Here is a 72,089-nt window from a genome sequence, read left to right as displayed (position 1 = left end):
TGACGGAGATGTCACGTAATGGTAAACAAGGATTGATTGATTGATTGATTGATCGATTGATTGGTTGGTTGATTGATTGATTGATTGATTGATTGATTGATTGATTGATTGATTGATTGATTGATTGATTGATTGATTGATTGATTGATTGATTGATTGATTGATTGATTGAAACGACCCAATGCGACACGCCGTACGAGTTCATTTTGCCCAGATGCAGCTTTATAAACGAAAAAGATCGCTACGCCTGTGTGTTGCAGGGAATCAAACTCACGGCCTCGTATCTCAGTGACAAAGCGCAATATTTTCTGAGTAAACGGCTGGCCCAAAAGCTGGCTCCACGAATAGTAAGAACGTTGAGAAAGTTAGCGAGTCAAAACTATCGCAACATAATGAAACAGCAACGCGAACGAAGTAAAGGGACGAAAAACAGTGCAAGACAAGCTCCGATTAGGACATACCTTAGAAACCTGAAGTGATGTTATTGAAACAACGCCGGCTCGTGATGTTCTAAACGTTTTTTATCAAATTCTTCCAAGGCAGCAGTCTGGATTTGACATTGAAGACTTTCCTACTGTTTGTTTATTCACCACCACTTCGTCATTTTTACAATTTAACCTCCCTCTCTCTCTCTCTTAACCCCCATTCTTCTTCGCAAACGCTGAGTAGCAGGTCGCAACTTTTATTCAGACTGCCCTCTCAGCTTTAAATTACTTTTTCTGTCAAGTTCACTGGGGTGCTTCTGGTCAGTCAGAGTTGAATGCATAGCAGCTGTTATGGTTAGGTTATGTAGTACCATCAAGTGTTATCTGTGCTAAAATGATAACTCGTCATTCTAACTTGCGTACGCAGATTCCTTAAAGGCCAACTCCGGCGATTTTTCGAGGTCGATGGATCTCAATGAAATTCACTGGGTACGTTCCATTGCACGTTTCAGTCATTTATGCCAAATTACAAGCTTGAGACATGCGCAGATTGTTTGCAAATGAATTTTAAAGATTGTCTGCAAACGCCCTCCTGGCTTCCCACAATTACTGGCAACATTGCGTCTGTGACGTCAGTATTGGGAAGGCGGCGGAAGTGACGCAGCCGAGGGCACCGCTAACTTGGGCGCTTCGGCCGCTACAGCGAGCGTCTGCTGTGCACAAGGCGACAGACAGCGTTGATTTGGCCGGCGCTTCGCTGGTCGTCCCGGCTGTCACAGTTTTCATACTCCGCGCCGGCGTGACCGGCATGCCTTGCACGACTTCCGGTTCGTTCGTAACAACGTCTACGTCATACGTAGACAGTACACTCGGTTGGGTTTCGGTTTCGGTGTTGCGCGTTTTTGCTTATTTAAAATTATTCTCCAATTTGCCGAGTATTTCTGCTATCGGGCCCGTAACAGGAACGTCTCAGGAACATAAAATCACCATTACTTTGACATGGCCAAAAAATCGCCGGAGTTGGCCTTTAACGAAGAAAACTTTCGATCCCATGTGCAAGTAGAGCACATCACGAGCCGCTGGTTTCGTTATGCTGTGTATTGCAACCCCCATATTGCCTATGTACTATCGATACTATACTCGACAACCACGTAGCGAGCTACCATGGACCGCAGTGTTCCGATATCGGAGTGACACGACACCCGCCGCGTTCGATACTTTACTGGTGGTGAGTTACGAGCCACAAAATGAGCAACTTGCTTTCCCATATTTTCTTTTTTTCCTCGTCTCCAGTGTTATACCATTTGTTACTTATTTCATGATACATTCTCTGCACATACGTGTACTCTTTACATCCCACAGGCACGCAGGTCGATCGGCAGCTAAGAGACGGATGCGGGCAGCGGTTCCCGCGGTGCCAGTCAACGGAGGGGGGGGACCCCCGGCGCCTCGGACCCCCGGCGCGGGAAGGGGGGGGGGGTACCGACCCGTGGTGGCGTCGAGACCCCGAGCGCTCCTAACACAGGACTGCGAATCTCTCTTGGCGCCCGCGCAGGGGGATGTGAGGGGGGCAGAAAAACGCGCAAAAACGCGCGCAGCACCCAGATGATCGTCGTTCATTGTTGGGCCCCGGAGCAAGAGATGCTATCTGGCCCGGGGCCCCCCCTCCGGCAGATGTTCACCTCCGCTGACGCCGCCGCCGCAGCAGCCATCGGTGCACCGGCAGCGCGAAGCTAGGGTAGTGAACGGCGGTGAGAGTGAGCGAGCTAGTACGAAGAAGGGGAACGTTGTAGGTATAGCTCTGAAAAACGCAACGGGCGAGAGAGGAAAGAAACGAGTAGTTTATAAGAAGCGCAATAAAAAAAAAAAAAGAAACCCGACAGGAAGAAGAGAAAGGCGCCGAGCGCGCAGCGCGCGGCAGCGCGTTATCGCGAGCGGGCATCGCCAACGCTCGCTCCGCGCGCCACCCCTCCCGTTTCTTTCCCCGCCGACAGTTCCCTCGTCGTCTGCTCGATGGACATTAGGCTTAGCGCTGGGCGCCAACCGCCCCGTCGTTGCTGCGAGGAGCATTCGCTTTCTGCTGCCGTCCCTCTCTCCTCCGCCCCTACAAGCTTTGTTTCCGGCAGCCGCCTCGGACGCGTTTTGTTCCTCTTCTTAAAGTGAGGGAGGGAGGAGGGGGGGGGTGCTGTTGTAAGTTGACGACGACGACGGCGAAGTACTTCTGCCCCCCCCCCCCAACCCCACCCCCACCCCCCTATTACACGCATGCTCACCCCGCATGTTGTCGCTGTACTCGCACGTACACAGCTTTCTCGGCCTCCCCCTCGTTCAGCTTAGCATATAGTGGACCACATAGACAGGACACAGGGTAGACGGCGCCTTCTCGCCTCTGAGGTAGCTGTCGAGGAACGGAGTCGCAAGCTTTCAGAAGAAGCCTTCGCCTTGCTCCACTTCGCTTCTGCGGTAAAAAGCGCGCCCTGATGCTCTCTGCGTGTTCGCGCGTGTATCGAGAACTCCCTCTCTCTCTCTCTCTCTCTCTCTCTCTCTCTCTCTCTCTCTCTCTCTCTCTCTCTTTCTCTCTCTCCGTTCCTCAGCATCGCTTTTATCTTGCATTGTTGCCTCTCGATGCGCACTTAACAAAGCGTCCTCGCTTCCCACGAATCGAACGGGAAACCCCTGAGAGCGTACGCTTTGAGATTTCGTGATCCCTCCCTCCATACATTTTTCCCTTCAGCAGCAGCGAGAGCATCAGTGGCGTCAGGCGCGGAGAGCAGTTTTGTCTGCGCGGATGGACATGATCTTGCGGTGGTCCTTCCGCAAGGGACAGAGCAGGTCAGAACTTGGACGACCAAGGCTACTGGGACATCCTTCTGTGGAACGGCGCACGCGCCCGCGGCGAGTGTTCTTGTGTCTGCGCCTCCACCCCATTTTATTTGTTGCCACGACTTCTTGGGTGATGCGAGTTGTCAGCCTCTGGCGCCATAGTCGCTGGGCGCAGTGGTCGTACCATCTGCTTGCACGTGACCTGGCTGCCCTTTATATAGTGGTTCAGGAAAGAGGAAGCAAATGCTGTCAGCGTAACCGGATCATCAGGCAGGGAAGAGTGGTGACATTGCCTGTGGTGTCAGTGGCAGAAAACAAAATGTATATTCTTGGGACTTGGGACAAAATGTATATTCTTGGGACTTGGGTGTCTGGTAATGGTACTCGCACGTCGGCGTTCGCATGCCCTGGTGTACCTCTTGGGTTGACATTGCGTGTCACAATCTTTCAATTAACTCAATTAATTGTCATTAATTATCCTGACAGTTCATTGGCCCTTATCTCCGATAACATATGCATTCAATATTAGTCTTAACTTGAACCAGAACTATAGATTTCTATCTTTTAGAAGAATTCTTAGGAATATTCTTAAAGGGACCGACAACTGATTTTTCTCGACCCAGTTTTTTACGGCGCGACAGGAAGCTTACCCTTCAAAGCGTTTGTAGCTGCAGTGGTTTATCCGAAAAGCGCGTAGTTATTTTATAAGCAGTATTTTTCGATCTGAAAGGCTCCAAACACGCATGAAGGCTTGCTCCAGCAACGCTGAGAATTGATAGCGATGTCGCTAGCCCCTGTGAAAGCTGTCGTTGTTCTGCTTTCGCAGGAGTTACTGTAACTACGCTTAACCACCTTTATTTTGAGCTTTCCAACCATTTTTTGAAAATAGCAAGCTGTTACAATGAGATGATGTGGCTTTATACACCTTCTCGGTATTTGTACAGCGTTGTGTGCGCCTGCGCCCAAGGTTGCCTGCGCCTGTGTCAAGGCTGCCTACGCCAAGCGAAGGCAGCGCCACTTTGTTGCATACAACTAACGCAGGCCTATATGTACATTTTTATAGAGTAATATCTTTTAATATAAAGAAATGAACAATATTTCAGTACTAACAGAAAAGTAATCTAACTCGTACACTAATCAACGGTCACGTGACCGGCTTCATTGGACCGTTTGTGATTTTGCCGCCAGAGGCGCCAAAGGTCATTTTTCGCGGCTTTCAATGAAGAAATAAAAATATAAATCCACCTCTCATGAGATAAACAGGGTTGGTTTGAGTCAATGCGACGGACAATCTTTCCATCAGTGCAGTCATCTCATTTCATGTTCTGGGCAGTTGTCGGTCCCTTTAAAACCAGGAGTGCTCGACAGGACATGCTTGGAAGAGAGACAATTAAGAGTGCCACTCGCTGCTTGAAAAGGGGAGCGACCTTCAGAAATTGGTATCTGTGTTTATTGTACACTGACACGCTGTTTCAGCCAACTGAGCTCGAAACGACCAATGTAATAATTAACAAATAAATAATTTGACTCATTAGGTGTCGCTCGCGTCTGTAGACTCCGCGTGACCGAATCTCTGTCATGGCCACGCTTTCTTACATAGACCTAGGGCTGCGTTTTTTTTTGTTTTTTTTTTGTGAATATAGAACTGTAGAAGCGTCGATATGCGGGCTAGTTGGCATACGCTCATATAAACAGCGCATAGGACGGTACAAAAGGAGAGAACCTATACAGATCAGCGCTTTTCTTGTAGCTTCTTCTCTTTGGTGCCATCCTTTTTTGCGCCGTTAGTATAAATGTGAATATAGAATCTAACGCGTCGGTGTCACTGCACGACTCTCCTACGGTTCTGCGCTGAAATTTACTTCCGAGCGGGTGCCAAGTGTGTTTGTCCTGTTGTCGTGTTGTCGCACGATCGCTGCTTCTCCAACAATCGGGATGTCATACCGAGCGATTTCTTATCATCAACCGCTCAAGGGCGGCTGATCCGACTGATAACGTACGCGCAGCGTCGCTTAAGTAATTGAGGAAGCGTAGAAAGGAAGGGGATAGGGATAGAGTTACTATACAGTAATGAGGCCCTCTTCTAAAACCAAACACTGGATCTGTTTTACATTAATACGTCCGTTTCCCTTATCAGTGAAACGTGCTCTTCTCCGGTTAACCTAGATGTGGTGCAACGAAGCTTACCTTGCGGAGCTACTTAAGCTTAACTCGTCATTTTGCTTGAAAAACTTCTCAGTTATCATACTCTTGAAACGCAATGCCCGCATATGTGGAGACGGCATGTTTTCGCACGTTCTTTGGACTAGTATCCAAGAAATAGCAAGATACACTGCGCATAGAATGAATTGAACCTTATATGTTTGAGCCAATGTGTCTTGATTTATCCTTAATGTGCTGAGTACAGCTGTAGCCGGTCAATTGGTGAAGGCACTGCGTTCCAAGACCAACGTCAAAAGTAGTATTCTTTTACTCGAAATGAATACAAACAAAAAACGAATTGCGCATGCATTTTAAGCCTGTGATTAGATTCGTTTTATGTAAAAATGGAAGATGACTCACTATAAAATAACTCAATATTCAATTACAGGCTATTTACGATTAATCACGCAAACTCGTACAAAACAACGTATTACTTCTTTTTTTTTCCTGCAAATGTAATATCGAGTGCCTTGGAATTATGTTTAGCGAATTTGACACATTTGCAGACAGTCCACCATAATTGGCGTCTGAATGGGTTGTCGTATGAATTGTTGGCTAATGAGGGAAACATAAGCTATGCTGATGAAATCGGGTGTGTTGCCATGAGGCTTAACATCGCAAACTTTTCGATTATCTGTCTTGCATCTCCAGCTCCGTATAAGTAGGGCATCTACAAAGGCATTCGGCTTTCCTTCGTAAGTGTGTCCTCTCTACGCTGTGCAGAGGCGATCACTCGCAATCGCTCTAGCTCCGCCTCGACCACAGACCGGTGTCGCTAGCAACTATCCTTGCATGTAATCCTCAACACTTGTTAAAAATTTTTTTTCGATGGAGGCGAAATGCCAGTGTTCCGTGTACTGTGCGATGTAAATGCACGTTAAAGAACCCCAACTGGTCGAAATTTCCGGAGCCCTCCACTACGGCGTGTCCCATAAACATATCGTGGCTTTGGCACGTAAAACACCACATATTATTATTATTATTATTATTATTATTATTATTATTATTATTATTATTATTATTATTATTATTATTATTATTATTATTATTATTATTATTATTATTATTGCGGAAAAGTTTGTGAGCGAGCAAGGATGAGGTCGAGGACAGCAGAGGGTCAGGTGGGCGACGACATAAAAAAAATGTGCCGACATAAAATGTAATCAGCTCGCGCAAGACAGGGTGGGTTGGAGATCGCTGGAAGGGGCTTTCATCCTTCAGTCAACATAATACAGGCGGACGATGACGATGAAGGACACGGGGCGTTAGAGTTTCTGAAAAGCGCCGGCGACATGGAGACGCCATTGAAGGGACACTAAAGGCAAATATTAAGTCAACGTGGATTGTTGAAATAGCGTTCCAGAAACCTCGTGGTGCTCGTTTCGTGCCAAGGAAATGCTTAGTTCGAAAGAAAACCAGGTTTCAGTCGTCCGCACACCGTTAAGCGCAATTCAAACCACCCGCCTCCAAGAACGGCCTTGTGACGTAGCATTCGCCATGCCCGCATTGACCGACAGCCGGCGATGCGGAGCAGAGGGCTTTAGCGGAGCACAGACTGGCGATAACGGACCTTGCGTCGTTCTCAAGGGCAAGTACTTTTTTTGCATGAATCAGAGTGAAATGCTAAAATTTCATTTTATTCCGTCTTGTAATGCACTGGAATATTCTTTTCTGTCATAGGTAGCTTGAGTACTTGTGATTAATCGTACTGAGGCCCTACTGTCCCACCGGCAGCGCCAATCCATTTCATACCTTAATTTCTCGATTATACTGAACCGCTGCTGTGCGTAATATTGACGTTTTAGACACTCTCAAGCACTGACCTCTCACTCTGACTTAAAATATTATTTTTGCCTTTAGCATCCATTTAAGTGTCAGGGATGCTTCGTTATTCACAATGGCACGATAAATTTGGACGGTGACAAACGAGTGAACGACAAAAGTGTATGGCCCCGCTGGCTTTCTACGGAAAGCAGGGGCGTAGCCCGGGGGGGGGAGGGGGGGGGGTTGAAATTTTCTCACCGAAATTTTTCGATTTTGCGTGGGTATATATACACGCACACATACAAACGCACGCACGAACATAAAAAAAGGATGGTTGAACCCTTCCCCCCCCCCCCCCCCCCCGAAAAAATTTCTGGCTACGTTTCTTACGGAAAGTGTTACTTTTCTACACACCCGTATTTCTAGGTGACATGCTAAAGCATGTGCTGAGCATGTTCGTCGCCATGCATAACAGACAAACACTTGGAAAAATAACCAATTAAAAAAAGGAATAAGCCATAACTGCACAAAGCAACCTACTCATCACTCTAGTTGTTGCTGTTTTGTCTTTAAGTTTTGTTTTTAAAATAGTCACTTATGCGTTCGCATAAGACGATTCGAAGGCGCAAGCTGTATTCTTTTTCTTCACAGTCGATTATACCGATCCCCCCCACTTCTTCCACGCCGAGAGCTTTCTGTACCTCATGCGGCTTTGCAGTGCCTCCAAGATCAGCACACCTTTGACCCAACAATGATTTCATGTGATGACGTCACAAATACTGACGACATGTGATATCGTGATCACGTCACCGATTGCCAATATTTGGATACGAGCCGAGATTTTACTTCGTGTTTTTGTTGTGTTCAATTCTTGCTGATCACGCGTAACAGAATAACAGAAGTGCACCTAAGGGACACTGCAGCTGCTTGTCGATAAGTATGTGTGCGCGCGCGGGTGCACACACCTGTCGTGTGTGTGTGTGTGTGTGTGTGTGTGTGTGTGTGTGTGTGTGTGTGTGTGTGTGTGTGTGTGTGTGTGTGTGTGCGCGCGCGCGCGCGTGTGTGTGTGTGTGTGCGCGCGTGTGTGCGTGTGCGCGCGTGTGTGTGTGTGTGCGTGCGTGCGTGCGTGTGTGTGTGTGTGTGTGTGTGTGTGTGTGTGTGTGTGTGTGTGTGTGTGTGTGTGTGTGTGTGTGTGTGTGTGTGTGTGTGTGTGTGTGTGTGCGCGCGCGCGCGCGCGCTACTGGTGCATACATTAGTAGCAGCCGCACCAAACGCAGAGGATCCACACAGAAAAAAAAAACTCGCTTTTAAGACCTTGCTGATCAACCACATATGGAAAAAATATATATATTTAGTTGCACAACGTGCCTTCTGAGACCGAAGCGGATGATTTGGCAACATAACTATAATGATAAAGCGCTGTAGAGATTCCTTACAGAGGTCGTCTAAAAATCAACCGTAGCAGCGCTTGTGGAATTGCCATGTGAGCGAAAGCACTAATTTACTTCATACATTTCCGACAGAAGCTGGTAATATGGGTCAATAAACAAACTAACATTAATATAGCTCTTCTCCACCTCATGTCGCGGCGGCTTTTTGTCGCTCAAACCTATGCATCCACCGATGCTCGTCAAGCGCAGTAAGCTAGCGCCATCTGGAAGTTGCATCGGGAACAACGGCGCCGGCGCCGAGAGCAGAATTGAATGTATGCTGGCTCGGAACTACAGTGTACTATACTCGGAACACTAAATCTTGTGTAGCAGCTGGAATTAACCAAAAGAAAGAAAAAAAAAACGCCACTCAAGCACTCCGTACGGATGGTGCCACGAAGCTCAAACTTGCGGCGTCGGTGTTTATCACTGGGTTAATCCCGACGGTTCATTAAAGTTTTTCTTCGTTACGTCTGTCCAGAAGCAGTAGAACAGCGCCGGCGAAAACAACAGATCAGACGAGGAGAAGGACACGTAACACAAGGCGCCTTGTGTTACGTGTCCTTCTCCTCGTCTGGTCTGTTGTTTTCGCCGGCGCTGTTCTACTGCGATTATGAGCCAACTAGCCCAAAAGTACATCTTGACAAGGTCTGTCCAGAAATTTTAATTGGTGTTTGCCGCCCGCGTGTTGCCTTCTTCCCTTTTAGTGTAACGGTGCTGACTAGCGAGATTTGGACAATTTCTGTGGCGGATGCGTTTCTGCCCGCGGAAGACGACTTCATTCCTAGTGTACCAGTGGTGACTAGTGCGGCTTTCCCGATTTCTGTGGCACGTGCGCGCTAGGAGATTTTGCGTATAAAGGACGTACGAATTTTTGTTTCTCCTAGACAACTTCCCTGTTAACAAAAAAAAAAAGAACAAAAAGACCCCACTATTTAGCGAAAAGGTAGTGAGGGGTGACTCAAATTCAGAGCGCCATTTATTGATAACGCGAAATTCAAGTCTCGCATCAAGAAAGAAAGAAAGAAAGAAAGAAAGAAAGAAAGAAAGGAAGGAAACCACGGCTTCTATCCATACAACATCTTTTTTTTTCTGTTTCCGCAATCGCACCTCCGCGTTCAGTGAAACGGGAGGTAGAATTGTTCTTGTCGTTGTGTTTACCGTAATTTGTCTTTACACCGTATATCTTTGTATGTCTCTCTCCCCGGTGACCGCCCTATATATGTCTTGGACTCAACCCGCACGGAAAATCTTTGAACCCTTGCAATCGTATGCGTGTACAGTGCTCTTGATTATTTTTCTTCTCCCCTTCTCTTAATCATTCGTTAACTAAGTATCGATATCGTGATTTGAGATAGCCAGGCAACCTTCCCGTGTCCTCATATCTAAATAGCACAACTTTATCCACTTTACCGATATTAGCCTTTCGTGGCTAAAGGCACGGCGTGTTCAATAGAGGCCAAGTCGGCCCACGCAGCAACACAATAATAGCATCTGGGGTTTCACGTGCAAATTCCCCGATATGATAGTTCATAATGGGGAGCGCCGCAGTGGTGGGCTCCGGAAATTTCGACAACCTGGCGTTCTTTAACGTGCTATGCAAGAGCGGGAGCAAAGTTCATCACAACAACGCTGTCGCATATAGACGCGGTTACAAAACGCGAAGCGCAACTCTTGTTATAGCGGCCATGTTATAACAACAAAAGGCTAGGTTACATAACGTCAGGCGTGTATACCCACCGTGGCGGCCGATGTTTTTACACGTTTTACACGACGGGGTTCGCGGAACACCCGCGGCTTCGCATCGAAGATCCACCCTGCACGCAAAACAAAGAAAGCCCCGCTGCAAAACCTGCCAGTGTTCGCGGCCGACGATAAATAACGCGCGAGATGGGGGCAAAAGCGCGCAGCGCAAGTGTGCGTTCGGGGCGGGGCGTTAGACGCGGCGCCAAAACTCTTTCCTCTGCGCGCGCGGCTGAGTCAGCGGCTAGCTCACGCTTCTTCGGAGGAGTCGCGCCTTCTCTTCTCGGTTTGGGACGTCCCGCGAGCAGACTCGGGGCGCGCAGGGGGTGGACAGCTATAACGCCGCCGGTGATCGCGAGCGAGCGCGCACACAGAGCGCGCTAATGGTTCGGCGGCCGCTAATGACCGACGATGCTGTTGCTGCTGCTGCTGTCGACTGAAACGTCATGCGGCGGCGCTACCACTGCCGGCTTTGCTGCTGCGCGCTTGCGTATACGTGCTCGGGGTTGCAACGGGCGCGCGCATTCATAACAACGAAGCAACAATAACGTTGGCGGCGGCCTGCCGGAGTTATAAATCTTCCGCTAACTGCATGCGATACGCCGATCGGCTCGCACTTGAGGCCGCTGGGCGGCTCCGAAAACGTCCCGGCATGCCTTTCCACCCCTCTCCCTCTCCGTCTCTCTCTCTCTCTCTCTCTCTCTGTGTGTGTGGAAGCTTTGGTGTAGGAGAACAGTGCAAGCGCGTGCATGAAGGCAAAGGTTGGGCAGTCAAACTTTTCTACAGAATACACACGCGTCCACACACAAACACATACAAACACACAACACCGTTCTTCATCCCGGTTTGAGGGCTCGTTTGGAATCCATAACTCATTGCGCATAGAGAGAGGGCAGAGCGCATGAATTATGCAGGCACCGCTTTCGCTCAACACTGTGCGTGCGTTAAGAAAAGGGGGCTATCTGCTGTGCGCAGTCTGCCAAGCCTCTCCAGTGGCCGACCTATACGCCTTCTACCAGTATCCTATACACCCACAACTATACCCCCTTCCTCAAATCTCCTTCCTGCTGCAGGCATAACACCCTACCACTTGCCTCTCGCACTTATCGCATTGTTCGCGGCTGTGGAGTGTATTTGTGTGCGCGTTTTCGTATGTGTGTTCGTGTGCGAGTGCGTATGTGCGCGGGTATACCGTTTGGGAGTGTCTGTGTGCTCCGAACGTATCGCGGAGGCGTTCGCGGTGCAGTTCTCGCGGACACTTCAAACATATGAATAATGGAGATCCGGCGGCGCGCCCTGCGCCGATCTAGTTCCGCGGCGAAGCCGTTTAGCATCGCCGAGTAGCCAGTGGGGAGATTTTCGTTGCGGCCATCGGCGTAAATGACTGGACACATTTGCACTCTCGAATGACTGCTTTCCCTTGTTCACAAGTTCCCTTGTTCATTAACTCAACACTACAGCGCATCGAATCGGTATAGTTGAGCTGACCGAGTTCGACCCGATCGCGTTTGCGAGCACCTTGCCAAGCGGGTTATAGGCGAGTCCGCCCCTATACCAACATGTGTAGGAATAATGCAATAGCTTTTTTTTTATATAACAGTAGTGGAGCGCTTTAGCGTCATCTTTGTGCGCATTAACTCAACGCTAGCGCATCGAATCGGTATAGTTGAGCTGACCGAGTTCGAGCGTTTGCGAGAACCTTGCCAAGCGGGTTATAGGCGAGTCAAAACGGCGAGTTGACTGAACTCGCCTCGCGGCTCGAGCGTTGTCCGACTTGCTAAACGTTTAGCAAGTCCATGGCCAGCTACCGACTCGACAAGCTGAATTGACCTTAACTGCGAAAAAACATAAAGTTTATTCGTATTCATTTCTTTTTATATACATTTATGCATATTTCATCTTTTCTACAGAAAAGTTGAGTTTTGATTTTAAAACGAGCTCTGGGTTGAGCAATGCGTGACTGTACAAATCCACCAGATGGGCCATGTCGACCCCGGACACGTCTTCCATGTGTGCCGATGCGGTATATGTGCCGATACTTTATCATGTCTCGGCTACCCATGCACCTTTAACACCACCTCATGTAAAATTGAAGCCGATGTAGCCAAACCCGTAGTATTTATGCGGATTTACAGATTATCACTTGAGAGAGAGAAATGTAAAGTAAAGAGAGGAAGGTTAAACAGGGGAGATCTACAGTCGGCTAGCCCGTATTCGGTAACTGGAGGAGGGCATACGAAAGAAAGAAAGAGGAGAAGAGTCTATGCAGGCACCACAAGGTCTTTATGACTATGGCAACGTCCAATATGCAAAAACATCAATGCACAGTCACAACGCGTCGGTCAGTCTGGTTTCTCTAAGGAACAGCAGCAACGTCTTTAAATAGCGGCTCGCGTTGAAGCCGGTGTAGCCCAGTGCTCTAAAAGCTGGCATATATATGTGACGAACCACACGAGAACGGTGGGGTGCGGTAGTGGTGGGAGAGGAAGACGAAGTGTTCAATAAACACTGATCTTCGTACAGCCATCATGTCTCCTGCGTTACATATATAGCGCGGTCGGGAGCTTTAGGGTTATTCTGATATATAGTTAAAACCACGTTAAAACGGGGGCATTTGCAGACAAGGTGCGCGATTGTTACGCCGTACCTATACGATTGAATTCCGTGTTAGTATCTATAGTAAACATATCACTTTGTAACAATATATTGACTGCGACTTCTTCACAAGCACGTTTCGCGGGCGATCTTGCGCTTTATGGGGGAAAGAAAATGCGAAGGGAAAACAGAAGGAACCGCACGCTCTTCCCGTAGAACGCCGTAGTATATATCGCAGAATGGTCCTTGAGTGAGAAAATGCCGGTCCGTGATGTATCATTTTCTGCAGGCACGGCCGACGAGAGAAGTGGCGTCTCCTCCCTTTTCACCCGTCGTCCACAACTTTCCGTTGTATTTTTGTCTCGTTCCTATCGTTCGCGCTGAGGGGGCGCCACTTTTCAACGATGTATATGTGAGCGCGCTGAAACGTCGGTGGAAATTCTATGGCTCGAAAACAGAAAGGTGATTCCGCTGCCACCGTTCCATTAGCGTCCCAGTGGTTTGTTGCCGCTTACCGCATTCACTCGCAGACAAGGCGCACTCGCGGCAAGGCTTCGTTTCACTCATGGCTACAGACTATACAAACTACAGCTGCCTGTCATGCTAACATTTAGACCTGTTGCTGTGCTTGTCGTTCGCAGTGACATCGCGCGCTCTCTTATCAAGGCGAGCTGAAGGCGAGTTTTTTTTATTGATTGATTGATTGATTGATTGATTGATTGATTGATTGATTGATTGATTGATTGATTGATTGATTGATTGATTGATTGATTGATTGAAATTCTTCATCGCCTTGCTCCTTGCAAGGCAATACCTATGCACTAATTAAAGCACAGCGCCTGCGATATCTTTGCAACTGTCGACGGAGCAGTGAAGTCATTCTGCAGCGCATATTATCTATACAAGTTGAAAAAACAGTGAACGGAACACATCGACGACCATTTCGCATTCAATTATTTCATTATCCGTTCGTTAGGCATTGAGTCATTGGTTAAGGATTCATCAGTAACCAAATAATGATGGTCAAATGATGACCAAGCTGGTCAATGACACACACCTTTCGAGAAATGAACCAGGATGGCTTCAGAAAACAAGATGCCATCCTGCTTTTGTTCTTAAGTGCGGAGCACTTTAGGGGCCCGGGTTGTCGTCTCACGTCGTCTCATGTCGTCGCTTGGCGTCACGCTCAAAGTACCAAAACAGGTCAAAAGACAGCGCTTCAGGTCAAGTACATACCAAAATAGGTCAAGAGAGGGCGCCACTGCATCATAAATGAAGGTTTCCATTCCCCGCTATGGTCTGCATGGCGGGAAAGGAAACCTTCACTTGTGATGCAGTGGCGTCCTCTCTTGACCTATTTTGGTAGGCTGGCGGACTGGTCTGCTAGTGTTGCGGCCCCCTGGGTCCCAAACTAGACCCCCCCCCCCCCCGTCCAGTCTGGCTCCCACATTCCCACTCCCATTTATTATCAATAAAGTTTATTCCTCCTCCTCCTCCTCCTCCTTTCCCGCTATGGACGCTGAGCAGGCTGCACGTTTGGAACGCCAGCGTTTGGTTTCCCGTGGACGCCAGCTTCGCCGAATGGCTAATTCGTCTGTCCGAGCCAGCGAAGCCACAGCGAAACGCCAGCGTCGGGAGTTCGACACATGCTAATAAGGCGGCAACAAGGGCTAGTTGGTACGTCTTCATGCTTGTAGTGCGCTGCCAGTGGACACGGACCAGAAAAAACGAGGAAAACAACACAGGGTGATGTGAGATTGCGCATCACCCTGTGTTTTTTCCTAGTTTTTTTTCTGGTCCGTGTCCACTGGCAGCGCACTACAAGCATGAAGTTCGACACAGACCTACGGAAGTGAGGAGCGGAGGCGCAACGTCAGAGAATGCGAGGTAGCCCTAAGCTTCAGAGGTCTCAGACGCAAGCCGCACGCCAACAAGGTCAGGCGAACCGGCATTTTCGACAAGCCAAGCGTCAACACAGGCAGGCAAATTCACAGCTCTGCTACGCCATTTCTACTGTTCTCGCGGCGTGGAATTGGCTCGATTTTTTTTTTTTTTTGCTTTTTGTTTAAGGAAGCATACACACGGCGGAATGCGACAATATGGAACATTTTGAGTGTGTCCGGAACAGCATCTTGAATGGACATTTGACCAACGCGCCCGCGCATCCGCTATCCGTGCGAGTGGGGACAGCACGTGCGACCGCCGGTTTAATAGTGACTTCTGGGGGCTCATGAAGGTCTTTATGATGGGGTCCTTTGCGAAAAGGGCTACTGCGTGCGCACTGGCACCGCTGCCGCCCCCTGGTGCGGACTGTCAGAAATAATAAGAAGACGCGCGCATGCGATGACGCTTCGCAGAGCATCCGGACGTACGGCATATCCGTGTTGGCGGCAACCACCGGGTTTCTTTGCACTTATGCCGCTTGTATGTATACACGCACTGGACGAGTCTCCCGGAAATGCGCGAATCGGTGGCGACCTGTGTGGAGCAGAACCTACCATTATGGAACGAGCACACCCTGTATATAAAGTCCACCAGCGAATGGATGGATGACCCACACGAAGTAGGTTGTGAGGGGAGCCGTGGGAGTCGCTTTCAACCGGGCATATTGCCGTCGACGTTAAACGCCGGCCAGCTTCCTTTCCTTGAGCTGATTTCAGTGTGAAAATGATCTTACATTGGAGGGGAAAAAATACAAAATGTGGCTTCGATGTTACGTCGGCCAAGCAAGCGGTTCCTGTTTCCTTAGCGCATCGACACTTAACGCACAATGTGTGACGACAGCTCTGTCTTTCTCTCTCTCTCTTCTTGAAGGGCGAGGAGTCTAGGTGGATAGAAAAGAGCACGGTGGAAAGAGAATAAGGTAAGAGGTATAGTGCGTTGGCATTAGGAGGGACAAAATGAATTTAAAAAAAATGGAGGCAACCCTATTCCCAATTGACTTAGGTGTCTGGTATATAGTGGCACTCGAACGTCGGCATTCGTGTGCCCTGGTGTGTTCCTTGGGTTAATTTTGCGTTTCGTCGCGCCGCCGAAGCGGATCTCAGAGGCCGCGTAAAAAGAAGCGCGTGGTTTAGATTTGCTCCGCCACGTGCAGCAACGTTCCCAGCTGCTCGCAACAAAATCGTCTCCTGTTTAAATTAACCTAATCAATTAATTTTCATAAATTATCCTAAGAGTTATTCGGCCCTTATGTTAAGTAAACTTATGCCCCGATATCATATGTATCCACTATAACTCATAATTTGAACGAGCATCATCGATTTCGTACCAGTTTTATTTTTGAAACAATTTTTTTGAATACTCGGAAAATCGGAAGTAGATGCTCGACCGGAAGTGTTTGGATGAAAGAGACAAGAGTGCCACTCGTTGCTCGTTCCGCTAAAAAAAAAAAGAAAAGAAAGAAAAAAAATAGAAAAAAAACATGGCTGATCCCTCCGCCATAGGAATTGGTATAACACGAAAGTGAAACGTGTCTTCACAGAAGTAGTGCTTATGATATATGAGAGCTTGTACAATGTCTATTCGTGTTTGGCAGCCAAAGCCCTGCATGCTGCGCACGAGGTACCTACCTGAATGCCAGCTGTTGATAACATTGGCTAGCTGCTGGTCTATGTTGTCTTGTGTTCGTTAAATGTTGGCTAAGGTTTAGTGTTGGATATCAAGGTAATTGAGGGTAATTGTAGGCAACTAAGAGGTGTTCTCGTAGTAAGTGTCGATCGTGAAGCTGACTACAGACATTGATTGCATGCTTGAGAAAAACGACCGCATGTACTAAGCTGTGAGTTCGTCTGAGCCCTGCATGCTGCGCACGAGGTACCTACCTGAATGCCAGCTGTTGATAACATTGGCTAGCTGCTGGTCTATGTTGTCTTGTGTTCGTTAAATGTTGGCTAAGGTTGGTTAGTGTTGGATATCAAGGTAATTGAGGGTAATTGTAGGCAACTAAAGGTGTTCCCTGTTGGTCGAACTGACTACAGACATTGATTGCATGCTTGAGAAAAGACGCACTAAGCAAGGCTGGCCTACTGCCTACCATCGGCCATGCGTGACCGATGGCTGAGCACGCGTTTTCGCTTCTTATAGCAAAGCGAAGTAAACGCAGACTAAAAGCCAACTAAACAAAAGTCAAAGCAATCTAAATGTCGAAGCAATGTCAAAGCAAGGCAGATTAGGTTGTAGGCTTTTCCTTACAAGCCCTTGCCATGCGGTGAAGTCGGATCTGACGAAAGATCTACCGCTATAGCTACGCACGCTGCGAGAGGTTTGAGCACACATCGCAGGTGCACAGCATTGCAAAATTACGACATTTTTTTGTAACTTTTATTTCCAAATCGTAGTGGTTGTGCAACCTTATCGCAAACCGCAGTAGAATGCACCGGTCTAACGAGCGGATGGGCAGGCTGACAGGCACGGGGCTAGGCAGATTTAAGCGATTAAGATGGGCTGCTTGGTTACTAAGCTTTGTGGAACATGTGCTAATCGGTACGTATCAGGACGTGACGACGCAACATACAGAGGACGTTGCCGCTAGTCCTCTGTGTATTCCTGCTGTGTCCTGTACTTATATAGGCCGAAATAACTATGTTCTAAGGAGATTTATTTATTTATTTATTTATTTATTTATTTATTTATTTATTTATTTATTTATTTATTTGGTTAATTAGCAAGCGAGTGGTTTGATTAGCTTAACGCACCAGATATACAGATAGAGGTTTTTTTTTTTCATGATAATCCCAGAGACGTTACCCTGAGTTGTCGCCTTGCATGCTATACTCCACGCGTTAATGCACTAACGCGTTAATGTACCAAGAGGTACAGAAAATGACGTAGTCCATAGAGAGCCGCGATTGAATTTTATCTACCTAAAGGCATTTAACGTGTTCTCAAAATTCGAAATACACAAAAGTTTTTTTTCTTTGCTCTTGTCATTGAAATGAGGCTCCTACAATCAAATCAGCTGCCTGCCATCGACAAAGATGTCCCGATGAACCCTGCCAACTATAATGAGCGTTCAATCCGTTCAATGTATAATAAGATGAACGTCTCGATCAAACTATGGAATATCGTGTGGAAAGTTGAGTGATAACGAGAAATCCACATGTTAGTTCTTTTCTCTTTTTTATACGGTTGTTCTGATAAAAAATCTAAGATCACAGTATATATTGTATAAGCCTCGCATCGCGGTAACTGCGCAGCGTCAATTGAATCAGAGACACCGACGCCGCCGCAGATGCACGGGACGAAGACGCTTCGTGCCCCCGGGTCCCGAGCGCGAACGAAGCAGGATCCAGGACCATTCGCGCCTGCAAGGTGCCCATCAGTGGGTGACGGGATACGCCCAGCTCGCGCCCGCCTCCTCCGGACGGCGCCCGCAGCGATCATGGCGGCTGCGTCTATACTTGTACATACACATAGAAAGAGGACTGTATACACACATACACCTGCAAGAAAGGTGCCGCGTGTCAGGTAGCACGGCTCGTTTCCGACGCTGCCTGCTCTTAAGAGTGTATGAACGAACTCCTGCGTGTATATAACGAAATCTGCTTGGTAGCACGCATGGCTGTGACGGTAATTTTTTTTCTTTTTTTCGTCCGGAAAGACGCGCTCAGCAGCTGTGTGTTCATAGTTGATTATTTGTATTATCCGCACGGTTGATGCCACAGCCACAGCGAAGCTATCGAACTCTCTAAATTTTCCTGATGAAAAAGTAACCGACCTGTTAATTTTGTCTTTCGCAAATGGCAAGGCATTTCCGAGTTCAAAGTAAGAGCGCATCATCTCTATGGCACGCCACTGTGTACTCATTCGAATGCACGAGTACCGTAATGCGCTAATAATAATAATAATAATAATAATAATAATAATACCAGTTTTTTTACATGCCAGGACCACGGTATGACTATGAGGCACGCCGTAGTGGAGGACTCCGGAAATTTGGACCATCTGGTATTCTTTACCGTGCACTGACATCGCGCAGCATGCACGGGCCTCTAGCTTTTCGCCTCCATCGAAATGCGAAAGCCGCGGCCGGGATCGAACCCGCGACCTTCGGGTCAGCAGCCGAGCACCGTAACCACTTACCACCGAAACGGACAATGGAAGACGAATCGAGTGTACCAACGCATACTGGCACATTAGCCTAATAAGCAGCGATATGTATATATGTTGCATATGTATATAGTCATAGACGTATGCAGCCACGTATATACACTGTTTCAGTGGGGACATAAGGCTAGCTTGCAATGAAGTCAATCAAAATGGAGCACCACCTCTTTCTCGAAGACACAAGTGTCGTTCCGACACGTGCCAGCAGCAAGGGGGGCCAACAAACGGCACCCGGATTCAAGGGGAGGCAAACCGCATTCATCCATCCATACTCTCGCGCCAGAATCATCCATCTATAGGCTTGGCATCCAAGGAGGAGAACGTTGAAAACGACCGGTGGGTGCGTCTTCGTTGATACGTATACATATATACGCGCGCTACACAGCGGCGCAACGGCAGCGGACGATCGGACGAGACGGAAATGAGAGCGGCAGCAGCATCAGCAGCCATCGTCGCAACAGTCATTACTGACCGGGCCCCGAAGCACGCGCGCTTGTTTTATTTTTTTTTCTCTCTCTCTCCTTTCGCTCCGATTTACCCACACGTCAGTTATATCGTTAACCGGCCCGTCTTTTCTCCGGGCGCTGATAAATTATAGCGGGATCATTTATAACCTGGGATGTCCCGATAAAACAGGGAGTCCGAACGGCTTCAACCTCTCGCCTCTAGCCTCCTCTCTGCTGCCACCATCCGGCCGTAGCGTCGTGATTCCCGGGCGTTGCTTATCTCGCGTCGAGTTTGTGCTCTCTACCCTCTTCCACCTATTCTCTCTTTCTGTCGCGTGTCACTTATAAACTTGGCACCATACTGAATCGGTTTGTGAACTTTCCGAACAGCTTTCTATTAGTGGCTGTAGCTTCAGTTTATTTTTGGTCCTGTGCCCGTGCGGCTTTCCTACGCGTGACCCCGATCGTACAAAAAACGAAGAAGAGAAAGAGAAAGAAAACGAGCTTAATTGTGGCCCCTTGATGGGCTTCTGGGGCTCTTGTCTTTGAGGTTGACGCGTACAAAGTTCATTAGCGAAGGTTGATAACGTTGCTCGGCAAACAGATAAATGACCCTTCCCGAGTAAATCACGATACAGCTACGCGTGTGTCAGTTAGAGGAGGGGGGGGGGGGGGGAGTCCTTCTTCTGACCAGTGTTGTGAGTGACTATAACTTCTCCTTTCTTTCCTTGCGGAGATATCACCCGTCAACCCCGTCGATCAAGCCTCACGTGCATGCAGCATATACTTCCTTCAAAACTTCGCATCTTAATGGATCCCGTTTCCGCAAAGGTGTGGTCCCGTTAAGGAAGAAAGGGCGAAGGCAATGGGAGGAGCATCAGCATTCGATGTAGTTCATAGATATAAATGTCGCGTAATAAAACAACACAAAAAAGGTGATGCAGCAACGTCCTGCGTGCTCTTACCATGTTTTATTTCGCGCTATTTCTTTTCACTATGAATAAGTTAAGATCCTTTGAAATTCGATCTATAGAGAGTTCGCTGTAGCGCCTGTCATATGTATTACAAGTACGGAGCCAGCGAAACGCGGCCCTATTTGTCCGTGCACGAATCATTAAGGATATGGCGTAAGACAGCTGGTATACGTCGCTGTTTCCGTACTTTTACAATATTGTTACACAATACTGTGACAGCTGTTCCAATGCTACAACCCTCTTCATCACAAGGTCTGTGTATAGCTGTACCGACCGATGGTTGTGTGTACGACTCTACGTGAGAACCCAGCGTCTCTGCATCAGCGAGCGAGCGAGCCTCCTGTCATTCAAATAAACAGTCTTGCGCGCATTTTGACATGCATCTGCTGCGCTACCTGCTCGCAAAGACGACTTTTCGGGCAAACAGGCTTTACGTTAAAGCTCAGGTAAGGCGATATGTTTAAGTGCGTCATGTCCAACGCAGAAAATCACACACGTATACGCGCGCTCTTAAGCTCGTATGCATCAGTTCACAGGAAAAAAAAAAAGATAGAAGTAGAGATACCTCCGCAAGTATTATAGGCCAACGATTCGCATCTCTTCTGCTCTTCCCTTACGCATCGTTTCGTGTACTTCTTTTTATGTCATCTGTCATAACTTGTTGCTCTTATCGCTAAAAAAGAGAGCCAATGCATCGGCAATGTGGTAACCTGAGAGTCGACGGGTCGTCCTGCTCAAACAACCGAGTAAGTCGCAGGTAGCTTGCGCTTTTCGCTGAGCACCATGCGTTCGTGGCCAAAGAACTCCCCCTCCCCCTCTTCTCCCCCTCACAGTCACAGCCCCTCCCAACAATGCGGTCCTGTATATATACTGTAGAACGCGGGCTGTGAAAGAAAGAAGTTGCGGCGAAGGAGGCTGGAGGAGAGATCAACTGACGACCCTGACGACAGGAGGAATGTTGAAAACGCGTACGAGTGGCAGGCGTATCTCAGTGTTCATGTATAATAGGAAGGGACAGGCATTTTCTTTTTATGTTTATCGGGTGGGCGGGGAGCCAACTTTCACTTAAGTGAGAGGGACAGTGCGTGCACTTATGAAAGGTGATCTAAGAACGTCGTGCAAAGAATCAGGTGACTGTTGCGAAAGAAACCGTTATAATGGACCTACACTTCGTTGTTCGCCTCTAAATTCGTCAATCCTTATAGCAGTTCCACCCGTGCTCTCCTTTCGGCTTCTACGGCTTCCCTTTTAAGCTTATTGCTTGAAAAAGTACGCGGCATGCACAGTGAAGCAGGATTACAGTGGAAATGCCTGGCTTGGAGCAAGGCGTTTTGCTCCTCTATACACAAAACAGGGCAACTCACAAGTGTTTGCGGTGCTTCATAACTTGTTTGCAAAAGCCACTCTCGCCCATAACGCCGGTAAAACACTGAGTGGAACCGTTTTGTCATCTCTGCGCTTCAACTTTGAGTATAGTAGAGTGTTCTTCCATGAAGAAGAGTGAGAGAACTAAAACCAACAGCCGAAAGCCGTGCTGAATGTAGTACGAAAACAACGGAGGCACTCGCAGCGTCTATGCGCAGTGTTCAAGATGAAAGACTCTAACGTGAACCCTCCTTTCTGGACAGAAGCGGATACAAATACGTATAGAGGGAGTTGGTCTCTGCCGGCTCTTGAGACCATACGCGAGGTTGAGAAAGGAAGCGTTCAAGATTCCTCTCCAAAGAAGAAGCCCTCACGCTTAAGGCAGGTGCGTCCACTCGCCGCGTGGCGTCGCTCTTTGCCCACTCAGACTAGAGTTACTGTATATGCTACCTTTAGGTAGCAGAGTTGAGCGTAGGTCTGGCTAGCAACCACAGCTATGCGGCGAAGCCGCACTCCGTTGTTGCAGGCGACATGCCTACACCGTGTCGCCGATCGACATGTTTATAGCGTCGAAGACCGGCGATTAACTTGATAACTATAGCGTCAATACAGTTCGTTGCAAGCAGCGGAGGCGTCGAGAAATACAAAAATTGGCCCGAGCGTCAGCTTCTCCGTAACGCATGGTTTCTAGTGGCGTTTGGAAGACAGACGCGAGGCGCTGCTATCTAAAGGTAGCCTATACAGTAACTCTAACTCGGACCCGCCAGCGTTCGTATACGAAAAAAAAAAAGAAAAAGGAAGCACTGCTTGCTTTACAGCGTGCGTACGAATCGTATGCATGGATAAGTGACTGGAGCAACACGAATGTGTAAGAAGCTGCGCTAGTTCCGTGCCTTTTGTCGCAGCCGAACAGTGCATACCTCATTAAAATCAAGCACGCCAGGCAGCGTGTTTCCACATCCTAAGGAGCGCAACATCGAAACTTCCGGGCGCCGCCACATGCGGGGGAGTCACGTGACCCGAGTATAAACGTCACGAATGACGTCATCGGTAGAGCAGCACGTCGCTGTCGACTCTGGTTCTGCCAAGTAGGTGATGCTGGTAAAGTAATGAGAACCCCGAAGCGGCGCGGCGTAGATTACCGGCCCCACATTGACGCGGGCCAAGCACTGACACTGGCCAAATAGAGATATTTATGCCACGCAAGACAGGGTGTTACCTTTCGTTCTTAATGGCGGTTGTATGACGTCATACGTGACGTTTCCGCTTCAGGTCATGTGACTATCCCGCATGTTACTACTACTGGAAGCTGCGCTTTTGCGCTCTTTTTGTTTAGAATATGGAAACACGGTGCGGCGCACGACACGGGGACGTTGAGGAACGATGTGTTTAGATCGCCATTAAAAAAGTGGTTAATTGATTATGCACTCGACTAAAATATGACACGGGATGCTAGCCAAATGTTAGCGTATGGATAACTTCATTTAAGATAACATCAACAAACAAGCGAGCTTGCAAAAACTGTTACTTACAGAAGTTCGGCTTCTCCTGTCAAACACTCTTAGTGCAGAGAAGCGAGCTTTGACAACCGCTTTTTCGGTAAGCTATAATAAACGTGCAGGATATCATCGCCTGTAAAAATCCCAAAGAAAACAAGGCCCGAGCAAAAGGCAGATTGGTCTATGTGTGGTCAGTGCCGCAAGACTTCCCCGACACTCGCATCGTTTGTGGTATTGTCGCGCCGGGTATTGCAATGGTGTATTCACTCCCACGCAGTCTTGCTGCTAGGTCCATGTATTGGATAAAAGAAAGTATATTTATTGTTGAAGGACGCAGAAACAAAAGTCGTCTGTAAAAGCGGCAAGAGCTGGTCCGACGACAATAACGACCCGACGATGTCGTCACAACGATTATAATGCCAAAAACGCCAGAGACTGAGTGCCGCGGGCTAAAATATGGTTGACTTTTTACTCCTGCCATGGAAAAGATGTCAACACCTGTGGAGATTCCCTGTATTATTACCTGAAGTAACGTTCACCAACTGTACGTATTATAAAGCAACACTGCCAGAGCCTTAACAGACACGAATATCGACTAAATACGCGCATTACTGCAGGCAATACATATAGTTACGAGATTGTGACCGCCCAAGATCCGTTCTCTTTTACCGTCATGTTCTTCGTTCTTTCGTGCACAGTGTGCCACTGCTACCAGGTGAGATGGCCCGCGGACCCTTTCGATGACTACCCTCATCCCCCCCCCCAGAGCGCATGCATATGGTGGCCTGTGCAGAACGGGCCTGTGTGTTGTGTTATCAAACACAATGTTTGCAGATGCCACAGATCGTAGACGATCTTGCATATGGCTTGCCAGCAACAACGAACTTCATGCTTGTCCTGCACTCACTTCAAAAAATTTACCGAGCCGTTTTAGTTTCTTGAGCTTAACACAACCAAGAAGGGATAAAGAAAAGTTTTACACTGAGCTTATTAGTTATCAACACTGCTCCAACGCACTCCTGACCCCCAGTACTATTAGCGCCGCCAGAAGATTCATCCCATGCTTGCAAACGCAGTCGTGTTCAACCTGGCGTAACGAGCTCCAGGTCAATGATGCTCTCAGTGAGCGAAGTCACACTGACAGCCGTAGATACGTGAAAGTACACACTAGCCCACCTTTACAGAACCCTATATTGCCTTCCTCTCTCGACTTCGCTCCGCGCAGTCCTCGCACCTGTGTTTTATTATGCACACAATCGCTATCTCTTCTAGCGTTTAATGTCGCGCGGCGGCGTTGCGTGCGCAGTCGACGGACCTGCGTCGTGCGCGGCAGTTGTCAGCGCACTGCACTGGCAACGAGGGGGATTTGTTGGCGAGCGGGGGTCCTTCTTTCAACAGAGTTAATGGGTAGATCGCATGGCGGCGATACGGCGCCCCCATATCGGCGTCCATCTTTGACACGTTGTAGTAATTGCGGCCTGGACCCCGGCGGGGGCAAAGATATCTTTGTTTTGGCCGCTGTTGGCACCTCCCTGCAGGCCCCTAATGCACGCCGCGCGCACTGCCGGGGCGGGGCTCGGCCGCGGCGTGATTTATCTCCCGAGAACCCCCCCCCCCCCGTCCCACTACCACCACCTCGCTATCCACCCCACGTGCGCGGAGCGCAGAAAACAATGATGAATCTTATCGGACACCATCGCGCCTGCCTTGGCTGTCGGCGGACCACCGGCCAATCGGCAAGGCGGATGCGTTTGCACAGCCGGCGCAAGTCCTCTCTTCTGCGCTTGGGTCTGAAAGATGCAGGGGGAGGGGGAGGGAACTAGCTCGCGTCGACACCTAGCGCAGCCCCCCTTTGCTCGCTCGCGGCGAGCGACTAGCGTCGGCTACGGCCGCGGCTCCGGCAGGCAAGCCGGTACGTCGTCTGCTGGTCGTTCAACGAGAAAAAAGGCCTCGCTGGCGAACGCGCTGGCTGCCACAGAGGCAGCGGCAACGTGGCAAAAGCGGCGTTGTTGCACACACACACACACACGCTACAGCCACAGCAGCGGCAGCGAGCGCGAAGGGGGGGAATTAACAGTGATTAATGTCGGCTCGCAGCAACACCTCCCGGGCGTCTCGCAGCGTCCGGGAGGGGCGTGTCCGGCCGCCATTTGTGTGCCTTTTCAAAAGCGGCCGCGGCGGCGTCGGCTGCTGCTGCCCTTCTCCTCCTTCTGCTTCGCTGCAGCAGCCGAGATTAAGGACGTCTTGGCAGGAGGCCCCCAGGGCGACCTGGCTAGCACGCCGAGCTCATTTCTTTTGTTGCACGCACACGCAGTGCCGGGGCGAGAGATTAATTAGAGGCGTAAAAGGCGCTTGTTTTGCCCTCCTAATGAGCCGCGGGCACTCGTTTCTCCGGCGTTCCCTTCTCCGTTCCGTTCTGCGCTGCCTGCATTTCTCCTGCATATCTCTCTTTCATTTTTTTTTTTCTTGAATTGCGTGTTAGTTCCTTTCCTCGTATCCCGTGCACACCACTCTGGCCGGCAGGTTGTCGTGAGCGCGCCGTTTGTTCACTTCGTGCCTGCAGCTAAGACCGAGCCCCTCTCTAATCCTCCTTTGCAAGTGAGGGAGGGTTTTTTTTTTTCGCGCTCATGAAGACGCAACATCAGCGGTGCGCGCAACCCGATATGCGAGCGCCCGTGAGTGGTCCTGCAGTACGGCTCGGAAATGGGCCCCCACCTTTGCTTTTCGGCAAGCGCGCCCCTGCACCCTGCATAGGAGCTTCCATTTGCAACAGTACGCTCGGCAACCTCGCAAAAAGGGAGCGCGCAGTTAGAAAACGTTGATGATGAGGGCACTCAGAAATATTAGCAGCCCGCATATATATATTCGTCGGGCGGAGAATGTTTACCCAAATGTAGAGAACTGAAGCTCCAAAATACGAATAGCTCGTGTAACATAATGCGAAAACCGTGCTGAGTTTTGTCGATTTTTTTTCCCTGCCACGCGCTTATCTATTTGTTTGTCGTGCTTTATCCATATTCTCACGGGGTCGTGACGTCGACGAAGGCAGCCAGTCGGCCTGTCCAAGATAAAACTCTTTATTTGACCGGACTTGTGGCCGGGAAACAAAAAGTCAAACTACAGCAACACACACTGTACACTGTTAGCGGTGAACAGAGCGTCGGCCGTCGATAAATTGAACCGCGGCAAGGCGTGTCGGCATTTACACATGCGGCATCGAACATTCCAGCCTTATCGCTGGCGGCCGCGTTAGTTCGAGAATGAACTCAGCTGTTCGCGTTTACAATCCTAAAATGATCTCTAATGTTCTCAGACATTCTGGCGCGGTTTGCGTTGCGCAAGGCAGCAGCTACGCGTACATTGGGCCAGTAACATAAAACAAAGAAAGAAAGGAGCTGTGTGACAATATCATGCCAGTCGTATGATGTCGTTACGTTGTATACTACGCACGTGTGTACCGTGGGAGCTTTGTTAGTTTTTATATATATATATATATATATATATATATATATATATATATATATATATATATATATATATATATATATATATATATATCCGCACCACCTGGTTAACGCTGATCATCGGCCAGTTGCAGTAACACGTTCTCACTTTAGTGTCGCTATACAGGAAACGTGGTCAACCATAAGATCACATCACAGAGAAAATTTCCATGATCTTATAAGCTGCATGTCTATAGAATAATGTGCACGACACATATACAGTTCCACACAATACTAAATGCTCTACTAAGTCGGTTTGGAAAAACTGATTATCTATATAATGAACACAACATTTCCTTACTGTACACGCGTTTACGAGAATTACTACAATCGGTTACAACATAAAAAAAAAAACGCCTGGCCTGCGCGGAAAGCGCAGCCCAGTCACAGTGAAAGCTGGAAGAGCGGCATTCCTAGAGCCCATTATAAACTCTATTGTGGCTATAATACAAGCACACTAGCAACGTATCCACTACGCCACAAATCATAATTTTTGTGAAGTTGGGTAGCACTCACCACGACATTATTCGTCATTCTGCGGAGAAGCGAGTTACGATCTGTAAGGCATTACGAGCACTTTGTTGATACGACGGTTCATGACGATGAAGAATTATGGCTGGGCCCTTTGTAATTGGTTGGAAGCTTTAAACGACCCACTAGTTACGTAATTCGCATTGTGTCACGCCCGGTCGTTATTTAACTCTCGCACCACGATTTGTAACATACGTTAACGTGAGAAAGAGAGAGGGAGGGAATTAACTTTATTGGGACCCTATGGCAATGGATCATGGGAGCCTCATGGGATTCCTTGGCTACCAATGGAAATGCACTTGCGAGGAACCCACTAAGCTTTATAACTCATCATGATTTTTGTGCAGTGGGGAAGCAGCCACTATGCAATTTGTCGTCAATCTGCGGAGAACCGTGGTACCCGCTAAACACCTGTAAGGCATTATGTGCACTTTGTTGATGCTGTGGCTGATGACAATGAAGAATTGTGGCAGAGCCCTTTCTTATGGGTTGGAAGCATTCAACAACCCACTCATTGCGCAATTGGCATTGTGTGACACCTGGTTACAGAATTCGCGTTGTGTGACGCCTGATTGTTATTTTACTCTTCTACCACACTACATTACATATGTTACTGTGGTTCCTTCGCGATATGAAGCCTGTATAGGGTAAACGGGTATGTGCCACACGTGTCTGGAGGAAAGGGTTTGACGACGTACGCGACAGGATTTTCAGGTTATTCATTTCATCACCAGACATTCATATTCGTCAGACTCTCTAGCCATCGCATGCCAATTTTGGTCTAAACCAAGCGAGCTAAGGAGGTGATCCCGAGAACACCCAGACGTAGGCGGCTAGATAGATAGATACATAGCCGTGCGCACGGGGGAGGGGGCTATTCACCTAAGAGGGGGGCGCAAAGTCAGCCCCACACATTGACATAATGGGGAGGGGGGCTGCGACTCGGGGAGGGGGGCGCAATGTCAGCGCCATACATTGACATATTTGGGAGGGAGAACGCCGCGACGAACTTCGTCCCCCCTGAAGGGGAACCCTGCGCACGCAGATAGATAGATAGATAGATAGATAGATAGATAGATAGATAGATAGATAGATAGATAGACAGACAGACAGACAGACAGACAGACAGACAGACAGACAGACAGACAGACAGACAGACAGACAGACAGACAGACAGATAGATAGATAGATAGATAGATAGATAGATAGATAGATAGATAGATAGATAGATAGATAGATAGATAGATAGATAGATAGATAGATAGATAGATAGAAACGCTCCTGGGTTCGCTAAGAAATGCTTCGCATTTAAAAAGCTTTTATTCTTGTGGAGTCTAGTGGCACACGTCACCGCCCCGTTATAAATGGGACGCTCATAGCAACCGCCCATCCATCCATCCAACCATTAAAGGACCCCTGACCAAAATTGAAACCTCAAGATGCTTGCGTTGCTTGATTGTCCTGTATACGCGGGCACTTCTGATCGATTATTAGTGGCTGACGTTAGCTTTAAGATATTTTAATTTTGTTTTAAGGTAAGCGAGAGTGCTCATCTGAGTTGGCAGCACCTCGCAACATCACCAATGGTATCACGTAGATCAAGGCCCCGTGTGACGTTTCACGAGTACAGCGAGTATTGTCGACGTCACAGAAGATTTGCAAGGCGCACCGGCGATGGCTATTGTTCTTCACCACTCTCGCTCTGTTGTCGGGCGGCGCTCAAGGTAGTTATGGCTGCTTAGGCCAGGAATGCTTTTTCTTTTTCCTCGGGGAACACGCCAACCCCTGGCTACTCTACATTATGCACGGCTATGCTTTACCCCCTCCTTCTCATCCTCACATTTCTGCTCATCACCATCACTTCCCTTTCCTACCCCATGCAATACTACACTCTTACACCTTTCCTTCATCTTCTCCTCTCTTTCTCACCGTTTGCTATACTATACAGACTTGTACACGTTACAAAAAAATAACCGATCACATTTACAATTACTCCCTTTAAATGCAATTGATTACAGCGGTCAATTACAGCCTCAGAAAAGTAACTGAGCAATTACTGAAATGTAATCAATTACTTTTGCATTACCTTCCTGTTGTGTTATTGCCGTAACACAATAACACAAGTTCACTCAAACACAACGAACTACTGTGGCTTGCATAGTAGAAAGAAGGCAGGAGCAGGGGCGTAGCCAGAAATTTTTTTCGGGGGGGGGGGGGAGGGGGGGTTCAACCATACTTTATGTATGTTCGTGCGTGCGTTTGTACGTGTGCGTGTATATATGGGCAAGCAAAATTGGAAAATTTCGGGGGGAGCTTGAACCCCCCCCCCCCCCTTGGCTACGCCCCTGGGCAGGAGGCTTACGTAAAGGCTGGGACGCTTACTGCGACTTTTGTGATATAGTGTTACAAGTTGCTAACTTTCAACAGGAGTTGTTCTTCAATGTTGTCGCCGATTCTTCCACATTTCCTCCTTAAGAGACCAGCTACAACAGTGAACACTCTCTCAATGCATGCACTGGAGGGAAGGGCGGATTATAACATAGGAACACCTTGCGCAACAGCTCGTAGTTGCGCAGTGCTTCCATGCAAGTGTCCATGTCCTATATGAAGCGTCGCGCTTCGCTGTTCCTGGCGCTAGGTTAATGTGTTGCAGGTAAGGTCAAGGAAAAGGTGAAAAAATCCACAGCATATCCACGGGGTGAATGATGATGAGTGGGGCAAAGCTCCGGAGGGAATCATCGGTAAGCCGTGAATACTTCGAGTAATTCGTCCAGTATATGATCAAGTAAACACGTGAGAAACACCATGTATATATTAAACATCAAACTTTTATTGTACTGTTGCTTTACGTGGTCCCTTCTAGAGTCACTGTATATGCTACCTTGTATATACAGTAACTCTAGTCCCTTCATTACAACGGTCCCCCTAGCGTACGTCGATCGCCGCACTAAATCGAACGATTGCGTTCCACCAATGACACGCGCCATATGTGAATCTTCCGTGAATTCTGCCCAGTACATTATCAACGACGTGAGATCGGACGCGTTTATACTAAAGGGTCGATGAGAGTCATGGCGACTTGCAGCTCACTTTAATTTTACATGTACGCTGTGAATTTTTATTGTTTATTCACGCACAGGAGAAAGCTCACACAGGCACTACCTTGGAGGTCAAAATCCAGTGCCTATATATACGGGGTGGTCAGTGAACGGTTGTGCAGCGCGAGCAGTCAGTTTTTTCAATCAAGAGCACGCATCTGCAACGCAGTGAGCGCCTCCGCGCCATCTAGGGATCTTTCTGAGAACTAGAGGTGGCTACGACAGCGCCATCTAGTGAACATTCCAAGAACTAGAGGTGGCTACCTACTACTACATACTCCAGAGGAGGGACAGACCCACACCCTAAGGAGCTTCGCCCCTAAAAATAGGCTCTGTACGGAACCCCCATCTCACAGGACGGGGGCTCTCTACAGGGCGATCCCAAATTTTTCGGGACGAGAACTGCTTGATCGGGGAAAAAAAGTAATTGATTAGAGGCAATCAATTATAAGTGTAACTGACTTACCCAGAATGTTACAGTTTCGACAAGTAATCGGATATATTACAAAATTACAAGAAAATTCATTGTTACAAGTAATCGATTACTTGTAACGCGTTTCGTAGAACTCCGATACTATACTACACATGGCTATGCTTTACCCCCTCCCCTCCTCTTCACCCTCACCTTTCCTGACCCCTTACTATACTATATATATATGGCATATGTGGTTTTGCCAGCGTGATAAGCGACATGACAAACGCAGACAGCCTGGGCCCCTAACGTGATGCGCACTTAAAAACAAAATGACCCCCCCTTTATGAAATGCCTTAGGAAGTGCATGTGCAAAGTGAAATAAATTGTTAGAGCAAATACCTGCAAGTTTCCTGCATTTTTCTTTTGAGATACTATGCAGCTTTTTTCACACTACAGCAAATGAATGAATTTTCGTATAAAAAAAATGGAAGGTCCCGTGGCGAATCACTTCGTTGAAGTACTTGCATTTTGCAAAATTTGTTGCACATCCAACTTTGTGAATTAGATGCTGCTTACGGACTTTAACAGGTGCCGGAAGAAACAATCTGATAACCATAAAAAAATTAGAGAATACGAGCTCACACACAGTCATTCTATAGAAAAAATAGCCCTTTTATTTGCAAAAAATAAACAGGCCCAAATAAAAGGAATAATAAAAGGAATGATCAATGAATAAATAGGAAAATGGATATGGACACTGAGTAAACAGCTGCAAATGCACTGCAGTCAGCAGCTGCAAATTCACTGTACAAGATCATGATGCACACTTATCTTGGTGCATAAACAAAGCAACACTGCAAGAAAGACACAGGCCTGAAGTTCCACAAAACATCACACCTCAAAAATGAAATGCATGAAGCACACCAAGACTCAATGGACGTGATCTTTAATGAAGCGAGAAAGAAGATTACAAACACTATAAAAGATTAAATTACGTAAAAATGCTCATCTAACTTAAGGCGGGCACATGTCTGCGGAGGATATGCGCGATCGAACGACGCTGCAACTGGTGACCTTCTCGGTGTAGTACATAAAGATAGAAGTTCATGAGGAAAATGAAGCCGAAGGTACAAAAATTCATACGGAAATGTTTGTGCCTGCAGTATGGTTGCCCTCACGCAGGATACTGCACACAAGTGATAAAGCGCATTAACCCAGCTTCTTCGTGATGGCAGTGTAATTTCATCCGCGAACGGTGAGCATATTCCCACTGTCTTCAAATTTGCAGCTACACAAATTCAGTCATGTTATTCTTCGAAAGGTGTTGATTGAAGCAAAATAGCGATGCTTGAGCAGACGCTGTAACCATGAGTGAACTACGCATCCTTACATCAAACGAGACCATCTATACATCTTGTTTGTATACTTACAATAATCCTACTTCATAGAGAATGAGCACAAAGCAAGAAAGTCCCAATTCCGAGTAAGTGTGCAAATAATGCACAGCTGCTGCGAGAGCAAAGCACCTACGCTATCTGCTTCTTCATTCCTTGTTATGTTTTGCATGGTTTTGTTGCACTGTGCTGATGACATCAAAGGGGGACGACACCCGAGTACGGAATATACTACTAAGGAACACAGCAATGCACATCGAAAAGAACAGTAAAAGTGGCACTCGAAAAGCACACGCTTCTAAACTTACAAGCACACAGAAGAGGTATGAAAATTATATGCGAGAACAAAGGCACTGGTTAAAGTTGGATCACTGCATCTTGCAGTCAGCCTGCTCATCCGTTTTGCCTTCCGGTTTCGGTGCTGCCTTGGCTTTGCCAGCACTGGCTCGCTGAGAACGGGTCATGACACCAGATGCAGGTTTCTGTGCAATACCGCTAGGTGCACCAGATGTCTTTGGTAAAGGAGCCGAAGCCATTGCTGCTGCAGCAGCAGTGGCAGGCACGGCGCTTCGAGCTGGCACCACCTTTTCAACTGTGGCCTGCTGTTTCAGCTGCTGAACCCTCTGTGGACGCTGGAAGGAGATTTGATTCATTACCAGAAGAGCTAAGGTTCTAGCATTACACAGTTACAACCTAGGAAAGAATGTCAGCTCTGCTCACAGAAAGACGGTTTGGCGCGCTTGTCCTTTACCTGTGAGGAACAGTCATGCAAACTGTTTTCCGCTCAAAGCGTAAGTATTTTTTCTCGGCTAACGTAAATACTGCATGTATTAAGGGGAGATGCGGGTCGAAAAACACGAGTTTTCTAAAAAATTATCAATTTTTTGTTTTTGCCTGTTTTGTTAAGATTAGTACCTCTACTGTTCTGAAAAGAAAAATCAATGTCGAGGCTCAACTGGAAATGCTTTAAAATTGCGTCTAAAGAGCACAAGGTGGCTGTCAAAAGGCCGAAAGTGTGTCATCTTCGAGCACCTTGCCGCTGATAATGCGCCGCCGCTCACCATTGTCGACCGCGTGAGGCGAAGAGCCGAGCCTCACTCTTCAAATAACAACGGTTTCCCGCGCTGCTGCAGCGCAAGAAATAATAAAGAGAAGCATGCTTTTGCCACCTTCTTCGAGCGCCGCGACTGGCTTTAAATCACGTGGTACGGATCGGGAGCCGCCATTGGCCGCTGCGCGCCTGTGTGTGCTGTGAAGCCTACTTGCAGGATCCGTGTTTCGTCGATCAGCGCAGCTGAACAACGCTTTTCTCGAGTGCTTATCCGTTATTGATGAAGAAAGCCGTAGGAAGCGCGGTCACCGGCCTGTGAAGTTTCACGCGACGCACAAATTTCGATGACGCCGGTGCAAATCAAAGCCGAACACTCAAACCACGAAAAGATCGTCTGCTGCCGCAAGGCGTAGTGGCAGTGACGCCGATGCGTCCGACGAGTTTGCCGCGGCTTTCGAATTTGTCAGTGCCTCCCAGAAAAAGATCGGACTCTTCGAAGACGAAGAAAAATCGCAGGACGACGAGTCTTCGTTGATTGCTGATATGACAGCACTGAACATGTTGGTTTAATCGAGGGCACTCCAGTTTTGAACGTGTTCTGGGAGAGCTTGGCGTGCTCCCGTCTCATGATCTGGTTGCTCTTGGCACATCACGGGACAGCACACGCCAGAAAAAAATGTCTCAAAAACTAACAGGAGAAGCAAGGGCCCGTCGGCGTGCGCTGAAGAAAAAATCTCTTGTCGAGGAGTCAGCTCGAAAGAGCCGTGAGGGCCAAACCTATGGTGCTGGCGCATTTTATTGGCAGTGGCCACTACAAGGAGGATTGTTCTTTCTTGTGTACAAATTTCGTTGCATTCAATGACATCTTTGATAAATAAACATGCAATTTTGACTTTAAAACTCGTTTTTCTCAAAACACAAATTTTGCCATTTTTGTCAATGTGCCCCTCCTTTTTCGGGTACTTCTGGTGCTCAGATCTGCATGAAATTTTTCCCAAAGCTTTTCCAAAGTACGAGAAATGCAATTATCTTGTTTAAGTTTCGATATTCTTATTATAAAATAAAAAAAAGTTATGTAAGCTTTTACTAGGGTAGGAGAAATATGAACTTCCAACGTTAAAATTTTTCACGTCTAGTACATATTTTGTATGGACTTCCTAATTAGTTATTTGCATTCCTCACTTTATTTGAAACATTATGAACTATCAATTGTAAAAAATTATTGAAGTTTAGGTCTGAAAAGAGGGGGGGCAAAATGCTTCAGTTTTTCACTTTGTCATGTTGCAGAACTAAAAGTATGCAACTTGCAAGAAAAATAATTATATATTTGAAATCAGCATAAAAGGTTCTATAAGCAGCTCAAGTTTCATTGCTCTAGGGTGAATATTAAAGAAAAAGTGTCTTCGAGTAGCATCTCCCCTTAAAGGGGCCCTGTAACACTTTTTCAGCATAGTCAGAAAATGCTGCCAATCGGTAGTCGAGGCTCCTGAGAACACGCGAGCCAAACATTACAGCGCAGCACGCGGCCTGGAATTTACAATTAATTGTCAAAGTCGGCTACAAAATGCGCCCTCTTCTCTCTACAAATGATGCCATATACAAATGATGCCACGGCCGTTGGCTGATTTGAGCATCGTGAGCTGCACAGTTACCGTGGCCGCCGCGGGACGCCACCAGGTGCCCGCGCGCTCTCGTGATCACACTTAAATTAAGCTGCCTGTTTGAAGGAAAAAGAAAGTGCTCAAGGTCATGACCTGCGCTGATGAAAGGACGCATGTTTTTGCCTCCTTGTCATTCCCCTCCTTGTGTAGCTTTCAGCGCGCTCTCTAGTACGAAAGGAGAGAAAAAGTGCTTGAAGCGTGTGACAAATCCCTGTAACTCCGCTCATACTTGACGGATTCTAAAAATTTTTGAGGGCAGTCGATTCATGAGGCAATAAGCTCTTTTAACGAAGCCATTCGACAATTACTGGGAAAAGTGTGTGTTGCAGGGTCCCTTTAAGATTTAAAGGTTCATCATTACCATGTAAAGCATTACGTTTGGCTGAGCAGCGATGTTAGAATCTCTGACGAAATTTACCAGGACGTTCCAAGTTTTCGACCTAAAGCCAGTGACATAAACTGATATCTGTATGAGAAAGTCACCATCTGAAATACTTGAGAGAGAAGCACAAAAACGAGTAAGTGCAATTAGATGGAGCATTTATGCAAATTCTCAGTGAGAGGGACAGCGATGGCTGTGGGCGGAGCTAACATTTTTTTTTCTTAGGTTGTAACTATAGCTACACTCAAACCTCATTATAACGAAGTTACATATTACGCGAAAATAACTTCGTTATATCCGAAAATTCGTTATAAACACATATTCCTAACACTGTATGTATGGCAAGACTATTTTTCGTTTACCTCGTTATAACCAATATTTCGTTATATTGAGGTTTCAGTGTAGTTTCTTGTATGACAGTCTGCTGATTAGTGGCATCAGCGACATGGTGGCGTCAGCGACATGCATGTCAACGACTGTTTTTGTCAGTGTCACGTCGACTTGACGTGACTGCACGTTAACTGTTGTTGTGAGCAGATGGAACTTCAAACGAAACACTGGCACAAGTTCAATTGCGAATTATGAGGCGTTGCTCTACGCTAATGTGGAGTGCTCGCTCGTAGAGCAGGTCAACTGCTCCAAATCCCCAAACGGCATTCAGCATTTGTTCCCACAATGTGCACGGAAGTGCTATGTCAGATAGCATGCAATTACAGGAAGCAAATGCAATTAAAGTAGAATTTCAGCAAACTGCAATCACTAAAAACAATAGTGCAGCTTAAACAAAACAGCTGCTCTAATTTTATTAATTTTGCATTAGGGTAGTGCTTCATCTATAGATCTTAATAAACAGAACTGCTATTAAATGGAACATATTCCCAGTCCTTCCAGGTTCTGTTTAGAGAAATTCTATGATACTAAATTTATTAGAAGTTTAAAGCACAAACTTATTAGAGCTCTGCCTCGGTTCCAATCCTGAATATTACAAATCAGTGAGCAGCTTACAGCTTGCTTTATATGTTCGAAATATAAAAAGAATGACTCAGTTACAGCAATGTTACAATTCTGTGATTTGGAAACGCTGCACAAATGTGGACTTAAAAGAAGATTGAAGTGTCTTTCAGTTAACTGAATAGGATGTTAAAATTAACATAACCGACTACTTACAGCTACCCGGGAAACAAAGCGAGAGAGGAAATTGTAGAAGAGTGCTGCAGTGTTACTTTGCTCTAACGAAAACGTATCGGTATTCTTTTTTTCCTGATGTAACTGAGGCATGGAATGGGTTGCTGAGTGATGTAGTAAATACAAATGATGTTTATAAATTTATGCACTTACTCGATGCACATTTATGTGATTTACCATAATGATTAACCCAAACTTTACTTATTGTCACAGAAATTCAAATGTGTCTTGTTTGGTTGTAACATAACGTTTATATATTTCTATAAGCGTGTGTCTAAGTTATTGATGTATGTTGTATAATTATGTACCTACCTAAGTGATATAAGTGTCCTATCTCCCTCAAATGACTATCAAGAGAGGGGTGACAGTATTTATAAATAAATAAATAAAACTGCTACTCTGCTGATGCCAAACTTGCAAAAGTTCGAAAGTTCTACATTGTTTCGTAAATTTTGAAGCCATGCATAAGAAATAAGTTTTGTCTGCTTCAGAAGTTGCAATGAGTTGTTTACAGAATCCTAAAACTTTTTTTTTGTTTCCAGATTTTTGATATTTATATAAGCAGCGAACAGGGCCTAAATTGAACATATGTCGTTAACATTTGCAAATATGCAAGACTTTCTTTCCAATGCAGCCCACAAGTTTTATTGAAATCATTAAGTGATGTCAAAATAACTGCATATTTCTATGAATGGACAGAGAATGGCCAGAAATTAAACCTGCTAGCATGTGCTCAGAACACTGCAGCTATTTAACCAACAGGACAGGTGCTTCTACAAAAGTCATTATGCTGAGAGTATGAGGATCTAATGAGTGTATTAATTAACACGAAACAAGAACGTGGCGCAGCACACCATGTTTTGTGAAGGTTCTCTGCAAGGCTGGCCCGAAATGTTTCGCCAAGTTCCACATCGACACATCACATCACATCAGAATACGTTGAAACGCAGTGTTCCATTCGAAAGTATGAGACTCAAACTCACTGCACGGGAAGATGTCGTCGACTCCGTCCTTGGTCGGATGTTTGAAGAGTCTAAAGAGATGAGCAAAACACATTGACAGTTCCTTCAGGCACGTCCACTACTACACACATATACTATATTTACTCACATTTTTTAAATTTTGAAAGCCTGCCCATAGGCAGAGTACTACACAAAATACACGTACATCTAATACTCACTCTATCCTCACTCCTAACCCAATGTACACACTCAAGATATGAAAAATGAAATATATTCAATCCTTGCTGGGATGCAAGTCTGTGCACTGCCTAGGCTAACATCAAAAAAATATTTGTTTGATGTTAGCACATTGTGTGTGCTGCAATGACCTTTTTATTATGAATGATCGAGCAATAGTGACAGAATTATGCTGAAGAAATGCTACGTTATTCATCTAGTACATGTCATGCTGGAATCTCATTTTGTGTCTTAGATTTACCCTGATATCTCGGTTACTAAAATGTCATGTTAATCTATAAGTGTAACCTAAACTGCTATTTGCCTTTGGTGTCCTTTTATCTCCCATTCAGCACATTCAGAACCAAGCCATTAGAATAATAACTTACAGCTCATATCGCAGTAGTGCATCATCATTACTTCACAACTTTGACATACTTCCTATTTCCAGTTTATTTAAATACCATCTCACCATTACCCTATTCAAGTCATTTATCCATCTTGTACCATCATGTGTTTTTTGTCCTGATGTTCTTAGTAACTGTAACCCAACTAGATTTTCTTCAAATGGAAATATTTTACTACCGTCTATCCGTACTAATTATGGTCGTCATACTGCTTATTTCCTTGCTTTATCCATATGGAACTCATTACCATCCCACATTAAACAATGTTCTACGATCGGCTTATTTAAAAAACAATTGTATTCTTATTTGCTTAACTACTAGATGTGTATTTTTTCCTTCAATAATCTTTCTCGTACCATTTTTGTTTATGCATACCTGCCAAGTTTGGAGGAACGGAATCCGGAAGATCTACTCAACGAGGGGGGGGGGGGTATAAAGTATGTAGACCACGGGGGGGGGGGGGGGGGGGGGGGGGGGTACTGCGCTAGCAATTATATGAACAATGTCAGCGGGATTTTGCGGTCGCCGCTGATCTGTACACAGTCCAAACCGATAACATCGCTTACGCATCGTCTTTTTCACGCGCGAGTAAAAGCGCGCTAGCGCTAGGGACGAATGCGGTTGAAGCAGAGATGAAACGACCCGGCCGTCACCGTCGCGCGAAGGGCACATGCGATAACATCGCTCCGCGTGCGAGGCCTGTCGTCGCTTGTTTACCAGTTATTTCGTCGGGCAAGGGACCATAAGGGGCACCGTTGAGACGGGGACGGTCGCGAGCGCTGGCGAACGCGCTATCTCGACAGACATCGGCAACGGCTACCATTTTAAGTGCTGGACTGCGGCGCAAAGTGCACAGCTACTTCATCCGCAATGAAACTGAGCTGAACCTTTCTCCCATCGTTAAAAAAAAAAGAAGAATCCTTTCTACTACGTGGCCAGACAAGTTTGCTCATGTGGCCAGACAAAGCACTGGACGCGCGGGGCAAAACTGGATTTCCGGGAGATTTTCCTATGACCCGTACAACCGGGAGAAACGTTCAAAATCCGGGAGTCTCCCGGGTAATCCGGGAGACTTGGCAGGTATGTTTATGTATAACTGATTTATTATTGTTGTATCAAACCTCACATTCTCCTTGTTACATTGCTGTTTCTGCAAATTAGGCAATTTTTATTTTTCAATCTTGGACAGGAGGTCCCCCTGCAGCCTAGTGCTTTCGGACCTCCTTCTGTATATTTATCCTGTACGATGTTCTGTTTCTGTACTAATATCTGAAATAAACTTGAAACTTGAAACATGAATGTCACCTTCCAGTAAAGAACAAAATTAAAGCAGAGTATGCGACGGCAGCTGACTTGATGTCTAGCAAGCCTTTCTGAATTCCCATCTTCAATGCCCCTTCCCCAAAAGAGCAATTTAGAAGCAGTAGACGATCAAGCTACTGATATTCCATACTTAGCAGGCAATGCTGTGTGATAATAAAACTAGCAATGTGCTGCACGAACAATAAAAGAAAGAAAAAAAAAGACATAAAACAGCAGACTAGTTGAGTATGAAACGACTAGACCACAAGAAAGCATTACTGCAATAATAAAAGTTTGTCCGCTTTTGTACATCAGAGCTCTGGAGCACTTTGTTCATTACCTTCCTTCTATTGTAGCAACATAATTTTTTTTATTTTGCTCCTAACGCGTGAAATACTAGCAGTACTCTTCAGTCAAAAATGCATTACACTGTGGAAGCTGAACAATGCGCACATGTAGATCTGAGGGCCCTGCGTGTCATCTTTATATGCTACAGTTATGTGTGAAGTCAATGTAGTAATGCACAATCACCTACTGCTTCTGTTCCTTCTTTAGGGTATACGCAACAATTTAGTAATGAATGCACTCTACATCAAAGAATTACCCTTATGACAAAAGCATCGCCCACTACATACGACACAGAGCACAGCGGCTGTTTATATTTCGATGGAGGCTGCATAATATTTAGCCCATCAAAATACCCAAACCTTTTCTTCTTTCTTCTCCCATTGGCTGTAAGAAAACACTTCTCAGGTGAACACATCAGAGCGCATTGCATAACATGCAACAGACTATGTCAAGGCACAGCAAGAAAATAAGAAGGCCCAAGAGGAACGGCCAAGGAACCAACCACGACTTGACCTAGTGCCGCGATGGGAGGTTCCATGGCCGGCCACACTCGCATGCCTACACATGTACAGAGTGATGCAACACTGACGACACTGAAACCAGGACGCATCAATGTGGCCACAAGTGTGCAGCAAGGTGTGATGAAGCAAAACAGCCAGAGCAAGCTGTGACGGTGCATTCGTGTTGCTATAACAGGCTGCATGCATTTATTGGTCGATGGGGTTCAGAGGAGTACCAACACAATGTTCAAAGCTATCAATGAAGAAGTACAAAATTTGAGAAGCACTTAAATTTCGACTTGAAAAAGCGAGTCTCAAGAGCAGCTTATTCATCAGTTCCATACCAATAAAAATGTGTAAAACTTGCCAACGTCACAGAACATTAAGGCTCTACATAACGACACTGCTCTTAAAAAATGAAGAGTGCTTTGTGCATTTTTTTCTGGCTGTGCTCTAGCGTGATTGTTAGGATAAAGAAAGTGAGTGTATGAAGTCACGACTCAAATCATTTCTAGCGTATTGAAACAATCTAGTTCTCAGACACAGGCTTTACGGTAAGTCATTTAAGGGGCTGAAATTCTTGTCAAGATTTTTTTTTCTATTTAGATTCTATCATGTCAATGCTCACTTAATGTTCCAATAGAGTGAACGCAAGATACACCATAGGTAAAAAGCTCTGGATTCATTGGTGACCACCTGGGGTCGTTGAACCACCTGATAAACCTCTGCGTGTGAGCACTTCTTCTTATCAGAATGTTACATGTGGGGCGAGGAATTGAACCCATGACCTAGTGCACAGTAGAAGACCACCATCACCACTAGCATGCACATAGCAAGATGCATCATCAGAGTTCGACATGCAGCACCTGCACTCATACGCATTCTGTGAAACCGCCAAATGTGCACAATGCTTTTACACCAACCTTCGATCTTAACCTAGACAAGCTAGATCATTACGTTACTATGGCGTCTCATAGTCTGCAACACCAGCACTTTATCAAACGTGCTTGCTTGCCTACATCATAATCTTTCTCTCAATGCTATGACCCATCAATGCCATCCAATAGGTTACATGGCTGGAGTGACAACACAAGCCCGACACATTAACTACGCATAATAATGCATGACTTGAACAAAAATTAGTGCTCTCAGTGCTGCATGGCAACCATGATATGCAGTGTAATATTTGTGAAAACACTTGACAAATGCCTCCTCAGCTGTGACAGTAGTCACTAGAGCTGCTATGATTAAGTATGCTTATGAAATTTACTGTCATGTCATCTAGACATCCAAACAAGCACTCCGAGCCATTTGAAACTTTTTAACTATTACTATTTTGGCAGGATATCATGACACATAACAGGTGATCCTAATATGATGCTAGCACAAAATCAATCTTACTGTTTTCCACCTGCATACTGTTCCTATATCAAGTACATTTGTCTTAACAGTAACGGCTCACTTTTAGACCTTGCTCTAATATAAAGGCGGCTTCTGAAGCACATAAATACCTCCCAAAATCCTCCTGTATCACCACCATCACCAATGAAAGAAAAGGCAAGCTGCACTGCACAAAACAGCTGACACAGGCATAGCATCCCCAATGCAAGCGCAAATGAAAGTTCCGTGCAGCGAAGGCAAAGCGGCAAAGGTGCAGCATTCGTCCGAGCAAGCTGCTAGCCGCAGCGCTGTCTTTTTTGCCTCGGGTGCGTGGCAGAAAACAACTGACCCCTGCCGAAAGGTGACAGTCCGAGTGCCACCTGCTTCCGAGTCCTCGTGTTTGGACGGATTTGGGGGGACTCCTGCGCCTTACGCTTCTCCGCAGCATCCACCCGGGAGGTCTCTCCGACGTTCTCTTTGTCCGCAGCGGACACCTGTGCTGCTGGACCCGCGACAACGGGCAACGGGTGTCACACAACGGCTTCCACCAGCCAGCAAATGGGCTGACACAAGTCACGGAGGTAGTATAACAGGGACTGGTAAGCACAAACCCCTTAGAAGAAACCCACAACTGCACCTTTCAAGTCTGTAGAACAGAGCGTCATCCCTTACTGCAGTGGTTCTCAAATGAGGGTTCGGGAAGCCATTTTTGGGGGGTTTGCGAAACTAACCCTCGGAAAAAAAAAACGAGTCTTTTGGAAGCACACTATGTCCCGCGACAGTGGTCCCTTCTGATTTTTGGTATGCTTCACTGCACAAAACATTTGCATAGCAGCAGGGCTGACTTACGTTTCCCCTTCTCCGTGAGATGGCTGTAAAGCGTTTGTTAGTTTTCTACGATATATGCACGCGAGCATACTTTTCCTAGGCTTGCAGATTTGAAGAGGAAGCATGGCAAGAAACAGGTTGAATGTGGCTGCCGATTGCACAACTTATTGACAAGCTGCTGAGATGGCATTGGTGTGGCACTTAAGTTTGACCATTCTTTGGCAGGGAGAAATAAAAGGCACCTATCTCAGGCTGCGTGTTGCGTTAATTTATGACCCCCTCCACCCCCTTCTCTCACTGCAAGGGGTCCCTCATCACTTCCACCGGCCCACGTCCTTGAAACGTCCATGGTTGAGAACCACTGCCTTAGGGAAACGTTTCAGTCATTTCGTGAGGTCACTGTTTCATTGTTTGTTACTGCTCCCCAAAAGTGCTCTCGTGTCAACTGCTGTGACAGCTGAATTATCCCTTTGGGACCAACATGTACTTTTGCCATTTCTGTGTACTAGTGACAATAATGAGACCACAAAAACTGAGCCAATGGTAAATGAAACATTCTTGTTACCTAAACTTACATATTATTTCTGGGTGAAATATTTTTCTACACAGGATCACTTTGGTGAAGGCAGTACCGCATTTAACGAGGCGCTCAACGTGGAGCATTGGCAGGAATTTCAAAATATTTTATAAAAATATTTTTTGGGAATGCTTGTCGTCAGCACATAACCACTGAACATAATTCGAGTGGGTAATTGAATTTGTTTTATGAAGAAATATAGCATGACTAACTGTACAGGAATTAGATATTTACGTTGTAATGGCAATTAATTGCTATAAAATACACTACTGTTCATTCAAGCATTACCACTCACTTTTTGAGTCTCCAGAACCTTAGCATCAAATTGTACAAATTTATGGATGGTCAATTATAATGCATGTCGCAAAGGGTTATTTATATTCATGAGTAATTTTCTTGGTATAACCCGCACCCTGAACAACGATTCGCGGAAAAGTTTTGAAAATGATCCCCGCGTATTGCCGCAAAGCTAGCTTCCTTGCATAGCTGTGAAGGACAGCCGTGAAGCCACCTTTGCAGACCAGAATTGACTTTTTTGTTTTGACTTTACCTCCAAAATTTTTAAATGTGTTTTTGTGCGGGTGATATGGGAGAAAATACTGACCGAGTATCTTGCAACGCACACAAACTCGCAGCAACAAATGGCCAAGTGCTTCTTGTGAACTGCTTTCACAAGCATGTTTCAAAGGGACCGACAACCGCCCAGAACACGAATTGAGATAACCCTACTAATAGAAGGATTGTATATTGTATTGTCTAAAATGAACTGCATTTTTATCATTAAACGTGGATTTATATTTTTATTTCTTCCCTCAAAATTACTTTTGGCGCCTATGGCGGCAAGAAAGTGAACGTGCACATGTACCTATCACGTGACCGTTTACTGGCGCACGCTGTTAACTGTCTCTATATTAGCACTGAAATAGTACAGCACACTTTTTATTATAATCTTTTCTAATGTAAAACACGCATACTATATGCATTTGTTTGCACTGAGCAAAACAGTGGCACCACCTTCACTTGATGTACAACCCGATGCTCATGAGCGGACGCGTGAATGTTGTTAGCTTATGTTAGCTGAGGGCCTAGCGGCACCTGCAGACGTGTTGGGAAAAGTACGAAGAGCGCCTCGTGGCCACCGGCCGTTTATTACCTCCGGCGACGCATTGCCAGAGCTAATAAACAGTTCTTAGTATGCGCTTCACCCTGTGTAAGTCTTTTTCCAGTGTCAAGTCGCCCAGTTCCTGGCAGCGCGAACAAGCCATGTAATCACAGAGGTCACGAGCGCCTAGCTCGCAAGGCGGTAAAGAGATCTCACGTGACAAGCGTGCGGAAAACTTATTCTACCTGCTTTTTATATTCCAAAGCGGTTGAAAATGCCAATATGAAGGTAGTTAACCACAGTTTCACCCACTCCTGTGAAAGGAAAACCTTGAGCATAACGCGAGGAGGGCTATTGGCATCGCTATCGCTTCACAGCATTGCTGGAGGACATCCACGTATAGTTCAGGGGCTTCTCAGGTCGAAAAATACTGCTAATAAAATCACCCTGCGCTTTTGGGATTAACCGCTGCAGCTACAAACACTACGAAGGAGGAGGTATCTATTGCGCTGTAAAAAACTGGGTCGAGAAAAATCAGTTGTCAGCCCCTTTAAGCACTCCATTATACTTACCTACTTTCAGCGGGCACAAGAGTTTCTACACTCTAATCATGATGAACGCAGCGATGCTTACTGCCATAGGTGCTTTGGCAGGCTTTGTGGTACTTGGCTCTCGCTATGTCATGCAAGAGCCAATTACCACATAAGAAAATAGAATCGCATTCGGCTCCTACCACAAAGATCCTGGCCAAGTAAAGAAAATTGCAACAGAACTCCCAACACGCAAATTGTCCGATAGCCCGTAAGCGTTATTTACAACTTGAATTCATTAACCAACATATGGCAACATTAGTCATCTTTAGGCAACAATGACACACATTTAGATAACATCAGTAGCTATTAATCATCATTTACTTAATGCCAACATCGTTTCATAATAATTGTTGGGGTTTTATGTCCCAAGACCACGATATGATTATGAGGGGTGCCGTAATGGAGGGCTCTGGAAATTTTGACCAACTGGTGTTCTCCTAAAGTGCACCTAATTCCAAGTACACAGGCCCCTAGCATTCCACTTCCATCGAAATGAGGCCACAGCGGCCGGGATTCGATCCCGTGACCTCCGGGTCAGCAGTCATACACCATAACCACTAGACCCCCGTGGCGGGTTACCTATCATTTAGGCAATACTAGTTGACTGTAGCCACACTTTAGCAGGACACTAACCTTGTACATTATGGATACTCATTGTGGCAACTGCCATTTTTAGAATTATTTTTAGAAATAGTTTTTGAGCACTTCAAAATGCACACAACTGAACACAAAACCATGCACAAGGCACGACTAAATCCCATCCTCACAAGAATAATACTACAGGCATAAAATGCGAGAAACTTCCGTGGTGCAGCAGGCAACGTCTCTCAGGAAGCAAGGCTTTACAGGGCAAGAAATGATCATTCACACCCTGCGACGAGTTCACTGAACAAGAAGTATGTGTTCGCTTGATCGTTCCAGATGCTCCATTCGTGCTTTAGAGCTAAAATTGTGAACACAGTAGAATTTCTTTCAAATGAACCTAAAGCGACAGAGTTCTATCTAACAGGAGCTCTATTTGCGGTGAAAGATATTATAGGGGTGCAGCACCAAAATACAGACCAACCAAATTAGAGGTGGCTGTTCTATTAAGCAGAAATTTCCTTTACACAAAGTGTTTACCGAGACCCTACTGTAAAATTACACAAACATTCTTTATAATAACCGTTAAACGTTGAAATAGCACGATTTGATTTGCTCCTGGCACTATTCACTTTGTATTCAATTCCATCTCGAACATCCCTGTTCATGCACCCCTAGGACACTACACTTAAAGTAACTTTTTTTTAGTTCTTGATTGATCTTTATGAAACTTCAAGTGTTTCTGTATATTTCTGTGCCAATTTCAAATACCCGCTTATTTTTCTAGTATAATATGTAGCTTTTCAAATGTGAAATATTTCATACGCCTTTTAGAGAGCAAGATCTTCCCAAAACTGAGAGAGTTACAAAGCAAATCAGCATATAACAATAATCTGCAATCAGAACTGTATGCAGTACAACAAACATGATTGTTCTAAACCCATTGGAACAATAGTTGTGCTATGTCAAACATTCGCAAGTGAGTCAGCATCAAGCTGGGGGTTTCACTCATGAATGTTCGACATGCTATAACTCTTGTTCAAATGGGTTGAGAACATCCATTTTTGCTGTACTGTACACAGCTCTCCAGATTATTGTGATACGCTGATTTACTTCGTAACTCTCTACTTTACGAAAAAATCTTGCTCCCAAAAAGGCACTATGAAATATTTTATATTTTAAAAACTACAAATTATACTAGAAAAATAATCGCGTACTTGAAATTGGCACGCAGATATACATAAAGGCAAGTTTCATAAAAACCAAAGACTGGAAACAGCGGAACTGGTGGTCTAGCCTTCTTCCTTTACCTCACCCTCACTTCCCTTTCCCACCCCCTTCCTACACACTCAAACCTCATTATAATCGAGTTACCTTTTACATGAAAATAAGTTCGTTATAACCGAAAATTCGTTATAAAAGTATATTCCTAACACTGTATCTATTGTAAGACTAATCTTCAATTAATTCGTTATAATCGACATTTTGTTATATCCGTGTTCGTTATATCGAGGTATGAGTGTACTGTAAACGACGCTAAAGAAAAATGAGCATGCCCACTTGGCTGCCCATTGTAGCAAGTGCAATTGCTATCCTGAAGACAAGTTTCAGCGCAGTCGCATTTTCAGCGCACCTTAAGAAACTAGGGTTGTAACATTGTAGGGCGAGTAGGGCCAGAAGGACCGTCAGAAGGACCGTCAGAAGGACCGTTCTCTTGCCCAAAGCAACGCAATAATATGGTTCCTATAAATGCTTGTTCTGCTACCGTGCCTAGATAGCCGAGTGGTTACGTCGCTCACCTTCGGATTGCTGGTATCCGGGTTCGAACACCACTTGGCAAGAAATTTTATTTCGCTTTATTGATTTCCTCTCCTTCTCTTCTCCACTCCTCATCTCCTCTGCTACTCCTTTCCTTCCTCCTCTCCACTTGACCGAGCAGAGTTTTCGCTTAACGCTCGCCTCCTTCCCGCCTCCTTGGCCTCAGCAGTCCTTGTTTTACTAGGCTTTACTCTCTCCCACCAAGGCTCCAACCTCCTTCCCCGCCACTCTCCTTCACGCCACTCTCGCCCTCTAATGCCTTCGCTTTCCCTCACACCTGCTGTACTCGGTAGTGGGGCTTGCCCGATTCCTGTTGCGCACACCTGCCAAAGTTTCTGAGCACGATTTGCACAGGAATGGCAGCTTAAACAGCTACGCTGTCAAAAAAGTTTTAAAGTGCCATGTCCCCCCTTAGTCATTGACGGGCGCCGCAGTTCAGCATTGAAGCAACTGTGTGGCCTTCAGAAATTCCATCGTCGCTGCTGCGTTTACGCTGCACACTTACAGTGGGGCATGGGCAGAGTGCGCTGCTTTGGCGTTGCCACCTTGGTGTGAACTACTGGCTCGCATCCTGGGCCTGTAGTTTGGGATGTCGACCGAGTGCGGCGGTTCCTCGTCATCACGCCCGCCAATGGAGTCGTCGAGGTCGCTTCACTGGCTGTTCCGTCCCGCGACCTGGTGGAAGAACGCTGCTACGAAGAAAGCAAGTTCAGACCATCACACTTCCATCTGTCGCTTGGCACTTGGTAAGCAAAAACATGTTCACATCCACAAGCATTCATGCACTAAGAAATTCGAAGGTGCCAAGCAATTTGTTAGCAGGCATAAATCAGTAAATAAACGCAATCAGAGCCAAGCGCATTGTGAAACCTCCAGGAGCTACAAATGCACTAGTGTATGGTAATCACGCAATGTCCTTTACTGGCTTAAAAAATCTTAATCAAGTGCCAACATGGGTAAAACGTGCTATAAATTTTGCAGCAGCCTTGAAACAGTACATGACCAAACTTTTTTTAAAAACCTACTGCTTTAGCATTATTATCATAGCCTAGCACTAATACTACAATGATAATAATTACGTCCCAAGCCACGATATGATTACGAGGGACGCCGTAGTGGAGGGCTCCAAAAATTTCCACAACCTGGGGTTCTTTAACGCGCACCTAAATCCAAGTACACCGGCTTCTAGCATTTCACCTCCATTAAAATGTGGCCGCAGCGGCCGAGATTCGATCACGCAATGTTCGGTTCAGCAGTCGAGCACGATAACCCCGGGACCACTGCGGCAGGTCACTGTAATACTACACATCATCTTTGTTTTGAGAGGGAGAGTATTAACAAACAAACAATACTGCTATGTACTGCTATGTGCCCATACCGTGGCTGAGAGAAGAGGGACCGCTTCGTCGTCGTTGTCTTGGAAGTAGCCGATGGGAGAACGCCCGCAGCGGACTTGGCAGCTGAAGGTGGCTGCGACAACGTTCTCTTGAATATCTTTGCAGCCGGGGTTCCCGTAGCAGAGGCAGGGCTCCTGAGCGCCTGATACGGTCACGCGAAATTCCGCCTTGGACGGGCTCTGCGCGCACACGCTCAGTTGCGTGACGACGGGTGGCTGTTGCGTAACTGTGGAAAAGGAATTGGCGGGAGCGGCAGGAGTAGCACTTGCGCTGAGCTCTTCGTCCTCATTTTCCACTTGGGCCCCGGGCTTCTTCTCCCTGCATTGCAACATGACCCAGACAGTTGCACGCATGAGTGATAGGCATTAGGTGTCATGCTTGTACTGCAAAGTACCAATTTCGATACAAGTTTCATTTCATTAACAGCCCCACTGTTATGAAGCAAGCTGACTAGTAGTAGACCTTACGCAGCTGAATGTCAACTATGGCAAGATGCATGACACACTTGCATTAAGACAAAGCACTTTCGCCTCTAAGCTTGAAACAAGTTTGCTGCATAATCGGTTCAGTCTAATCTGAAAAATCATCATGATGAGACATGCTGGTTCTAGACAATCGGCATTCTACATCCCTCTTATCATCAGAAATGGTGATCTTTGATTAGTGTTTCCGATAGCATCCCTTCTTATTTAAAATACAGTCGAAGGCCTCTAGTGCAAATGCCTCTTTAACAAAATGACCTGCACAACAAAGCATTCCTTAGGTCTTCGCTATAGTATTGCAAGTGTTACAGTGCATAACCTTTACGGCAAAGTGACCTGTATGAAGAAGTATTTTGCAGGACCCAAGCACTTAGTTATAAAGGCATTGAATGTCTAGCCTTTCGCCCAAGAGGCTTTCCTGTGTCTAGTGCTCTATCTAAATATTGGCCCTTTGTTCATGCGGTCGAAAATTTTGTAGCTGTCTGACTACCAGAAACAATACTTAAAGGGGCCCTGCCAACACTTTTCCGAGTAATCATTGAATGGCTTCATTAAAGGAGTTTATAGCCTTATAAATAAACTGCCACAAAATTTTGAGAATCCGTCAAATACCAGCAGAGTTACAGGGATTTGCCGCACGCTCCAAGCACTTTCTCTCTTTTTTCGTACCCTTGGCTACCAATCAGGCAGCGTTTTCTGACCATGCTCAAAAAGTGTTGCATGGGTCCCTTTAAGCTAAAGTCACGTGCTTGCGAGTCCTTACAGTTCGGAAATGCGTTTCCTGTAGGTACGCATCCGAGGTGCGCAGAAATTCGACCTTTTCCTTGCTTTTAGTCAGCTCCGTGTTGATGGAATCGACCTTCTTCCAAGCTTCAACGACAAGGTCTTCCTTTTCAGATAGCTCCTGTGCACCATCTTCAAGCCTCGCTTCCAGTTCCTGCAAACAATATTCGTTTGTTCACTTCATTGAGCATTTTTTATAGACAATGTGTGAAACAGTAAACAAGAACCGTCAAGCCATACATACTGCAGCTTTCAAGCTGGCAATAATAGCACAACACCGCAAGTTAAAGGGGCCCTGACACAAAAATTTTGGTCTTGCGTTTTTTTTTTTTGCTGCAATATGTTGCTGGAGGCCTATTAGTCCTAACTGTGGCACATGCTCACTGCAGCGTGCGACAGTTAGGCCTGTTTATTGTCGACTAGTCTGTTTCGGTTTGAGAGAGCTCCGAGGACAAGCCTGCCGTGTGCAACTAACGTTATGTAGAGTGTGAAATGCACACAGAACTGCGATGCACTTTCGCGCTGCCTGCATATAGTCTTCTTGCATTCTTTTGCATGTGGCATGTGCAGCGCAATGTTGTTGCCGTCGTTATCGTCACCTGGTGGCAAAGACTTTCTTGAGGCTTACACACATTCGCTGTGGGCACAGACTCACTAGTAGCCGCCGAACAGTAGCGTGCTGGCGCAAGTGTGGGAAAAGCGCAATGGCGACTATGATGTCATGATTTAGCTGAACATTGCGGAAGTTTGGGGTCCCCTCCAGGTCACTTTGTACGACGTCAATGTTGCAAGGTGCGGTGTATAGCGCTGAATCGGGCATGCAAACTTCAAAAGCCATATAAATTACCTCCCATGCTGTATTCGCTGTTCAGATTTGGTAGATGATATATGCATGTTCGCGAGAATCAATCCCGCAGGGTATCTCAGCCGCAAAATTTTGTGTCAGTACCCCTTTAACAGTGCTACCTGGCATAATAGATGACAAAGCAACTTACTTACGTGATGTGATTTAAATAAGAGAAAGTACAAGCAACAACTTCTAACCGGTTAAAAGTGGTAAACTAGAAAAAGAAGAAGAAAGCTTGCAGGAAAGACAATTTTTCTTTAAAGGTGAAAGAAAGATTCTAATAACTACAAAAAGAAAGAATATGCAAAAAATTTATGTCAGAAAGGTGAAGTTTACTAGAAGCATAGTAGCCAACATTAGCCAGTGAGTAAGAGAATATGGCACTTGAATTTGGTAAAAAAATCAGGCGTACCCAATTACATGGTCGGAAAAGGTTAAAAAAAAAAAGAAAGACATCCAGCATGGACAAGAATGTGTGATAGCCTCATGCAACAAAACAAGGCAAAAATGCACAAAACAAATGGAAGTACCTGAATGCGTGCGCCGCCACCAGATCGCTGCAGCTCAGATTCAGCTTGTGCAAGCCTGCCACGAAGCTGCTCGGCTTCGTTGTCCAGTGTTCTGCACTCTTTCTCCTGACGCCTTATGGTTGCCTTCGCGGTGGCCATCTTGCATTCCATGTCTTTGTACTTTTCCTCCGATGTCGATAGCTGAGACTTCAACGAAGCAGTCTACGAGCAAGACCATAAAACTGCATCAAAGAAGACTGCAGGGGAAGCAAACGAGGAGGTTTTAAAGAAATTGCCGACCACCCTTTACGTATATTCATGCGGGTGTTTGCGTGCGTGTAATATGTACGGTGCTCGGCAATTGAAACACGATACTCCCGAGCGTGTGGCTACTGGCGGTGTGACACGTGATGACTGCATTCGGGAAACACTCGTTCAGTCTGTAGTTCTCTCTGGAACCGGCGTAGCACTGCAAACCTTCATGCCGCATGCCCACCAGCTTGATCCACTTTGTACGGCGCAGCACGTGAGCGTAGTGTTTTCAAGCCATGGCAAGCAGCACTCTGCCGCCGCCATTAAGAACCACAGACTGAACAGACGATGCAGTCAGAATGTGCCACGAATGCTCTTGCCCTCATCGTCACTCTCACTACTAGTAGCCATGCACTTTGAGGGGGTGGGGGGGGGGGGGGTAGGGAAACGCCTCTAAGATCCTCCCCCCCCTGCTATGCCAATGGAAGAAGAATTGGCATTCTTAAGAAAGATTCAACGTGCATCCTATATAGAACAGAATTTCAGGCACTTGTAGGCAGCAACTGTCATTTCCAGAGGAAGGCGACAACAAGCGGCGCATGAACAACCTTGACAGCATTCAGCCTGTCCTCATTTGCTTGTCACCAGTGTTCACTAGTCAGTGGCTGTCACTCCACCAAACCTGATAGGGCCTGCACAAGGCCCTATCAAGAGGTAGTGACCGGGGTTGAAATGTTAGTAGGCACACTCGCTCGGATTAAAAATTCCACAGGTCAAGATTCTGGTCCATGGATAACTTATAAACACGCAGCGAGCTGAAAAGACACTTAAGGGCAACTAAAGTAGACTGTTGTTTAAACACAGCCTGCAGGGACCAAGAAAATATGTTCCGTTAGACAGGAGTTCCATTCACTGAGAGATGAACCGGGTTGCAGCATTCAGATGTGCATACCTGCCAACCTATGGATCTAAAAAATCAGAAGCTTCACAGGGGGAGTGGGAGGGAGGTGACATGACAACAAAACACATGCACACACACATTTTTCTTTTTGCTTCTCGTGGCTGCAGTAAGGTCATACACGGCTCTCAATGATTGCAGTAAAGCCTCTAGACACCAGTGATCATGCAGGTGTTCGTAATTATAGCGTGCGTGTGTAATTATTAGACATGCGCGCAGGGCAAAATATGCAATGACCCTCGGAACCCACAAGACTTGTGTAGCCCCCTCGCACACTTGGCACGCTGCACCGCATAACACTGTATGACAGCAAAGCTAAGTGCATGCACTGCAGTGCTTTGTTATCGCGTGTTTGTCATCGAGATAAAGATAACATGCCCAACGGTAAATAACCAAGGCTGCACAAAAACGTAGTGGCCTCCCTTCCCTTTGCATCAGTGGGTAGAGGGGAGTGTTGCGCGGCAACCAGTATGGGTTCCTCAAGGCCAGAAAAATTTTTATAACAGCTGTCCTTCGTTATTTTTCATTTCAGGCGCGGTTAGGGCTCTTTTTTGGGAGATTTATGGCCGTACCTGTACAATCGGGAGTACAGGTCCAGAATCTGGAGTCTCCCGGGCAAATCGAGAGAGGTGGCAGGTACGGACGTGAGACCAATCATAATAGAGGCAGTTGTTCCATTTAAGGGATTTCCATTTACTGATAGTCTACCGTATGTAATAACAGTAACTGAAGGAATCCTGAAGCACCCCTCAGGCTTGATAAGAAAATGCCCACTGCAGATAGAAGACGGAGCTGTGAACATCGTGAGCAGATTTTGCAGTCACGCACAGTGCATGAAGTTCACAGGCGGAACACAAAGTTGAAACACCCTTTTCAAACGGAGCACGGCACAGTACCAGTGGCTGTCGGCAAAGCTGCCACCGGCGCCAGCGCTCTCACTTGGAACAGAGGATGCCGAGTGCGCACGGCAAAGGTAAACACTTGTGCTCTCAGTAGCCTCATTTGTAGTAAATATTTTCTTTCTTTATATATTTCTTCAATGCCTTTCTCTCGTTTCAAAGCATTTAGTAAACATAAAAAGGGGGGGCGATTCAAGGCCCCTCTAACAAAAGGGGACTCAAGTTTATGCTTACCAATGCCTCCAGCTCAACTTGCTTCTCATGGGCAACCTGAAACGCTGATTTTGACTGGTTGAGGTCCTTGAGGAGTTCTTCGTGTCTTCTTGTGCTTTCCTGAAGCTTCTCACTAACAACCTTATATTCACCTTCGAGCACAGACTTCTCATGTGATGCTTTCTCAAGCTGACAGCGGATGTCCTCAAGCTCAATGCGGGCGTGCTGGATATCGGTGTTTCTCGCTTCCAGCGACTCCTTCAATTTGCTTGCCTCAGTCTTCGGAATGCTGGCATTTCTGTCGGGTCAGTTCTATTTCAGCCACCAGCTGTTTCACCTGCTGTTCGAGGGAAGACTTGGCACTTGCGACCGCTGCGACTTCCTGCCTGGCACTGTTGAGGCATTCTTCCAGGTGCTTCTGCTTATCCGAGTACGCAGCTGCCAGAGATTGCGATTCGTGAAGCTGCTGACTGACCGCGACGAGATCTTTCTGAGCACGCTCCATTTCCGACGTTTTCTCGTCTAGCGAAAGTCGCAAAGCCCGCGTTTCGGCCTCCGCACGAGCGAGCTTTTCTTTCGCATCCTGAAGGTCTTGTGACAGTGTGCGCGTCTCGTTCTCCAATGTTGACTTGGAAGCCATAAGGTTGTTGATCTCGTCTTGGGCCGTTCTCAGCCGATTTTCACTTTCCCTCTGTTCAGCAACTGAATGCGCTAACTGGGACTTGGACTGCTCGAGTTCACGACCAAGCACTGTCGAAGTCTGCTTGCAGTTTTTCGATATCAGATGCTTTCTTCTCCAGCTCCTGCTTCATGGACTGTGCCTTTTCTTCTGCTCGAGAGCAGTCCTCCTTGGTGGCGTCAAACTTTCGCGACAGGTCGGACACTTCGTTTTCGAGAGCCATTTTCGAGGCAGTCAGATTCTCAATTTCGTTTACGGTATCATTCAACTGGTGCAGGTGCGCTTGCTGTTCTGCTCGCAAATGTGCCAGCTCGGCCTCTGACTGTTTGAGCCGACTGTCTGCCGCATCGAGGTCGCGTTGAAGCTGCGCACACAACACTTCCTTCTCTTCCACCAAGGTTCTTATACGTTCAGTTTCACTCTCCGCTCGGTTAAGGCCTTTCGCCGCAGTGTCCAGCTTTTGCGACAATGCGGAAATTTCCTCCTCTAGGGCTGCCTTCGAAGCCGACAGATCCTTGATTTCACTGCGCAACATGCTCAATTGTTGAAGACACTGCTGCTTTTCCTCAAGAATTTCCTCCAAATTCAATCTCGTCTGCTCATGTTGTTCGTGCTCAGTCTCGTAGCATTGCTGAAGGTGTTCAATTGCGGTAGTTTTTTCATCCAGAAGGGACTGAAGTGACTGGTTTTCCTCCTCCGCAGATCTCAGCAGTGCTGCGGTCGACTCTATTTCTGCCGCCATTGTCTGAAGATCGTTTTCGAGGGCAAATTGCATGACCGCGAATCTCTTCGCCTCTTCCTGAGCAGACTGAAGCGCCTGTTCGAGCGTCGCAAGTTGCGCGACTTGCCGAGCGATGTCTGCCGTAAGCACAGCCGCGTTCTCCTTCTCGAGTGAGAGCTGGTCTCTGAGCACCTGGAGAGTGCCGCTAGACATTTCAGCCGAGACCTGCAGGCATTCCAGTTCGTGCGTCAGCTGCCTCATCTCCTGCACCTGGCGTTCGTTGCGGTCCTTCAGCGCCTCGACCTGCACCTTCAGCTCGGCCTCCGAAGCCTCGACTGACTGCAGTTTCACTCGCAACTGGGGCAGCTCTTCGAGGTCCTTCTGGGCAGCCTCGTACCGCGACTTTAGGTCTCCAAGCTCACCTTCCAGTACAGAAATGAGCTGCCGAAGCTCTTCAACTTCGCGTTCCTTGGGCCTCATAAGCTGCAGCTCCTCTTCCAGGCTGGCTATCATCTGCTCTCTGTCAGTCAGCTGCAACTGCACCTGCCTTGCGGTAGTCTGGAACGCCGTGAGTGACGCAATGTGCTCGTCTTGGGCACTCTTCTCCTCCTCCAGAAAAGCAACGCGTGACCTCAGCTCTTCGAGTTCCTCCATTTTTGACACCAGTCTTTCCATGTCGGCCTGCAAAATCCGGTTCTCCTCGAGCAAGGAGTCGGAATCGAGTAGCTCTTGTTCCTGCTCCTCGGCCTGCCGCAGCACCGCCCGCTTCTCTTCTTCAAGTCTCTCCCGCTCCGCGTGCGCCTGGGAGCATTGCTCGCGGAGCTCGGACACTTCCAACAGCGCGGCATTTTTTTCGTCAGCTAGCTGCTGAAGCTGGCTGCTGAATTCCTGCTGCCTTTGGCTCAGGGCGTCCCTCAGCACACCCAAGTCCACTCCTGTGTCTCCGACCGCGGAGATCTCTGTGAAGGCCACATCCATGGCCAGGCAAATGCTGCGAATCTCGGCCACTTGATTCTCCTGCACTGCTCTGACTCCCTGCAGCTCCTCCTCTAGAATGGCGATGGACTCTTGGAGCACTTTGTTAGTCGCCGACAGCTCTTCAACGCTCAACCTCGAAGCAGACAGCTGGCGGCTTTCGCTCTCCAGTCTCTCTTCCATTTCTTCTTTCTTGCGCCTTGTTTCAGCCAGCTCCTTATCCAGCTCGTCGATTCGCTCGGCCAGATTCACAGTGGCTTGGGAGGCTGCTTCAGCATTTTCAAGGTCAACGACAAGCTTGTCGTTCTCAGCCTGTGCTCTTTCAGCAGCTTCCTTAGCTTGCAAGAGCTCAATCTGAACTTGTTGGTATTGCTCTTCTGCTCTGGTGCATTGATCCTGAAGGGCTGCGGCCTTTGCTTCGGTTTGCTGCTTCTCGGCATGCGCAGCCTGGAGCGTGTCCTCAACTTCTTCGAGTGCGCTGCTGAGCTGACTGACAGTCTGCTTATACTCCTCGATCTTTCTCAATAAGCTCTCCGCCTCAGCTGCAGCAGTCATGCTCTGCTGCTGCTGCTGTGTGTACAGCAGTTCAAGTTGCAGATGACTACACTTCTGCACCTGTTCCTCCAGCTCTTGTCGCAACGTATTCACTGTGGCTTGTTCGTCTAGAAGGTTTTGTTCGAGAGTCCTTGCGCCTTTTTCGAGGTCGTCCCTTTGCTGAAGAGCAGACAGCACTAAACGCCGAAGCAATGCAAGTTTCGACACCACCAAGGTGTTCTCTCCACCAAAATCCTCGACAGGAACTGCAGTATCATGCAGAATCTGCAGGACTTCGGAGGATGTTTCTTTGACTTGTCCGAGAAATTCATTGAAGCGCACGGCCCACATCTCAAGGTAGTCAAGGAGCTCTATGCATTCCTTGCTTTGCATCTCGGGACTCGTTTCGTCAACAGTTTCCTTTCTGTCAAACTCTGCAAGCGCTCGCAAGAAGACGTCTAGCTTGACTGCAAGCGCCACAAGTCTTGCCTTCAACGCTTCACTCTTGTCTATCTTGGGCTCTGGCTGAGGCTCTTGAGGACCTCCCTGTGCATTTGAAGCGCTCTGTTCTTCTTCGAAAGAAGCAAAAGATTCTTCATCTGTGGTGTCTTGGCCACCGGCAGGCGAGAAGAAAACGGATGCAGCAGCTTCAACAGTTCCGTCACACTGCACACGCAACTCCGACACCACATTGACAGTGCGCTGAGGTTCTTGTGGTTTGAGGTAAGGCAGCCTTCTCATGAGGAGGTCCACAGATTCCTGCAGAGCAACGTACTCTTCCTCCACGTACCGGGCATACCGCGACAGAAGCGATGCCCTGGCCGACGCCTGAGGAGGTGCCACTGTCTGATTCAGAAGACCCTGCAATGACCGACGCAGTGCCGCTAGCAGGTTACACACATGGGCCATCTTCTCAGTCAGATCGTCCTCACTTGCATTACTGTCGGTCGAGGACACGGTAAGCTCACATGTGGACAGGTTGGTCATATCGGTGTCACCCAAGGCTGCTTCAGTCTGGGAACGTAATGAACTGAAAAGAAAGGAAATGTTTTCTAGCTGTTACAATTGTAAAAGCACTTAAAATGTTCTTCAAGAAGCCTAGCCTGAAATTCTTGCTTGTTGCAGAATGCTGGAAAAACTCAAACTTGAGTTGTTATGTCGAACCCGTTTATAAAGAACTAGAAAGTGCCGCGAAAACTGGTCGTTATATCAGTAGTTCGTTGTAAATGGACTCGCCCTCAAAAACGTGCACTTAGCGACCAAGCCGCTTCCCTTTTCTGCGCAGTTTTACTGAAGAGTGCTAACAACCCCTCCAGTCACAAGCCTTTTCGCTTTGTGTGAAGCGACGTCCACTGCGTACAAGAGTGAATTAAACCGCCTTTGCAGTGAACTGACACCGTTTCACTGAACCGCGGTACCGCCACGTGGAGCGATCATCCCTGGCTAGTTGCGTGCAGCACGTCGCCCACTCGGCTCACACCATCACTGCTGGGTCGCTTGCTGTATTACGCGCATTTGTGCGTTCTTCGTGCCCGCTCCACTTCAGACTGTGCACAGGTGCGGCAAGTAATGTGTTCGTTCCACGTGGCAAAAACAAGCATTTTGCAAGTAACACGTACTTTATGTCTCCGCGATCTCTGACGGTCCTGCACGACGAGGCGCGGCACGCTTGGGTTGTCACCTAATAAAACACACGGTATACACACGCGATAAGTGCATCAACGTTTCTCGGTGCCAATGTCGCTAAACACCAGCGAGCTACTTTCGTTTCCACGAAGTGACGCGCACTTTATCTCGCACAGCGCGGCGGCGGCGAACTTGCGAATGGCAGCATCAACGTTACTAGAACAAACTCAGTTTAAAAGCTCCGCCGAAGAGGCGGTCCGCGTGGCGGTCGTGCGAACTAGTGGCGCTGCAGTCACGTCTAGCTCCCGCGGCTGGCGCTTGTTGTGATTAAAGCCCCTCCATCGCGTCTACTAGCCGGCGGAAAACAGGAAAACGCATGGAGGGGCTTTAGTTGTGATCGGCGCCGCCGATGTACGAGCGCACGTGGGTTACAGCGTCGTCTGCGCTTTGTTAGCTCGACATTTTTGCGACTGTTCTTGACCGGGCTTAGCGTCTTGTACGAAGACACGTGCATGATGCACGAAGCGTAACGAGGGCGAACAGATTCACAATGCGGTACGCCGACTTGCTTTGCGCCGGGCTGCAAGAGCGGCTACCGCAACGACGACTCCGCTTCATGACACTTCTTCGGACCTCCAAAAGACCCTACGCCATTCAAGCTTCGCATCGCAAAGATAGAAAGCTTACTGCGAAATGCAAGGTCTGTGACGTTCATTTTGAGAGTGACGACATTGTAAAGCACTATCGTCGTGTCGTTGCGGGACAAGAAGTTTTGATCCCACGTGGAAAGTGGGAACTCGCGCCTGGTGCCGTGCCGCGCTTGTTCCCAGCACTTCCACCCCACATTTCAAAGCCAAAATGTTCGGGGTTTTGGCGCAAATCCTCCCCAAAACGCACGGCGTCCCGCGAAAGCCCAGTGCCCAGTTTGGAGGAGCCGCCAGAAATAGAACAACAAAACGAAAGGCAGGCGATTACCTATATACGCTACCGAGACTGAGAGTTGCATCACACTGACATTCGATCAGTTGTCAGCTGTCGCCATGCCTTCAAAGCAGTGGATTTTCGAGAGATTTTACGACGAGGTATCGAACAAGATGTGCGGAATATTTTACACTCGCCGGCTCGGGAACGGGCTGCTCAGCGCAAGAATTTGACACGGTACACATAGAAAAGACGAGGACCAGCGCTGGTCCTCGTCTTTTTTATGTGTACCGTGTCTTTGGGAACGGAGACTTACTTGTGCAAAAGATAATTGTAGTTGACGACCAGTTTAACTGCGTAGTGAACGGCTACAGCACGAAACGCAAACGGCTGTCGTACAGTGTAAGTGCTGCGGGCATGGAACATCTGCTCGGTGAAGTTGAAAAACTGAAGTTGAATACTGACGACTGTTCTAGCGACAGAGTACGCGCGAATAACTGCTCGGTGCTCACATCACGGTCGAGCTGTTCGAATAGTGTAAGACACCGTAGAAGGATGCGACGTAGAAAGATGAGACACCGAAAATACAACTATCCGCTGAAAAAATTGCTCAGAGACGACATCTATTCGATGTAATCGCACACTGAGATTTCATTTACCGAGTTCTCGTAAAATTTTCCGATTTTGGGTCAGTATCCCTTTAACCGTCGCGAAAACGTGTCTTGTAAACATTGCAGAGCATTGGCGATGTTTTTCGAAAAAAATTTTTTCAATAAATTGTAGAAACACGAGTACTGTTTTTCTAGAACGTTTTTGTATCTCGAGAAAGTAGACTTCTTTGTACACTACAAAAGGCTTTTACAAACGTGTTGGGTTGTTCTTGCTCTAGATAAGACGGCAGCGGCTAAAATTGTGCTGGTAGTTATAAAAATTACGCTGAAAACCCTCATTCGCTTAGAAACTCTTATGCTTGGAAGTTAAGCGCAATGTAGACAGCTCAAATATTGTCACAGGGTCGTGACGTCGACGAAGGCAGCAGTCAGTAGGTCCGAAATGAAACTCTTTATTTGGCCGAACTTGTGGCCGAGAAACTGAAAGTCAGACTACAGCAATACACTCATAGCGGCGAACAGAGCGTCGACCGTCGATCAACTGACAAGCGGTCAAGCGCGTCGGATTTTATACAGGCGCTATCGAACTTTCCAGCGATATCGCTGGTGGCGGCGTTATCTCTCGACAAAGCTAGAACATTCGCTTGCAGCGCGCAATCTTGCCAAAATGATCTACAATCGCAAAGCTTCTCGAACACTGCTTCGCGGACAGCGTCGGGCGTTGATAACCGTCCTTGCTGGTCAAACCCGGATACGTCAAAATAAAACAAGAAGTGGGCGTGGCAATATAGACCGAACATCGATTCTTAGCCAATCAATGAACAACGCACGTGGGCCAATGCATACAGACGACCTTATGCATATCCACCTAAGTATCCACCTAACTAGTACAATAAGAAAGTTGCCGCGCAGTTGCCGCGAGCAAGTGCGCGGCGGAACGCAGCGTTATGCCGTGGCAGCAGACGACGCGCCGATAGTGGAGCAAGACGGAACTGCAGCGCCGCTAGTTCTCGCGACCGCCGTTCAGACCACCCTCCTCCGCTGGCGGAGATACGGAGCTTTGAAACTGAGTTTGTTCTAGTAACGTTGGGCAGCATCGCACGCTTGTACTGCTTGTATCGCCGCCAATCCGAACAGTTTACCCCACACGTGCAGCCGGGCAGATAGCTGCAGATGACTGTGATAAGGTGGTCCGGGATAAGACATAATGGCACATTCATCGCTGGCCGCCACATTGCCTTCGCCCTCTTCTGATGCTTACCCGTGAAGGAATCGCCTCAATCGCGCGGAAGTCGTAATCATTGATCGACCGGTCTCTGCTGTTACAGAAAAGGCGATAGACATTTTGCGGCACATTGTGGCGTCGGCGCAGTGAACTTTTATGCGCAGAAAAGTTTATGGCTTCTTGCGCTCCAAGGCATAGGTTCATCGAAGGCGGTCCTGCAAAGAACGGCGCCAGAAAAGGTTGCCTTGTGAAAGCTGACCACAAGGCTTCATGCTGCCTCCCATTTCTTTTTTTATTCCTCACTGCTCTTCTGCCACTTGTAGTGTGCACGTACCTCACAGGAGTACGGCCACTAGCGTGGGTTCGGACTTAGCGAGCCAACGGGGCCGCGTCTGCCGTCGCCTCGCGTGAACTAGCGCGCCGCTGCACAAGTACGTTCGAGCGCAACAGAGGCGCCGAGCGCAGCGCGGCAAGTACACAGTACTGCTCTCGAAATCCGCAACACTTTATTGCCTGCGGCAACACCACAAACGCAGTACAACGCCCGCTCCCAAAGGCGGCGGGAGAAGCAAAACAGGCTTAACCACGCCACGGGCGAAAGTACAACACAAAGGGTGCCGCTAGCACGTCTCCGCGGGCAAAAGGGCTCACGGCGACACGCCGCTGAGAGAAACGTTCCCTCGCGACTATGCTGCGTGCTCTCACGATCAGCGACCAAAAACAGGGCCCGATCGCTCGAGCAAGGGCAAACTCCGCTCGCGTTGGCTTCGATAGGTACGGTTTCGGCGTAGTAAGACCACGCGCGAATGCACCGCACCGCTCTTCAGCCTAGCGTTCGGAAAGGACAACGTAAGGTAAGCGCTCGCCGCTGGCGCAAGGCACCGTTGGCGAACTCCGTCCGAGCGAGCCCAAACAAAGGAGCCGACGGACAGGAAAGAAAATGCGTGCTTACCCTACGAGGTCCAGAGAGAGAGTCTGACTCCCCCGCCGCGCGCAACGTCTCGCGAGACGCGAGCACGCGAGAGGGAGTGGCCCACCGGTGTCACCCCCTAAAGGGGGTCGAGCGCCGCCTCCGGATAATAATAAAGTTCTTTGCCTGCCTGCCTGCCTGACTCGAACTTGGCGCCACCGTCGCGATCCGGCGCCGGGGTGAGGGGGTTAACGTCACCCCCGCTCGCCCAGCGCCGTAGGACGGCGGAGGAGGGGAGCGACATGATCGGACATGAGAAAGGCAGAAATAGGCGAAAAGCCCGCGCAATGGCGACGGGCAAGCCTCAATCCCCACATCCCCCTCTCCTAAATTTGCCCTTTACCGGTCTGCAAAGGCAGCCGGCGGTCACCCATGCAGTTAAAATAACACTGCCATGAGCAACCACTAGCCTCAGTCCAGCCCTGGAGCTGTTGCTAAAAAAGAATACATGATAGTGCGAGAAAAATCAATAACAAAGACAATACGCTTGAAACACATAATACAATAAAATGGCACTGCGGAAGGAAGGTAAAGAAAGTTAAGGCAAGTGTTCGTGATGGTTGCGCGAAAGAGCGTCCACAGCGCGGGGGGGGAGGCGGAGGCAGGAGGCTTCTTGAAGTCCTCACACCGGGAACGGCTCACCGATGGCGCGTCGCTCTTGTTGGCGATTGGCCTGTGAGTCCGACGAACGCCGCTTCGGTGGTGGTGCGAAGGTCCCGGATTTTCGGCTGGAATGACGGGAGACCTCGCTGGGACAGCCGGCCCGAACTGGCTGCGAGGCATCCTGGAGTCGGCAAAGCGCAGGCGTACCTGCTATGTCAGCTGGCCTAGCGCAGGAGCCATGATGGAGAGTGCAGCCAGGCTTCTCGACGACGGCCGAGAGCAGGGCACCGCTGGTCTGTCCGGCGTCAGCGGGTCATTGACCCGAGTGTCCACGTAGATGAGGTGAATTCACCACGCGCACTCTTTCCAGACCAGCACCAATGCACCACGCACGTACGCACGCACACACACGTCACTGCACATAACAGCGCGGCCCAAGTTCGCCGTCCAAGGCCACTGCGCCTCACTTTTCACGGTGTCATGTCGCCAACCGCGCGCGCTCGCGTGGGAAGGCGCAAAGCGTCCTTCGTTCCTCTCCCCCCGCAAAGCACCAGTATTCACGAATGCTTCCGCAGGCACAAGAAATAAAACAAGGGAAAAAAAGTAAAGAGAACAAAATGACAGTCAATATGCGGCAAAACACAATAGAAAAAAACGTATTAAATACACATGAGTATTCAAATAAAACAAGAAAAAAAATACACTAGCAGCAAACTGGGCGGGCCGACTTCTTTACGAGCACTGGCCGTAAAGAAGCTAGCATACTGAGGCCAGAAAGTAACTGAGGGCCTTCGGTTGCGGAAAACAGAGTCCGCCGTCCGGCGCGAAATCACAAAGGTGACCGCTTCCTCAGATTATACCGATGCGTGGTCCGAATGCGGCCCGCCGCACCGGGTGTGCCCCGTTGCTTGCGCGAAGTGCCACAGGGCGCTGGCGCGAGCTCGTCAGACCGTGATGCAAAGGCTTTCAGGTCTGCGATATGGGCACGGCTGAGTTTCCCCGAAATGGGATCTTTCGGCAAGTACGCGAGCGGAGTCCAAGCTTTCTCCACTCGGTACGGACCAAGCCACTTAGGAGCGAGCGAGGCTGAGAACCCCTTACTCGCGTCGCTAAGGGCGTGGTTGCGCTTCAGGACAAGATCGCCCACCTCAAATGCTAGGTTGCGATGCTTGCGGTCATATTGGGCCTTCTGCTGAGCCCTAGACGACGCCAAACTTTGCCTTGCTTTACAGAAAGCTCGACAAAGCCGGTCCCCAAGCTTTGACGCGTACGCCGAACAGTCTGGCTGCGTCTCCTCGTCCCCGAGCTGGCATTGAATGACACTGGTCACCGGATTTGCCAACTCCCTTCCAAAATTTAAGAAGGCGGGCGAGAAACCAGTCGAGCGACTCTCGGATGTTCGAATGGCGAACGCGAGCTCGCTCAAATGGTCTGCCCAGTCCCTTTGACTTTCGGCAAAGGCCGCCAACATTGGTTTGAGCGTACGATTGACGCGCTCCGTCAAATTGGACTGGGGATGGTAGGGTGAAGTGGTGCAGTGATCAATTCCAAGGGAACGGCACGTGACACAAAAACACCCGAGCGGTGAAATACGAAGCGTTGTCAGTGATTAGCCTTTCCGGAAAGCCGAACCGGCAAAACACTTCCTGCAGCTTCTCGAGCACCGCTCGCGCTGTCACCTTCCGAAGAGGGAACAATTCCACCCACTTCGAAAAGTGATCCACGACTACCATGAGGTGAATGAACCCCTGCTTACTTCTGGGAAAAGGTCCCATTAGATCGCAGGTGGCCACTTGCCACGGACGCTCACTGACAATCGGTTTCATCAGACCAGGTGGCTTGCCACCCCTAGACTTCACCGTTTGACAGACGTGGCAGGAACGGCAATAGCGATAAACGTCACGCTTCATGCCGGGCCAGGTCACCGTCTTGCTCAGTTTTGCGAAAACTTTGGAGCCACTCAGGTGACCGGCCATGGGTTCGTCGTGAGAGGATCGCAACAGGGCGACTCTCAGACTTTTGGGCATAACCACCTTAAACGGATCGATAGACTCGTCGTCGGTGGCTATATATTTCAGCAGGAGCCCGTCATGGTCCAGTAAATATGAATCCGCCGGGGACTCAGCGACACACGCTGGTTCCAGCCCCCTATCCGCGCCCGCTGCAGGGCAAGCAGCGTAACGGCGCTCCGTCTCCCTGGGACCGTCGCAAATTTCGCGACAAAACGGATCACTTTGCTGAGCCTTCAGTAGCTCTTGTCTGCTGAAAGCGATGCCCATTCTCCCAAAGGGGAACCTGGTATCGCGCCCACTCAGGACCGCAGCAACCGCCGCTTGCGTCGGCGTCACGGGTTCGCTCTCGGCATCGTGGCCTTCGGAAAGCTCACCCGCTGGCCGGCGTCGCGGTGCGCTGTTTGCCTGGATAGCAGCCAAGGTTCGTCCGAATGCGGACTCGCCCTTTTCGCCGAACGGCGGCGAAGCCGCTGTTTCGCCCCCACCGCTTGCTTGTGCAAAGGCACCGCTAGCGGCTGTCGCACCGGAATCAAGGTTCTCGGCAGACAATGGGGCACGAGATAGCGCGTCAGCTACCACGTTGGTGCTCCCCTTTCGATACTGCACTGCAAAGTCATAGTGCTGTATCAGGAGAGCCCAGCGCGCCAGCCTGCCCGCAGGCTCACGGAGCCGCATCAGCCAGCTGAGCGCACTGTGATCCGTTTGCACCACGAATTTCGTCCCATCAAGGTAGACGTCAAATTTCCGCAGTGCAAACACGATGGCGAGGCACTCCTTTTCGGTAACGGAATAATTTTTCTCCGCGGGTACCAAGGAGCGGCTGGCAAAGGCCAACGGCTGCAACACGCCATCGTATTCCTGTAGGAGAACGGCTCCTAATCCCAGATCGCTCGCATCAGTCTGAACAACGAACGGTCTGGTCAGGTCGGGGAGTCTGAGCTGCGCTGTCTCCGCAATGGCGCTAGACAGTCGGCAAAACGCCTCTTGCTGCTCAGGTCCCCATCGCCAAACAGCAGACTTACCCAAGAGCTTGGTCAAGGGCGCCTGCAGTCGGGCACAGGACGGAATGAAGGAACGGTAAAAGTTAACCATTCCCAAAAAGCGGCGAAGGCCACGTACGTCCTTGGGCACGGGGAAATCGAGAATTGCTCGAAGTTTCTCCCGATCCGGCTCAATGGAGCCTTCGCCCAGCGTAAACCCGAGTAACTGAATACGGGTCTGCGCTAATTGGGCTTTCGCGGGATTTAACGTCATCCCGGCAGCCCGCACCCTCTCGAGCACATCGGCAACATGGGCCAAGTGCTCTTCGAAGGTTCGTGAATAAATCACGATGTCGTCGAGGTAGCACAAGCAGTATGACCACTTTGCTTCCCCGAGGACGCGGTCCATGAGTCTTTGAAACGTCGCAGGAGCATTGCAAAGACCAAAGGGCATACGAGTGAACTCGAACAACCCTCTGTGGGACGTGAAAGCAGTTTTTGCACTGGTCACGCTCACCCATCCGGACCTGTAGGTAACCTTTCGAGGCGTCAAGCGTGGTAAAGTACCGTGCATCGCCCAGGTTTCCTACGATGGAGCTTATCGTAGGGAGCGGATAGGCATCCTTACGAGTCACTCCGTTCAGACGGCGATAGTCGACGCACAGGCGATGACTGCCGTCTTTCTTAGGCACCAACACAATTGGAGACGCCCAGGAGCTAGACGAACGGCGAATAATGCCTGCCGATAGCATGTCGTCTAGCAAGCCGTCGATAATCTGCCTTTTGGCGAGACTGACGGGCCTGGGGTTACACTTCAAAGGAAGCGCGTCGCCAGTTTCGATCACGTGGCTAACAAAATCGGTGCAGCCCGGTTGATCGGTGAAGAGCTCATCGTACTGGCGTAAAAGTGACGCCAGACGAGCCTTCTGTGTATCATCCAAATGAGTCGCACAGGCGATCAAAGGATGTGGCGCCTCTTCGTGTCGTGTCGGTCGATCCAAAAGGGGGTTTCGAGCCGACGAGCGCGTACTGCCGGAGTATGACCCCGAAGTTTGCGCGCGACACGGTTCGTGCCGGCCCTCTCGTTCCCAAAGGGGACTGTGAGAGGAGGAATGCGTTGAGCAGGGGTATGACCCCGAACTCTCCGCGTGGCACGGTTCCGACGTTTCTGCGGCAAAGGCAACAGTAAGCGCCGGAGGGCTGATGAACGGCTTGAGTTGGGAAAAGGGCCCATCACGATAGCCGCCATTCGCAATGTCCACAACGATCCCGGTCTTCAAAAGAAAGTCCCGACCGAGAATCACAGGAACATTGAGCCCTGGGAGATGAACAAAACGCGCGCGTCTCATTCGATCTCCCCATCTGACAGTCAACCTTGCGGCGCCAGCCGAATGGGCCACGCCTGTCGCAAGAGTGAATGTCGTTCGGCAGTCCCGCAAGCGCACCGAATGCTTCTGCAAGTGGGACAATACCTGTTCGCCAAACAACGAAGCGCTAGCGCCCGTGTCCAGCAACGCCGAAAATTCACGGCCGGCAATAATGACCGGAATGAACGGCGCGTGCGTACCAGCAAGACAGCTTGCCCTGTACGCAGAGGGGATAAGCAAAGGTTGGGTCGCCCGTGCCTTCACGAACGACCCGCAAATCCGTTTCCCTGCCTCACAGGAGGCCTAGATCCGGTGCACTCCCTTGCTATGTGCCCTCTTTCACGGCAGCGAAAACAGCGCACTCCATCTCGGTCTCTATCACGAGACGGAGCAGCCTCGAGCTGCTGTGATCGGCTCGCCACGTTATCACAGGATACGTATCGACGAGCGTCACCCACACTGCGTTGGGTCGGATGGCGTCCCTTCGTGTGGGTTTCAGGTGGTGCAGCACAGGCTGCCCGCCTTTCGTGCGTGTAGGGATCAAGAGCGCGAGCGCTCAACTCCCACGCGCAGCCACTGGCAGCCGCAAAGGCAGCGCCGTGGGGCTGCTGTTGGGGCACGGCCCCTCGCCATGCGCAGCGCGGCTCAAGCGCCTCGCTGGCTGGCGGCGGCGGGCGATAGGCACGCGCGGCGAGAAGGTCGCCTTGTATGCGCTTTGCCTCGGCGGCCAGCTCCTCCAAATCGCGGAAGCGACCGCCGCGCAGGTACGCCGAAAAGGTCGGATGTGCCTGCCGAATCACCCGTTCGACGCGTTCCTCGTTCGAGGCCCTGGGCTCAGCGATAGAGAAAAGGTCGTCCATCGCGCGTACGTACTCCTGAAGCGACTCATCAGGAGCTTGTGTACGGAGCTCGAGCTCTCGCCGCATCCTACTCTCGTAGTCAGCGGGTAGGAATTCGCGCAGAAAGGCCGCGCGGAACTCCTCGAGGGTTGCTGCTCGGTAACCGGAAAGCCGATACCACCTCGCCGCCGTATCAGTCAGTGCAGCCGGGACAACGCGCCCGAGCACCTCCTGATCGTCCAAACCCATTGCTCTCTGATAACGTGACAGAGAGTCAAGGTAGTCACGGGCGCTGAGCAAATCCCCGTATCCGCTGTATGTTGGCACAGGCAACATAACAGCGGGGTGGGCGCGTTTCGGAACGGCCGAAAGCGTATGGACAGCTCCCGAGAGCGCTTGGATCATCTCGACGGCGTTTTGCAGCAGCGTCTGCGTCGCACCTGCTTCACAGGAAGCCGTTGGTGCGTTAGCGGCGCGGTCGAGCGAAGGTGAACAGTCTCCCAGCTCGATCAGTGGTGCGGTTTCAAAAGGACCACCGCCCTGCGCGCCATTCCCAGAGCAAAAGAGGCTCCTAGAGGGATTTGCCTGCTGTCGAACATAATTGCCACTTGGGGCGGCTACCGTCGACAATACAGGCGTCTGCTCAGCGTGCGGTCGAACTGTCGGTTGCACGGCTGACGGCGGGCAAAAGTCGGCAAGGGCCAAAGCCTGCGCCCCGTCAATTCCACAGGGAACAGACTGAAAGCGCTGTGCCGTCGAACTGCCACGCATTTCGAAGGGTACTGCAGCAGTCGAAGGCGCCTGAGCGCACCGTTCGGGTAGGGCAAAGGGCCCAGTCCGCAACGACGCACCATCTCCAAAGGGAGGTGGCAGGCGCTTTGTGTCGTCCCCACAGGGGGTTGCGACACGTATGGGTGCACAAAGGTGCCCCTCGACAGAGGCACTGGCCTCGTTCTCGTGCAACGCGGCATCCGCCAGAAAAGTCAACGGACAAAAATCCCGCGAAGCAGACATGTTGCGGCGAGCCCGAGACGCACAGGCGTACTGACTCGCTAAGAGCAGTCAAAAGCTTAATGAGCTTTTGATACCGCGTTGGGCGCCAGTGTAGTGTGCACGTAACTCACAGGAGTACGGCCACTAGCGTGGGTTCGGACTTAGCGAGCCAACGGGGCCGCGTCTGCCGTCGCCTCGCGTGAACTAGCGCGCCGCTGCACACGTACGTTCGAGCGCAACAGAGGCGCCGAGCGCAGCGCGGCAAGTACACAGTACTGCTCTCGAAATCCGCAACACTTTATTGCCTGCGGCAACACCACAAACGCAGTACAACGCCCGCTCCCAAAGGCGGCGGGAGAAGCAAAACAGGCTTAACCACGCCACGGGCGAAAGTACAACACAAAGGGTGCCGCTAGCACGTCTCCGCGGGCAAAAGGGCTCACGGCGACACGCCGCTGAGAGAAACGTTCCCTCGCGACTATGCTGCGTGCTCTCACGATCAGCGACCAAAAACAGGGCCCGATCGCTCGAGCAAGGGCAAACTCCGCTCGCGTTGGCTTCGATAGGTACGGTTTCGGCGTAGTAAGACCACGCGCGAATGCACCGCACCGCTCTTCAGCCTAGCGTTCGGAAAGGACAACGTAAGGTAAGCGCTCGCCGCTGGCGCAAGGCACCGTTGGCGAACTCCGTCCGAGCGAGCCCAAACAAAGGAGCCGACGGACAGGAAAGAAAATGCGTGCTTACCCTACGAGGTCCAGAGAGAGAGTCTGACTCCCCCGCCGCGCGCAACGTCTCGCGAGACGCGAGCACGCGAGACTCGAACTTGGCGCCACCGTCGCGATCCGGCGCCGGGGTGAGGGGGTTAACGTCATCCCCGCTCGCCCAGCGCCGTAGGACGGCGGAGGAGGGGAGCGACATGATCGGACATGAGAAAGGCAGAAATAGGCGAAAAGCCCGCGCAATGGCGACGGGCAAGCCTCAATCCCCACAACTGTTAAAGGGAACAGATGAGTTCAAGCATGTCAGGATATCGCTCTCCCGCACAGTGCAAGATCAGCTGCACAGTGACTAGGATAGTTTGCGTAAGACTAATGGTGGTTCACAGTTCCGACTCCATTTGAAAGACCAGTACGTTCGTGCACGAACAACGTTTCCACATCCACTTGGAACGAGGGGGCCAGCAAAATGAAAGGGGCTCATTCAAGTGTTCCCTTTAACAATGGACCGTACTGTACATAACTGTCCGAGTGGGTCCCAATTTTGATGCAGCTTAAGTACAACGTCCGCGCAATGACGGTTTTTCTGATTTCACATGGCTAGGGCCTACCTAAGGGCGGCCTGCATAAACGTTATAACGTATTCATTCTTTTTCCTCTTTACACCTGGTACGATTTTCAACGGAGCTGAAAATATCGATTGCCGAGGCTACGCCAAGGGCCGGCACTTCTGGGGCCGCACTGCGTTCGTTTGTTCCGGTCTCACTCTTATCGGCAACACTTCTTTAACTTTGCGGGGCAGTCGAGACAGCGGTGCATGGCAAGATTAGTGGCCTGCTCGAGCGAACAGCCTTAACACGTGTAAATGCAGTTCACCGTGCTCGGTCAGGAATGGGGAAAGATAAATGTTTGTTCGGTGGTGATTCATTACCCGTTTTGCTTCTTGAAGGTATTGCATGGCTTGAGTGCGCCGCATGTTTACGTACACGCACGCTCGCAAAATGACAGTCATACAGGGCGATGAACATTTTTTCTATTATTCATATCTTTCAGAGAAACGCATCGTTCTGGTAGGAACACTTCAGGAACGGTTCGTAATATCTACTGCAAAGAAATACGTCTGCATGAATTCTTGTTTTCTGAACGCCTTCCCAACTTTCTTGCTATAAAAAGAGAAAATCAAGAAGTAGGGCTTGCTAAAGCACCAGTGGTACTGCAATTGTTGCTACATCACTTTTAGGATTGTACGCTAAAAATTGCTGCTATTGAGATATCGAGTCATTAAATTTCCGCAATCAGATTGGTTTCTTTGTATTACAAAAAAGTATTTCTTAAGTATGGCACAAATATTTGCACATGCTCAGAGTTTCACCTACCTTATGAGAAGCCTCCACGCAATATATAACGATATCGCAATACTGGACCGTGAGTTCAGAACTTTAGTACACATTTGGCGCTCTGTCTGGGTGCAGCAGTGTTCATAAAATAGCTGGCAGGAAACAAATTGCAATATTTGTGCGACAAGAACCAACGCAGTTTGACACTAAAAGATCCGCAGTTTCATAGGTACTAGAAGTTGCACTAAACGGTTTGTTTATGATTCAATAACAAGCATGATAACCCGTAGCAAGCATGATAGCAAGAAACCATCTAAGCAGATGGCCGCGTACACTGGCTATCGCAGTGCTGGCAGGATTAAGAGCGAGAACAGCCGTGAGCAAAATGGATCGTGCTTCGCATCTCGCTTCAAGCGCTTCCAAATCTTAGCTTTGCACAATTACAACACTAGGTCGCACAGGAATGTGGCACCACCGAAGTTTCTAGCGATCTCGGCTCGCAAAAATTCGCATCCGTCCTACATTAACGCAGAGATAAGGCGCGTGGGCCACCTCTATGTGCTGAGCAGCACAGAGAGCATGCACAGCAGCCAGAGCCATGCTACAGAAGCTTCTGCGTAATACTTAAACTTGCTATCAGCCTCAGCACTTCGTCCTTCAGGCGCACCTTCAAGCGCAGGTGGTATTATTATTTTTTATTTTTTGATGTTACGCCCCCAATAATTCTACTTACATACGAGTATTGCTTATACTCGGCGCTCGATCCTTTGATCTGCGAGCAGTAAAGGAAAAGGCTAAACACTTTTATACTAACCCTACTTTAAGCACAACTTACCAGAACATCGGAGCTCATAAACTCTAACGCGCAAGACATCCATCATTATTCCACCCACACGCGCTTCCGTTGCTGCTGCCACCACATTTTTTATAGCTTCCGTTGCTTTGCTCCTGTTCTTGTCTTTCAAGCAAACTGCTTGTTGTGGACTATTATCTCCTCTCCAGGGAAGATCGCAGTTTTGTGTATTCTTCCCGTGCCCTCTTTACTCATTCTTTTCTGTTCATTCACTTAGCCAAGTTATGTCAGCGGCATGCAGATACTAAGTCGTCGAGTTCTTTGTACGATTCCCCAAGCACTGTTCAACGTTATGTGCGCTCAACAACCGTTATTCAGGATAATACCGACTGTCAAATGGGGAGTGTAAACTCATATGTATGTTCCTACGTATAGAATTTTTGTTATTTCTTTTCTTTAACGGAACTCAGTTTCTTCGGCGGTAAATATACAGAGAGATAACTTTACCATTGCAAACTGCACTCTGGTTTAAATCTGCTATGGAGCAAAATTATTTGCTATACGAACGTATTCGGAGCCAATAAAACGACGCTTACTCACATACTCGGCATGCCAACCTAAAGTTCCAACTCGTTCTT

General features: G+C 48.3%; 1 protein-coding gene across 1 annotated transcript; it reads right to left on the bottom strand.

Annotated features, from left to right (window-relative positions):
- Positions 1 to 31,705: 31,705 nt before the first annotated feature.
- Positions 31,706 to 57,485, bottom strand: LOC119397507 (myosin-11). The gene is made up of 9 exons (XM_049416587.1): positions 54,291 to 57,485; positions 53,571 to 53,847; positions 51,249 to 51,449; positions 49,852 to 50,025; positions 48,588 to 48,924; positions 47,715 to 47,884; positions 42,059 to 42,208; positions 37,578 to 37,627; positions 31,706 to 32,947 (listed from the first exon to the last, which is right to left on the bottom strand). The coding sequence occupies exons 1-5, from the start codon at positions 57,443 to 57,445 to the stop codon at positions 48,892 to 48,894; spliced, it is 3,840 nt and encodes a 1,279-aa protein (XP_049272544.1). The 5' UTR covers positions 57,446 to 57,485; the 3' UTR covers positions 31,706 to 32,947; positions 37,578 to 37,627; positions 42,059 to 42,208; positions 47,715 to 47,884; positions 48,588 to 48,891.
- Positions 57,486 to 72,089: the final 14,604 nt, after the last annotated feature.

The sequence above is a fragment of the Rhipicephalus sanguineus genome, chromosome 6 (genome assembly GCF_013339695.2).
Source record: "Rhipicephalus sanguineus isolate Rsan-2018 chromosome 6, BIME_Rsan_1.4, whole genome shotgun sequence".
In the NCBI taxonomy this organism is placed as follows: domain Eukaryota; kingdom Metazoa; phylum Arthropoda; class Arachnida; order Ixodida; family Ixodidae; genus Rhipicephalus; species Rhipicephalus sanguineus.
This window is presented reverse-complemented; position numbering and strand designations above follow the sequence as displayed.

Bases quoted from the DNA above. Each gene is read 5' to 3' on its own strand.
- LOC119397507 (XM_049416587.1), bottom strand. From the start codon at position 57,445: ATGACCAACCTGTCCACATGTGAGCTTACCGTGTCCTCGACCGACAGT. The intron at 51,450-53,570 runs GTAAGCATAAAC...TCTTGCTCGTAG, and splicing joins AAGTTGAGCTGGAGGCATTG to ACTGCTTCGTTGAAGTCTCA. The intron at 48,925-49,851 runs GTAAGGACTCGC...GTTGCAATGCAG, and splicing joins AGGAAACGCATTTCCGAACT to GGAGAAGAAGCCCGGGGCCC.